The sequence below is a fragment of the Raphanus sativus genome, chromosome 2, assembly GCF_000801105.2.
Source record: "Raphanus sativus cultivar WK10039 chromosome 2, ASM80110v3, whole genome shotgun sequence".
NCBI lineage: Eukaryota > Viridiplantae > Streptophyta > Magnoliopsida > Brassicales > Brassicaceae > Raphanus > Raphanus sativus.
In genome coordinates, this window is record NC_079512.1 from 20106069 (window position 1) to 20175762 (window position 69694).

Genomic DNA, 69694 nt, shown 5'->3' on the forward strand with positions numbered 1-69694 from the left:
CCGCATCTTGCGCGAAATGAAGTTGTTATTTTTATTATGTTTTGGAGAATGAAACAATAGCTCGGTTTTATTTAGATTAGGAGTGTTCAATCCGGATATCGGGTTGGTTTCAGTTATGTTCGGTTTTTACTGTATTTCGGTTAGTAAAATATAACTACTATTCTAAATCCATATTTACTTCGGTTCGAATACCGTCGGTTTTCAGTTTATTCGGTTTTAAACCAAAAAATAACTATTTAGTTTGAGATCATATTATATATTATACGAATTTTAGAGTCATGTTGTCAAAAAGTCATTTATTAAAAATATTATATATTTAAATAAAATAATAAAAAACAAAAAAATGCTTCTATCATCTAATAAAATAATCAAATCTATAATTAATATCACAGTTCTAAATTTTGAAAATAAAAATAAAAGACAAAACTGAAGCATGAAATAAAAGCTTTTATATTCTTCCATATTTAGTGTTCATCAAATTAATATGTTTTCGATTGAACACCGTTCTGTTTGTTTAAAGATAAAAAAAAGTTGTAAAAAATTTCAACTAATTGTTGATCAAATTTATAATCTTTACTTCAATTTAGTTATTGTTAAAATAAAGCAAAAATATCGAAAAAGAAAGACTAAGAAAATAAGAAGCCTCAGTTGCAGTAAATTGTTACTTAATTATAATTCAAGTGATTTACAAATTATAATTATGGTTCAACTCATATAACAAATATATATTCATGAGTCGTTATAAATATATACATATTTACATGTTTCAGTTTAATCGGTTATAAATCAAACCATATCCAAATCCTACGGTTTTTATAAAATTACATCCATTTGGTTACGACGGTATATACCAAACAAAACCATATTATCTATTTCTGTTCGGTTCGATACTCTTCGGTTTAGCATATTGAACATCCCTAATTTGAATATTAGTTGGTTTTGGATTGTTTTTTATCATATATTAATATCCTATCGTAGAATTGGATTTTAAATTCATATTTTGGGAACCTTACATGTGAATTTATATTAAAAATAAAACATAAAATACATAGTTTGAACACATTTATGTAGAGTGTGAAAAAATTTGTTAGAGTGTGAATGTTCATTCTTAAATAATTGTGAGACTGCCACATTCATTATAGTGTGAATAAATTTCTTAAAATGTTTCTCCATTAATATATATATATATATACAATGAAAACCTCTATAAATTAATAATTTGGGGACTACACCAAAATTATAATTTTTATTAATTTATAGAGATTATTAATTTATCGATATACTAATTGAACCAAAAACTCAATTTGGGATTATAAATTATATTAATTATATAGATTTTTAGTGTATATTAATTTATTGATTATTAATTTAAAGATGTTATACTGTATATAGGAGATATTTAGGCTCAACATTTGTAATTGTAATTGTGTACTAAAATCTATTTTGAATTTATGATGAGTCTGATCAATTTGGGCTTAAATTTTTATCACCATGTTTGTATCTATAAAAACTGTAATATGGTCAATAAGTCATTTCTATTACAAAACATGTTTTACCATTTTTTAATATTTAACTTTCACATCATTGAGAACTATTTTAATGATTTTAGAACCATCATCTTTTATTTCCAAAATTGAATTACTTTGACTTTAGTCTTCCACATAGTTTTGAAAGCTTTTAACTGAACGAATAAAAATTGATGCATCCAATATATATATTATTTAATTTGAATATTTATAAAATAAAATTCATGTTAGTACAATTTTATAATTATTTGTATCTTATTATAACAAAACAAATTAAGCTATTGATCACAAAATTTTCAAAGTGATATATTCAAATTTCTAATAATTATAAACGTTTTGCAAAATTCAAAAAATAACATATAAGAAAAAATCTAAATGTTTTTAATATATAGTTAATGTGATTTTTAATATCTTTTAATAATATAAAATAAATAAAAAACTAAGATACAAAAATTGCTATCAAATATTCACTATTCATAATAATTAATTCATATATATATATTAATTATATTAGGTAATTTCATAGCTTTTATTTAAGGAAAGTGCGAGATTATTTTGTACATTATTTATCAATTCGATAGTTAGTTTAATAAAAAGTGTAATATAAGTTAAGATGGACCAATTTACTTTTCTAAGAATAATATATTTTATATATTATATTTTATATAGTTATTTATTAAATGAAACTTCACAATCATACGGTTCTATGATCATTTATATCGTTTTATAACAAAATATTTAAATCATTGATAACAAAATTTTCAATGTGAAAAATTTAATAATTTATAATTTATAAATGTTCTTGAAAACTCATTGAAAGTTTTGAAATTAAAATATTTATGTAATATTATATGGTATATAGTTTAATCTATATATTTATTTGTTTTATTATTAAATGATACTTTTTACTCATATGGTTTTAAAATCATGTGTATCTTTATATAATAAAAGTGTTAAACCATTGATCATTAATTTTTAGCATAATAGTTTAATAGTTTTAGTCATTTACTGTCATTTTTTAAAATTCGAAATATAACATATACAAAAATCTAAATTTTAATTTTATAGCTAATTCGATTGTTTAATTTATTTTAATAATATAAAACTAAACAAAAAATGATGGAGGAGATATAAATTGTTATCAAATATATATTATTAGATACATTAATTGTCATATATATATATTAGTCATTTATGGTAATTTCGTAGGTTTTATTTAAGGAAAGAAAAGAAAATAGTAATTATATCTAGCGGAACAATCATAAATGTTTCTATCGTAAATATCATATCATATCATATAGTTTGACCAAAGAATGTATCTAGCGACATATAAAAATCGAATGTATCTAGCGATATATAAAAATCGAATGTGGGTTTAAAATCATGTGTATATTTTTATAATAAAAGTGTTAAACCATTGATCATTAATTTTTAACATAATAATTTTAATAGTTTTAGTCATTTATTGTCATTTTTTAAAATTCAAAATATAACATATACGAAAAAATCTAAATTTTAATTTTATAGCTAATTCGATTATTTAATTTATTTTAATAATATAAATTGAAACAAAAAATGATGGAGGAGATATAAATTGTTATCAAATCTTTATTATTAGAAACATTAATTGTCATATATATATATTAGTCATTATGGTAATTCCGTAGGTTTTATTTAAGGAAATAAAATAAAATATTAATTATATCTAGCAGAACAATCATAAATGCTTTTATTATAAATATCATATCATATAGTTTGACCAATGAATGTATCTAGCAATATATAAAAATCGAATGTGGACCTACTTATTTTTCAATTAAATGTAATTGACTATCTAATTGAGTGACACCTAAACATTTGGGTCTTTTTTAATTATTACAAAATTGAGATTACAATTTTTTAAATGTTTCTCAATTAATATATAGAGGATATCAGTTGCATTAACGCTTAGACTTAGTCCATAAAATATTTTCTTTAAGAAAGGAAGCAGTATGGGCATGGTTAGTTAGACATGATAAAAGTGAAACTTACGACCAAGAATGATGATTAGATGACATCTGTTTACATTACATGGTAGCGTGATATTTGACGACAAGTTTATATACACATTGTTGTCTAGCTTTGTTTTTCCTCTCTATCAAAACATTATTTCTTTGGGTTGAGACATTGTTTAGAACAACAATTGTTGTTTAAAGTGCATGTAGACATTGTTGCCCAGCTCTTATTTCTCGTGACTTTGTTGCAAGTAGAAGTTGTTTGGTTGAGCGTCCCATAAGGATTCATAAGTGCATGTCATTATAGTTTCATATTTATATATATTTTCCTGACGAAGTATATGATTATTTAGGTGGTAACACAATAATATCATGGTTAGACTGGGAGCAAATCAATTTATCGTGAACTCTTGAAAATTAAACTTCTATCATTTAACAAAGATGATATATTGTAAATTAGTAAGATCACAGTTTTAACACCCTCAAATGATAACAAAAGATATATATATATATATATTCTTGTTCATCATATCATTTTCCTTATTGCTTATTTGCTTATAATGTCTAGGCTCACCCAAGAGAAACATTAAGCTTGCGAGGCATGAGAGGAATTAAAATTATCCACGTCCTTTTTGATAATCTGACACTCATGGCCACATAAACTTATAGTTTGTCTTGGAGTTGGCCTAGACATTATAGGCAAATGAAAGCTGCATAAGGAAGAGAATGCAATTACATCCAAAATCTTGCGGACGATAAAGGTACTCTTGGAAACCAAACATTTATACTTTTGAAACAGATTGTGGATTAATTATGTTAAAATGTCTTTTTTGGATGTGAAAAAAAAAACATTCTTGGAAGACATATCAAACAAAACTTGAAGATCAAGAATCATATACAAAAACCAAAGTTCCAAGGTCCTAAATAAATATGAAATGACCCAATAAACAAAGAAAAGCAAACAGCTTTTGGAACAAGTATCAGTCAAGTTTCGTAACATTCTTTCTATCAGAGGACACGTACTGTCCGAAGAGAGGAGAGAATCGATGTCGCTGTATGATCTTGACAAGGACAAATGTGTTTGCAGCCAGAAACACCAAACTCGCCATCCATAGCTGTAAAAAGACGTTAACCCCCTTGAACTCGAGCATGTATCCCCATAACAGCCAATGAGTCTGAGCTCCAATCCACAGAACCATGCATAAGATGCCTTCCCACTTCAGCTTCATACGGCTCCACGGTAGAATCAGAGGTAGCAGGCAATAGAACCACACAAAGTACTGCGCCGTTATCACCTAGAGCCAAACAAAACACTAGATCAAAAACCAGAGACTTTTAAGACAGAAACGAGAGTAGAGTACCTTATTGAAAGCCACGAACGCGACGGTTTGGAGAAACATACAGAACACTAGATCCTGAGAGAAGCAGAAGACTAAAGCAAGCTGTACTGTGAACTGAGGCAAAAACGAGATAAGCTTCTCCAGAGCTGAGAACTGGCGCTCGTAGTGAAGATAAATGTGGTAAAAGTAGATGGAGAAGTTGTGCCTCGGATCCGTGCGTGTGAGGTGATACAAGAGAGCCTCGTGGAGGAACTCGTGCCCATAAAAGTAGAAAGAAACAGCATTGCAAGCTAGAAAAACCGCCCCGGATATCAAACCAAACATGATTCTCTCCCTCGAAAACAAACTTCCAACACTGAAGTCGAATGTTCTCTTCTCCGTGCTGCTAGTATCTGTCCAACCCTCAAGAGGAGGCTTGTGACCAGATCTAAACAACTTGGAATCGAGAACCAGGATGATTGGTAACGCATAGATGATAGGATACACCCTGAAATGAACAACAAGGCCGTACCAAAATGCAGCTTGTGACAAATTACCTACACAACAGCAAACACATATTGTTGCAACGTCTTGTTATAATCTACTTAACGTGTGTGTGTGTGTGTGTGTAAGTAAGTACCTTTCATTAGGGAGATGATGATCCACAGAATCATAGCACAAACGATGGGTTCACAGTTCCCTCTGGTTCCAATTGTGAACGTAAACGGATTGAGAAGCCACACCATTACAGAAACTGTGCACACCTTCTCAGACACCTTACGCTGTTTCAAAATCTTACGGATAAACAAACCCACCAGCAAATCTGAAGAGAGACATATAACGACAAACAGGTTATGCTGTCTGAAGCTGATGATCAGACAAATAAAGGTTGAACCTTTAAGGGTTGGGAGAGAGAAGCATATACCAGAAGCAGAGAAGAGGAACTTTCCCCAAGAACGATGGAAGATTGAGTTGGGGACGAGGAGAAGCGCGAGGAGAGGTGAGTAACGGTAAGTGGTTCTCTTGTAAGGAGATTCACCAGAGGCCATCAAGGAGGCAGCGTCGGAGAAGACGATGTAGTCGACGTCAGTGTAGCGGACCTCCATGTGAGCGTCTTGCCACTCTCCGTAGACGATCAAGAACACGCGGAGGAGCATGGAGGATAGTAGCAGAGAACGGAAACTCATCCCTTGGAAAAAAAAAAGAAAGGTTGGATATTTCGATTTAGATGGGTAAACCCATAACGTGCGAGATCTTGTTGTGCAGTTACAAAGAGTAGAAGACTTACATTTTGGTGATTCATCAGTCTTGTCTGAAGCAGGGGACATATCGTTGTTTTTCTGAAATTATCAGACTTCAGACACAAGGAAGCGTTCCCCTTTCACGTCTCTTAGGTCGTTTGGATTCGGGTTCTTCGGGGGGGAGAGAGAGAGAGAGAGAGAGAGATGTAGGAGATTACAGGGATGATTGAAGTCGCCGGCGTGTGGCTCCGTTGGGGGATCTCGTCGGCGATTCAACCTATGATAAATGGTTCGATTTCGTCTTTTTTTCTGGTTTTGTTTGGTTTTCCGGTTGGTTTCGGTTTAATAAGATTATGAGTAATCCAGGTTTGGTACAGACATTTTTGAGATTTTGGATTAAATTCTTGGAAATTTTTATAACTCCTACAAGTTTAATAATTTATAGGATTCTTTTTGTTTCTGAAGTTATTTTTTTTGTAACTTAGATTTTGATGATTTCTAACTTAAATTTTTGGAAGTTTTCTTCTGAAGTTTAATGATTTCTAAACCTAACAAACCGATTTTAATGATTATTTAATACATATATTTTCAAAATTATATGTTTATTTTTTACCACATATATTGAAAGTCTACTACAACATATAGTGAAATTGAATCTATAAATAGATAATACCGAATTTCAATAACATTTGAAATCACTAAGCGGATATCATACCATTTTGCCCACCACTAAATTAAACATATAATAAACAATGGTTACTTTCAGTTCAAACTTCATTCATATGATTTTTTTCCGGTTAGTCACAAACAACATAAGCAAACCAACAATCACTCCACACTAAAACAATGAGATCAACACACAAAGAAAACAAACACAACCATGATTACATATGTGCACAAAAGCATCTCTCTCTCTCTCTCTCTCTCTCTCTCTCAAGGTGAAACCTCTGAGACACACACTAAAGAACTCAACCTTGCACAAGTTTAGGACTTAGCCCTCTTGCCTTCCTCGTCTTCCCTACAAATAAGTCCTTGGACTTGATCAAACCAGGGAGGCAACCCACCACTGTCACAAACGGAAACTGAGCCACCGAGTCTTTCCTCCCTAAAGACACAATAGCAATCTCTGATCCTGGCTTGTACGTCGACAACTTCTTCCTTTTCCCGCCAGACATCATTACTTTAATGTTCTTCACCGCCACATTAGCATGACTCTCCGCTATATATCCTTGCTTCATCTCCTGTCATTACAAAAATCACAACAAATCAAAACAAGATACTAACTAAGTCTTCATGATATAATAATGCACTTACCAGGATATTAGTGATATCTCCAATAGCGAACACATTCTTTCGATCCTTAACCCGCAAGTGCTCATCCACCATGACCCTTCCTTTACCATCCAGGCTATCTTTCAGAACAGTTCCATTGAGCCACTGAGAAGCAAGAGGCTTCCCAACACAGAGGAAATGACAATCTGCGTGTATAGTTTCTCCTCCCGAAGTCTTATATGTTTTGTTCCCGTCTGAAGCTGAACTCAAATCCACCGACTGGTTCAGTATCACTTCCACTTTCTTCGATTCCAACCAGTCAAATGCTTTGTCAGCAGCCTTTTCTCCGACAAACTCGAGCAGTCTCGGTCCTTTGTGCACCAACGTGACTTTCTTCTCCGGAAAGTCAACTGCGATCTCCGCAGCTAGCTCCACGCCTGACGGTCCTCCACCGACGATCAGAACTGATTGAGAAGATACGATCTTCTCATATTCTGCAACAAGATCAATGTTAAAACCTAGCTTGCTTGTGTCTTAAGCTAGAGGATCATTCATTACCTGCTTGGTATTGTGAGAGCTTCTCTTGTCTGGTTTTGGGGAGCAAGTCGTTGTGACCCGTAGCGATCACTAAGTAATCATATCCAATCACAGCTCCGTCTTTAGTCGTTACGTCGCTCTCCGTGATGTCGATCGCCGGAGAAGTAACGACACGGCCGTTTTTAAAATAGTTCTTGTGGTTGATGACTGTTCTCTCTGCAAAGGAAGGCTCCACCATGGATCTCAAGCTCGCCCACGTGATCTCAAAGTACTCCTTCCTGATTTGATCATCATTTTTTCAACAAGTTTTATGAGGCTCGTGATGATGATGATCTGTTGTTATTTAAGATAGTGCAAAAAAAATAAAAATAAAAAAACTTACGGATCGATGAGGGTTACGTCAGCATCGAACTGAAGCAGTTTTGCGGCGAGGGAGCCGGCGACTCCTCCGCCGATCACCACCACCCTCTTTCCTTGTGTAGATGTAGATACTATCCCCGACATTTTAGATATTCAGACTCCAAAATAAAATCGAAACAATGAAGGTTTTTGTCTTTTCTTGGTGTTTTTTTTCTTTTTCTTGTTCTTGGAAATGGAATCCAAGATTCAATATATATATACAAAGAGAGTAGAAAGATTGTCAGAGAGGCAAAGGGTTTTTTGATTGACGTGTTTAGTGACATTCAGATACCTCTGTCTGAAGAATCTCACTTGGGAGCTTCCTTTGTGCATACATCATCGAATACTTCAGTGGCGGCTGAACAACGCCTTTCAATTTTCCTTCGTGATGGAAACTTCGGCCTTTCAGTTTGGAATACTGGGCCGATATCGAAACTATTCACTCATATATGGGCCGAGAACAAAGCTATTTTATTCATAAATTACCAAATTTTAGCACTCTAAAAATTACCAAATTTTAGCTATCAAATCAAACCAATTTATATGTTAAGTTTAGATATTTTGACATATATTATTCAAATTTATATGTAATATATTATTTTGTTTATAGTTTTGAGAAATCTAAAGTATGTAATAAATTTAAAAAAATTTAAAATAATTTAAATGAATTATCTAAACCCGAACTGAACCCGCAAACATCCGAACCGAACCCGAACTAAAATTTAGAAAATACCTAGATGAAGTTGAAATCTTTGACACCAAAAATCTAAAATCTGAATAAACCTTAATTTTAAAATTTATGGATACTTGAACGTCCACCCCTACTCTCATTTAATCTTTTAAATACTGTATTTGTAATCATTTGTTAATAGTGAATCAATTAATACTCACATTTTACGCCATGAATAAATTTATAGGCATCTAAAACTTCCATAAACTGTTCAAGAATATTCTATAGATCTTATTTCATATTGAGATAATAACTAACAAAAAATGTGATAGTAAAATTTATAGCAAAGTATAAAATATTATTTTTAGAATAAATCATAAAAATGTAGTGAACGCTAACAAATGGTTTTGTCTAAAAGTGGAAAATAGATATGGTGCAATCGACAGTGAATGTAAATAAGAGATCCTAATCAATTAGTTATAAATATTGCCAACCAGAACAATTTATTTTTGTCAAAACATATCGTATATGATACATAAGATCATCTGTTTATTAATTCCTTACTGTAAATTGTTAAAAAGGATCAATTCATAATTACATCAGAACCGAATTCAAACGAAAAACACATTGCTGTAAGTTGCTTACAAAGGATCTTTTTCTAACCAAAAAAATTGTACGCAACCAAATGGCGGAGAAGGATAAAAAGTGCGAGTTCGACTACAGTAAATATTTGGACGAGGTGACAAGACGCATAGTATACGGAATTACGGGTCTGGTCATTACGGTTGCGGTTGTGGTTTTCTTGGTGTGGGCTATACTTCATCCGCACAAACCGAGCTTTGTCCTACAAGACGTTACCATGTACGAGTTCAACATCTCACAACCAAATCTGCTAACTTCAAATCTCCAAGTCACACTCTCTTCTCACAATCCAAACGACAAGATCGGAATTTTGTATGACCGCCTAGACATCTATGCCTCGTACCGCAACCAAGAGGTATCGTTTTGCCTTTTAATGCAATTGTTTGTGTGAGTGTGTTATCCATTGACCTAGTGGTTTGTGCAGTGTGTATGGACCAGCAATATTTTTAACGTTTATACCGCAAAACATGACACATCTTAAGAATCATAGGTTTTGCAAATTTATTCACCTTTATTTTTTCTATTGCTTAATTAGGTGACTTTGGCGCATCTATTGCCGGAAATGTACCAAGGACATCTGGATGTGACGGTATGGTCGCCGGTTCTGACTGGAACTGCCGTGTCAGTGGAACCTTACCTGACTCCAGCACTGAACGAAGACATAAACGCCGGGATGGTGCTTTTAAACATCAAGATCGACGGTTGCGTTAAGTGGAAAGTGGGCTCGTTGGTAACTGCATGTTATCGGCTCCTAGTCAATTGTCCAGCGTCCATTCCCTTCTCCGGTCAGTTAGCTGGCACCGGTCCGGCCATCAAGGACCAGCTTGCTCAGAAATGTGCTGTTGACGTATAAGAAAAACTTCCTTGTTTTGTTAGGGGTCAATTAAATTTTAAGCTTGAATATTTTTTTCTTGTAAAACTTGAATGTGGGCTTCCGGTCATTAATTTCAAAGTTGTTCTCTTTTAATTTCAGCTTTATAAATGATTATTTTAGCTTATATTATAATTTGCAAACATTATTAGTTTATGAGATGAGCACACTATATCACATATTATATAATTACTGTTCTAATATTTTACTGTTTTATAAAAAAATTATAAAACAAATTTGCCGTTTTTTATAAGTAAACGAGTTTGTAGTTATATACTGAAATGAAAATATTTTATTACTGTTTTATTCCATTAACGGAAAAAACTATGATAAATACCTTTTTATGTTTGAATTTGTGTTCAGAGAGATTTTCGGTACTAAAAGATTATTACTGTTTGGTTTAAACAAAATTTGATTCGTATTTGGTTTGAATGATTTCATTTTGGTTTGAATCGTTTTAAAAGAAAGTTAAGGGGAAACACCAGAACACAAGAGGGTGGTTAGTTCCAAATGATAGCATGACGTACACAGAAACTTTAACTTCAGCGAATCATATCCAATTAAATTTTCTTACAGAAAGGAGAAAAATCCATCAAAATTGTGCATCTCCCAAGCAAGGAGCAATGCTGAATCTTCAAGTTAAATTAAAAACAAGAAAAAAGGTTCCCCTTTTAAAAAACTTTTTCACACCAACACCCTCCTCACTCAATAATCTCAACTTCTTTTCGTTTCCTCTCTTTTAACAGAAAATGCCTTTGAAGAAGAAGATGAAATATACACTCAAAACCATATTCATGCCCTGTGGTTGCGGCTCCACCGTCCCTCCTTCATCTCACAGCCACTACACTCCAGGACTACCGGTTTCTCCCACGGTGTTACGCAGCCCATGTCCTAAGATTGACGAGAGTGTTGCGATGGCTAAGGAATCACTCAATCCATTCGAAGATTACAAGAAGTCAATGAATCAGATGATCAAGGAGAGAGATATCCAAACAGATGATGATCTTAAGGAGCTTCTTAGGTGTTTCTTGGACATAAACCCTCCTCCTCAACACAATCTCATTGTCAGGGCTTTTGTGGACGTCTGTTCACGTCTTCGACCACCACACGACCGCCGTGGAAACTCACTTGGGAGATTGCTTCGTCTTTATGTTAATCCTGTTGATGATAATGATGATAACTCACACCAACCTATGATGAGAAACGGATCCTCATGAATGTGTGTTACAATATTGTGAATAATTTGATTTTATTTTAGTTCTCTTTTACTATATACAGTATGTTTTATGATTCCGTCATGGAAGATAATGTGTGAACCATTTAAGAGATATATAAAAATCAAAGATGTGAATTAATTATGGTTTTCAGTTTTAGACAAGGATGACTGGATGAGTGAATTATGATTTACAATTTTCCTTGTGATTTCAAAGTTATACCTTAAAGTATGTGTTAAGAGATATTCGGCCTCAACAAGATTTTCTTACAAACTATAATTAGACTTGAATATATCATCAAACTAACTTAAGATATATGCAACTTGGGAAAACAACCTTGAAAGTTTCATTTGGTGTGGTTAAAATTCAGTTAATATATGAATAATTTCTTTTAATATATGAATAATAAATATAAACTATATATGTACAAGAATATAATTAGAAATCCAGTTATAAAAATATTAAAAGTAAATTTTATTATTTAAATATAAATATATGATGCTCTATAAAATACTTTAAAACAATTCAAAATGGGTTATATCTATACCACATCATTTTCCATCTTTAGTCATAAAATTTATTCTTTATGATTCAGGTGGGTCCATCCATATTTGTGATAAACTAAAACCATACAAACTCAAATATTGTATAAATTATGGTTGAAGTTTCTGGTCAACTGTTCTTTCCTGTTGTGGTTCATTATTAAGATGTTGCTGATTCTGAAGAAACGAGGCGAAGACGAATAAAAAGAATTTTCAATTTGTACTGTATAATTAAATCGCCCATGTAATTAACTTCAATTGATTGAATTGAGTTAATTAGTTTAACAACCCCAAAACCCTCTTCTTAAAAAACCTCTAAACCGTACAAAACCCCGGCATGCTTCTCCGGCCCATCCTCAACAAAATACAAATCCCTCATCCTCCGAAACGCCTGCCACGTCAGCAAACTATCCGAACCGGCCTGATGACACTTCCCAACCTCCCGGTTAACCTCAAGCGACCGAGCCACCCGGTCCAAACCGCCAAACAACCTCCGCTCGCAGAACCTCATCATATGCTTCACATCATACACTCTCTCCCCGAAAAACGCCCTGAGCACCCGTAGAAACTCTCCCAACGACCCCGGAAGCTCCCGGCGCGTGAGGATCTTCACCAGGTAACCGAAATCGTACGCGCTGTGAAACGTCACCCAGCTCACCGACACCGACGACGCGCTGCAGTTGCAGATCAGCCCCGACGACACCATCAGCTCCGCGAACCTCTCCGACTCGACGCCTTCGCTGCGGTTACGCTCGAAATCGATCCCGTGGCGGCGGAGGAGCTCGATCGAGTCCGGCGCGTGGGGGTCGCGATGGACGTCGAAGTCGCGGAAATTGAACTCCCAGATGAACCGGCTCCCGCCGAGGCCGCCGAGATCGGGGAGGTTTCCGTCGGCGTCGGAGAGAGTGAGACCGACCTGGACGAGGCTGAGAGCGTCGACGTTGGATTTGAGAAGCTTGTAGAGATAGCCAGGGTTTCCACGGCGGCGGAGATCCGCCTTGTAGATCACGCCGGGGAACTCCGTGTCCATGGAGACGAACGGGAAGTCTTCGACGATCCCGCTGATCAGCTCGAACTCAGACTCCAGATTGTGAGCCCAAACCTCACGAACCACCACTGAACCAACATCTGGATTGATCATCGTCACCTTCGTTTTTTTTTTTCTTAGATTTTATTGATTCTAATTTTGAAATGTGCAGATTTTGAGGTATATATATAGGTGTGATTGTGGAAGTGAAGAGTTACGAGGAAAGGAGAGACGTGAAGACTAGAGAGGAGGAAGTGGTGGTGTAGAGTGTGAGAAACGCGTCGTGGAGATGCTTTGACTCTCGTGTTTGGCTGTTACAAACGCAACTACTCGGTCTAAGCTGGCTGCTTTTGTATTCCCCCAATCATTGTATTTGCACACCCAACTCGTTATTAATTTAATGAAATTAAATACATCTCATCTCCATTTAGTTAATATAATCGTTATGACTTACGATACAAGGGATATACTATGTCAGTGCGGTTAAGGTTACAAACAATGAATATCTAACGCATTTATAGATTACATTCTGTAGAAAATGGTTACGTTTGGTCCAAAAAGCTGGATAATAGATTAGAAAAAAGGTTACGTTTGGTGGTCCAAAAAGCTGGATAAAGTACAAGTACAGAACTACTCTCTGTACGCTTAGTATACTTTACGAAGTACAAATACAAATGTGTAATAACAATATGCTTTGTGATTATGGCTTTTTCTTTCCATTAATAGGGTTTTTGTAGGTAAATTTACATATTTATAAGTATATTTCCCTTCTTTGGTATTTTCCCAAATAAACACACGTTGAAGTCTATAATTAACTTTTTAAGAAGTAGATAGAAATAAGTTTTATAACATGCATAATTTAAGGCAAAAAAAAAGAGAGAGAGTGATAAGATGTTGGTCACAACTTTGACAAAGAAAAATGCGAGGAACTTTCTCATTGTGTTGAACACCAACACACCTTGTGTGTTGCCATACTTCACATATATACAAACCCAACATTGTCCCTCCATCTTCCTCCTTTTGCTCCACCAGGGGTGGGCACTTTACCCGATATCCGAAGTGGCACCCGAACCCGACCCGAAAAACCCGAACCAAAATCCGAACCGAAGTAGCAAAATACCCGAACCCGAATGGATATCCGAAGATAACCGAACATATGTATACTTACCCTTATTTTTCTAGTTTACATCTTTTATTTTATTTAAAATATTTATATTAATGTTACACATACTTTAAAATCACATAGTATATATATATATATATATATATATAATTATGAAGAAACTAATTTGATATTCATTTAAAATGCATGTCAACTTTTTGTTTCATGTATTAACAAAAATTACATCCAAAGTTTGAAAATAATAACCAAATTAATATTTTTATTTTTGAAATGTTATCTCCAAATCTATTAATCATTCAATCTATAAAAAATAGAAAATCAGTTAAGTGAAATCTATATTTTTAAAATACAAGAAACTTAAAAAATGAAAAATTTATTTTTATTTCTTTTAAAATCTAAATATCCGAACCCGATCCAAAATAACCGAACCCGAACTAAAAATACCCGAACCCGACCCGAAGTACAGAAATACCCGAACGGGTTTTATATCCCTATACCGAAATACCCGAAAATCCAAAATACCCGACCCGAATCCGAACGGGTACCCGAACGCCCACCCCTATGCTCCACTAATATATATTATAGATATTTTGGTCACTAATATATATTATAAATACCAAAATGACTAAAATATTTTATTAGTATTAACTAATCTAGATCTTAGAGTTTAGAGTTAAGAGATAGGTTTATCTAGATCTTAGAGTTTAGAGTTAAGAGATAGGTTTTTAGGATTGAGGTTTAAAATTTTATAAAATAAAATATTAATATTAAAATTTTGAAAATAGTTTCAAAAATCATTTTCAAATTTCAAAAGATAATTTGGAAAAATTATAAAAATGTTTGAATTTTAAAACATATATTTTTGTTATTTTGTAACTTTTATTATTATTTATTTATATTTACATATCTAGAGTATAAAAATCTTTTACCTCTTAAATAAAATATTTATGTCATTTTTCTCATTATTAGCTCTTTTGTCATGAAAACGTCTATTTGGGAGAATTGATCTTTAACAATTGATACTATATTGTATTGGATGTTAGGTCTTGATCTGTGCATTCTTAGTTTATTACAATTTTACAAACATCAACCACTTTTCTTTCTAAAACAGAACAATTAATTACAAAACATTGGAATCACACTGATTCCCAAATCTATATCTCATTCTGTAAATTCGAAAGGACTTAAAATTTAATAAATACTATCCTCATGAATTTATGTATTTGTGTGTATATGTCGCAATGGCAAGCAAAGAGATCGAGGGTGAGGAATGTCACGTAACGTGACTTCGGAGCATGCGAAGATAACTCTGTGTTCCGTCAATTTCTGTCATGAGCTTTTTTTTTTTTTTTGATAATCCAGTATCCAACTAGTAAGCATGATCGACTAGCCCATCGGGCCTAAACTCATGCCATTACAGGATTTTTAAGCCTCCACTTAAGGATCTTTGGTTACGCGAAGTGGTCTGGAAAACGAGAGGAGCCCATGTGAAAACTTTCGTAGCCAACGCGGATCGAACCCAGGGCGGGCACTCCAGCCGGAGTTCCTTTACCACTAGGCCAACACGCGTTGGTTAAAATTCTAAAATAAATGAGCTACTTGCACCTATATGCATCTATTATACACAAACACACGTGTGTATAGTTGTCTACGTGATGATAGTCTATATATCCGACTTCGATTCACATTCAAGTATGCAATATAGCGAAGCTACGTACTTCAAACTTTGGGCGATCTTCAAACTCATTAGATTAGGTTTTTACTGAGTGATGGGGAAATATATGAATGTATTTTGTGCGACTAGAAAACAAAAGAGCCTATATAACCTCTTCTCTTGATTCATGGAAATCTTCTGTATTGGGCCTTATCATAATCTATACTACTAAACTCACGGAAACTATGGATAAAACAAAAGAGACTTAAAAGAAGTTGGTGTCTCTAATCGATTGATGACCACACAAAAGAGTATGGATGAAGAAAATAGTCAATGAAAGGAAAGCATATTAAGAAATCACTAATATGTTATTTTTGTCTAAATTTCTTATTGGAAGAAGTAAAATATTTGCCAACCATGCCTTAAATTGTGTTAAATACCCCAGGATAAAGTATAAACTAATCGTTGATATTGTTTTTTCCCTTAAAATTAGTTAGGTTTGAGCCAACATCTCTGATTGACCAAAAACAAAATTAAAGAAATCTAGTTTTTCAAAATAAACTTATTATTAGATAATACGTGTTGTTTCTTTTGATAGTTTGGAATGGAACGGAACACACGTAATGCTGTATCCGACATTAATGTGAAAACCAACATGCATTTTTATAGTAAGTTTAGGTGAAGTTTTTTCACATTCATAATAAGAACAACTCTTCTTCAAGATTTTGTAGACATTTAATATGTTAGTTCAACAACTTTGGTAACAAGTAAACCAAACCTATTTATTATTTGATGTATGATGTGTGTATATATTTAAATGACTATGTGTGCATATACTTATCTTTTAAAGCTAGAGTTACTTAAGTGCACATGAAGGAAAAGAGAAAAGTCATTGTTCCATATTTTTCATATTAAACACGTATATATAGTTATGTCACGTACAAGTACATTGAACTTACAACAAGTCAACAACAACTAATTTTCCTTTTATAAAATTACTATTCATTTCAATAGTCAGGAAATATCTAGTACCCAAAAAGGAATATTATCATTGTTTTGAAGAGTATACATCCGTCATTAATATCCATAATTTCATCGCTAAAAACATTTTTATTTTGTTAAAAACTGCTATAAGTAGCAATTTTATAATGGTTATCTACGTTATGACCTGTTGAAAAGAAATAACGAAATGTAATATTCATCGCACTAAACAAATGTGTCTATATATGTGTGTGTCATATGAACACATGCGGGCGTCGTATAATTTTAACTATCAATATATATGACAACAAAACAAGAAAAGAAAATAAGAAGGAAAGGACATTCTTAATTGGCATTTTCTTAATTACTACTCTTCTTGCTACATTTTTCTGTGAGAAAATCAAGCAAAACTTGGCTGTTGCATCTAGGGCACCTAGGGTTACTCTCCAAAGACATGATGATGTACATGATGCAGTTAGTACAACCAACAACCACAGCCTCTCCTCCTCCAACTTCAGCTTCCTCCGAGCATAAGGATGAAGATGAGCTCTCTCTGGGCAAAGATGAATCCAGTATATTTAGTTTCAAATCAAGTCCAAGTGTACTCGCGGCTTCTTGTTGGTTCATGTTCCTTGCCTTCCAAGAAGAATATGTTTGTTCTATAGGAACCTGATTATAAACACAATGAAATTAAAACCAAGTTCTGCGTTAGAAAATGAAGGTTGATAGGGTTTATAAAACATGTGCATATATCATCAAAAAGAAAACACAGTAGGAATGATCAATCGAGTAACTTATTTGCCTATCAATCAAAAAGTGAAGATCGAAATAACAATATTTGAGCAAAATAGCTTGAATCTTTGGTCAAAGTAAGCTTACCTAGGGGAGCTTATTGTTCTTGTTCTTGGGAGTTATAGAAGAAAGTTCGAGGTTTTCATGTTATTGGCTGCTGTTATATATAGGCAGATAGACACACAAGATGGGAGAGGGTTTCATTGAATGCATATTAATTAGTTAGTAGGATTAGTTTTAACTACCTATCAAAATAAATACCCACGAGATTTTTTTATAGAAAAATAAGACGTTTCTAACAATTATGTGATTTGAAAAATATTACTAAAAAGATGGAGTATATGACTTGGCCTTTGAAATTGCATTTATTACCAAATAGTATTTGGATAAATACAAACGAGATACTTGGTCCTTTTTCATATTTTGTTTTATCATGAAATTCAAATTCAAATTGAGAGAGGAATACACCATTTATTTCGAACTTGCCAGGTAGTAATAATGTATGCTGATATGTAAGATATTATCATGGCGTGAGAACTGACGAAGAGAAATGTTTTCAAGACTAGTATAACCTTCAGTATGATTTGTTTTTTCTTGTAAATAAATACTCGTACATGATGATTTGTCAAAGAAAGTATCGCATCAAACAATTGTTGAAAATCGATTAATATTGGTGAATGTGAATTTGGACGGCTAGACGCACGGCCAACAATGATGGAGTGTGGTTGGTGAGATTTAGGCTCTGACTGATGGAATAACGAAACATAAGAACAAAATTGCAAATAGAATGGAAGACTCATATGACATAAGATTCTGTCATCTTAGACTTTTGTTGCCGTGATTCAATGTAAAACCTAACAACAAAACCAAAGTTTGACTATACAAACCCACACATGTATAGATTATGTGCTTTGCTAATAATAGCATCAACCATATTAAAGGATATTACAAGTACCATAATCCTCAAATTTCATTACACACTCGAATATCTCAACCTTGATCATATAATTAAAAGCAATCCTACTAATCAAATCATCAGCACAACAAAAGATATAAAATACAAGATTGCTTCCCACAGCTTTAACGTACCATTTGGGTTTATATATATATTACTTACTACTGGATCAAACTAGTCTTCCACAATGTGTTTCCTCTCGAGCTCAATAAACTGCTTGTTGAGATGGGGAATTTCAGTGGCGTTTCGCGTCTCGTTCTCTCCTCTGCATCGTAGTAACTGCATTTGAAGACTCCGTACAAGGTCATTTAGCCTCTGGATATGTCTCTCTTGTGACAAGATGATCTGTATCGATCAACACAATAAGAAGAAAAAATAAAATCAACTGTTAGAATGTAAAAGTCTTGCATCTTAGTGAAAATAGGACAAGCTATGTTGTTGTTTTTTTCTCCAATAATCTCATGCAATCAGTACCTTCTCTTTGACAGCATCTTCCCTCTTTGCAATTTGCTGATGTTTATGAGACAAGCTAGGAGCAGCATCAAGCTCAAGAAGTGGTTGCCTCCACTCGAACTGAGAGGTGACTATGAGTATAACTAGAAGAAAGACGATCATGATCGGCCTCGACATTTTCTCTCTCCTTTTATTCTTGTTTTTTAGCTCTCCTACAAAACCTGTTCCAAGATACACATTTTACACTCCACGTCCAACAACCATCACACCTAAATCGAAAGGTCAAAACTTGAAGAGATAACGTGACTTTAATTCACCAATCCAAGTCTCAAAAAAAAAATCTCTAAACAAAACCAAAAGTAGAAACAATCTAATCAAATATTGTGAGTTTCTTCTATTCAAATAGATGTTCAACACGGATGTACATAATCTTATAGCTGTAAATTGGGCGAGTCCATGTCCATTAACCCGTATCCATTTGTCCATTTATTGTTTGTGGACAAAGAGTGACCATGTCCATTAGAACCATGTCCATTAAGAACCATATCCACTAAAACCCATATTTTTATGGGCTGCCATAGAGTCCATAATAGACCATATAAGAAAACTTTAGATTTTAATTTATAAGCCTATAATTTATAAGCCTATAATTATATATTCAAGTTCATAAAATTAAAATTAATCCATAAATACAACAATTTTGGTTTTGGCAAGAAAACTTGATTTTGCGGTTTTAACGGAAAAAATTCGATTTTGCGATTTTGGCGGGAAAACCTGATTTTCTGGTTATGGCGGGAAATCCCGATTTTGCGGTTTTGGTAGGAAAACTCGATTTGCAGTTTTGACGGAAAAATCGATTTTGCGGTTTTGGCCGGAAAACCCGATTTTATGGTTTTGGCGGGAAAACCTGATTTTACGGTTTTGGCGGGAAAACCCGATTTTGTGGTTTTGGCGGGAAAACCCGATTTTTCGGTTTTGGCGGGAAACCCCGATTTTATGGTTTTGGCGGGATAACCCGATTTTACGGTTTTGGCGGGAAAACCCGATTTTCCGGTTTTGGCGGGAAAACCCGATTTTCCGGTTTTGGCGGGAAAACCCGATTTCTCAGTTTTGGCAAGAAAACTTGATTTTACGGTTTTGGCGATTTTACGGTTTTAGCGGAAAACTCGATTTTCCGATTTTGGCGGGAAAACTAGATTTCCCGGTTTTGGCGGAAAAATCTGATTTCTCTGTTTTGGCGGGAAAACTCGATTTCTCGGTTTCGGCGGGAAAACTCGATTTTACGGTTTTAGCGGAAAACTCAATTTCTCGATTTTGGTAGGAAAACTCGATTTTTTCTGGTTTTGGTGGAAAAATTCGATTTCTCGGTTTTGGCGAGAAAATCCAATTTCTCAATTTTCGCGGAAAACCCCGATTTTACAGTTTGTGCGATTTTACGATTTTGACAGAGAAAATTCAATTTCCCGATTTTGGCGAGAAAACCCGATTTCTCGGTTTTGGTAAAAAAACTCAATTTTTTTTTAAACCTTAGATTTTTTTTTGTCCATTGGACAACTCATGTCCATGAAACCCAAACCCGTAAAGACCATTTTTTAAATGGTCATCCATATTTTGTCCATTAATAACCCATGGAAAAAATGGGTGTGTCCATATTAAGTCCATTTAAATATGGACGTGGACGACCAATGGACGACCCGCCCATTTGACACTTATACATAATCTGCAACTAATTAAATAATAACCTAGTGATTACAAGAATGCGATTTTAACAGCACCACAACATAAATATCCAAATCACCAAAGAAGAGGTAACGAGACGATTACGATGATTGGCGCAGAACTTACAGATCGAGATTGAAGACTGAAACCAAACTTCATTATCGAACGACGTAGTGAAGTTGTTGTTGTTTTGTAACGGTTACGAGAGAAAGAAACGCGAGAGCAGAGGTTTTTCAACGGCGGTGGAGACTAGGGGTGGGCAAAAAAACCGAACCGAACCGAGTCAAACCAAACCAACCGAACCGAACCGAGTCAAAACCGAACCAAACTAGTTATGGTTTACTTTGGTTGGAAAAATTCTAGAACCGAATTAACCAAACCGAACCGAACCGAACCGAAACCGAATCCATAACACAACGGAAGTGCCATTCCTATTGCCTATAGTATTTATATTAGGTTCATAGATAATAATCTAAAATAAGTAGATTACATTTTAATGTTTGGTTTTATGTTTAGACACAAAGAAATTATTGATTTAATTCTATACTAGATTTAGTTCACATAATTTATTTTTTATTTCACCAACATGATGATTTCATGACCATGTGTTGATGTTTCAAAAATGATTTCTTTTAAAAAACTAAACTAAGAAAATCCGATTAAACCGAACCGAAACACAAACCGAACCTAATAAAAACCGAACCGAAACCGAACCAAACCAAACTAAATATGGTTTACTTCAACTTGAAATTTTTTAGAACCGAATTAACCAAACCGAACCAAACCCAAATCGAACCGATAAAATAACCGAAGTGCCCACCCCTAAAGACAATATAGAATAAAAGGATCTATTAATTTAGTGGTATAGGGATGTAATTTTTGTGCAAAACTCAAGGGTAAGTACTATTTGTACTTTAGTTTTAATAGATTAGACTAGAGTTTAACCCGCACATTCGTGCGGGTTTTATCATTTTATAAAATTTGAAATTATCATAAATTTTTTGATATATGATTTACATTTTAATGTTATGCATTGTATAAATATTAAATTCTATTGTTTAGGTTTCTTATTTTTATTAATATATAGATTTATTTTATGTATTTTACCTTTTTAGTATATGTTATTACATTTTTTAGTTTGGTACATATAATTTGAAATAATAAAATTAAGAATATTCTTCAACATATGATTTTTGAAAAACATATAGCTGTAGAAAAAAATTTCAACATATCTTAATAACTTTATTTTGGTATAAAATATTACGTAGTTAAGAAAATTTAACCCGTTTAATGGTAAATGATAATTTATTTAAATGAAAGAATTTTTAAAAAATTAAATAGGTTAATTTACTAATTTAGTTTATTTTTCATATTTTTATATAATACTTTTATTTTAATATAATACAGATTATAATTATAAATTTATAAGCAATTAGCATTGAACTTTTTTGTTTATAATAAAATTTAATTAATATTTTATTATTAATTACGAAATTAATTAATTTAGAATTTAAAATAAATGTTTTCAAAAGTTTAGTACGATTTTGTTAGATTTCTCAACAGATTTTGTTATAAATAAAAATAAAATTTGTATTTATAGGTAAAATATTAATTTATTATTAATATTCTTATTGATTATTATATGATATTATGTAACTGATGAAATAGACCTATTATGACTTATAAATAGTAGATAAAAATGGTACTTCTCTTTTAATAGAGAAGATGATGTTCCAATTTTAATACTATTTTTAGTCAAACTAATTTTCATCTTGTTGTAAGCGTAATGAATCAATATTTGAGAGGATGCATATTAAAAATGAAATATATTTGAGTATCAACAATTTATATACGTCTATTAAAATTTACTGATTTATGTTTGTAAATATAATGATCATTTATTTAGTAAGTTTACTTTTGTTAGTCACATGTTATTAGATTTTTTTGATGTTTTGTTTATGACTTATGTTAAATTTAAAAGTTAATTTCATTAATCGCATTAATTTTGATTTATATCTGTATTATATATTAATTTTTATTTATATTTTTCTTATATATATTTATATATTACAACTAATTAAACTATTGACACGTACTCTCTTGCATCAATTTATGTTTTAATGTAGTGTTTTATGATATAATTGTGTTAATATATTTGTTGAATTAGTTAATGTTTGATAAATATATTGCATGTGTTTGAATAACCCGTAAAACTATGTTCGTAAAAATATCAATAATAACATGTTTCATCGTATACTAAATATTAATAGCATCAAACTATTACTATTTTTTATCACACATATATATATATATGTATATGTATATCTAAATTTAATACTCTAAATATATGAATTATATTTTATATATTTAGTGAGGGTTTTGAAGAAATTGTTTTTTTGCATTTGGATTAATATATAGCTGTTTATATACAATTTAATAGATATATATCATTATTTATCACATTAATAATTAAAATATAATTAATTTATTATTAAATTTCGTATTAATTAAATTATATTCATTAGTTTAAAAATAATAAATTAGTTAGTTAGCTCCTTAGTTTTAGGCATGATGTATATTTAATATTAATTAAGTTAAATATTACTAATTCAAAGTTACAAATAACTATTTTTCAAAAATAAAAAGATCAAATGATCATGTGGATTATAAATATATTAACAAAATTAGTTGATGTGATTTAACATTATTTTATTTTGTTATAATTTATTACAATTCATATCTTACTTTTGGTTTATTTTGAATAAATTTTATCTTTAGTATTCACATTATACATTTAAATACACATATATTTTAAGTCTTGATATGTTTTTATTTTATATCATAACTCTTAACTTGTTTAAAATTGTTTTAAAGACTTGTTTTTAATATATTATGTATGTGGAATGATAATAAAAACAAAAAAACAGAGTTAAGTATTTTTTTCAAATGTTTTTAAAACATAAAACGTTTCTTATATAAATATTCAATCAAACCGATTTTCTTTTACACGTATGTAGGAATCGGTTGCATACCGAATAATATCTCATTATTAATAGATACTTGTTAGATTTAAAAAACATTATGTGATAATAATTAATGTATTTATTTTAGTTGGACTGTTATAACTTTTTTTGTAGTCCAAAACATAGTCGATAAATATTGCTCTTGTTTTAATAGTATTGATGAATTGATTTTTAATTTTTCAAGGTTTCCACCTAAACAAAAATATTTAAAATAATGAATTGATTGTTTACCTAAAAAAATCAGGAAAATGATCAATTTATAAAAGCAGATCACAGTAAGATCTTTAACCCCACTCTGAAATCCACTTCAAACTCCATTTTACAGTAAAATCATCTCTAACACCATTCCAAAACCTATTCTTAATAAACATGATCACTCCAAATATGGAGTAAACCAACTCATTAGTCCAAAATGGAGTTGATTTTTTTATTTATAAAATGGTCTTCCACATTTAAATATTTTTTTGTTTTGATAAAATATTATTATAAAAATTATTTTACTATATATATTATAAAATTTACTGTTAGCATTTATTAATTATATAAATAGTCATCTAATGAACTATTTCATGCAACAAAATATATATACAGTATAACCTCTTTAAATTAATACTCGATAAATTAATATAAACTAAAAATCTCTATAAATTAATATAATTTTATTGTCCCAAATTAAGTTTTTGGTTCAATTAGTATATCGATAAATTAATAATCTTTATAAATTAATAAACAATATATAGTTTTAATGTAGTCCCAATATTATTAGTTTATAGAAGTTTCACTGTAATATAAAACATAAAAGATCTATAATGAATAATTATACAAATTCTAACGAATAATTTAAGTTGATGTATTATTGTGTATAAGTTCTGTAATGTAATTTTTAATGTAATAAATGTTTCCTTTTTAGACTTTTTGGTGTAGTTTTAGTTACATGATAAAAATTTAATTGTGGTTAATATTGTATTTAATATAAACTAGATCTTGACCCGCCCGACCGGACGGGTATTTATTTTATGTTTTTAAATTTTCTTTTAATATTAAATGATGTATCTGTAATATTTAAATATAAATTTAGATTGGAAATTTATCTTTGCAGTTATAATAAAAATTAAAATTAAAATTTTAATAAAATATTCTGATAAAAATTTTAAATTTCCTAATTAAAATAATATAGAGTTGGGTCATAATTTTTTCCAATTCAAAAATCTTAGCATCCCTCAAAAACAAAGAAAATAAAATTATAAATACATAAAACATATAACCATATTTGGGACTATACTTTCTACTAAAATAAATTTGTTAAAGAAAAATAATGTTGCGCTGTTTTTGTTTATTTCTAGAACTTGATCCGTGACCGTATAAATATTTTATTTCACTTTAATTTTTTTCTATGTACTAATGGTATACTATATATATTTGTAAATTAAAATGTATTACATAATTGTTAATATAACATTTTAAAACACACTGATTTTATTTATTAGTTTTAAATAATTATATTTTGTGATTTAATCGTCTATTAGATCATAGTGTATCATATAAACAAATCTTATATTTATAACTAATTGGACTTATATAGGATGTATTATGCTAATAATATATAAAATTATATTTTATTTTTATGTTATATAAATTGATTATATGTTATATATTAGGAAATATATTTTGGTTAAGATTTTGTTAAGGAAATCTATTATTTAAATTAGGAAAAAATATTAAATGCTTAAATCTATTATTTAAATTAGGAAAAGACAATCATACTTAAATATAACTTAATTTAATACTTCAGTGGCATGACAATGTAAATATAATGAAAACTAAGGGTTAATCTAATTTTGTACTTCTATTTTAATAGAATAGACTAGATTTTGACCCGCGCTTTCAAAACGCGGGTTTATTTTCCTTTATTTTTTTAAAATTGACAAATATTTAGTAAATATCATATTTTTATATATTTGTTTTTTTATAAAAGACTTAAGCTTTTTTATCTTTCTTTATCGTGTTTCTTTTAAAAGAATATAGGCCAGAGCACAATATCCAGACCCGAAGAACCAACCCGAAATCGACCCGAAAATCAGGGTCCCGAACCGGATCAGACCCGGAGTAAATATCCGAATGAGTTCTAAATTGCTATATCCGAAGAACCGGTCCCGAATCCGATCCGAACCGAGAACCAAATGAGTACCCGAAGATATCCGAAATGTGAATATATATCTAAAAATATATGTTATAATTATATTTATAATTATTTTAATTTTTAAATTAATATTATAAGTTAACTATAGTAGTTATTTTCGGTACTTTGAGTATTTTTGGATAAAATATGATAGTTTGGATAAAAGTTTACCCAAAAAGCTGTATAAAATGTATATTTTTGGTTACTTTTGAATAATTTGGATACAAAAATTTGAACCGAATCAGATACTTTGGTTACTTTGAGTACAAATAACCGAACCCGTTAGATACTTTGGTTATTTGGTTATTTTGCAGGTTCTTATGCATGAGAACCGAACTCACTCGGACCCGTAAAGACCCGACTCGAACCCGACCCAAAATTTTATAATACTCGAATGGGATTTAATTTCAAAATCCGAATGTGGTTTAATTTCAAAACCCGAAAAACTCGATATCCGAAGGAACCGATCCGTACCCGAATGGGTATCCGAACGTCCAGGTCTAATGAGTATTTATGTTTAGAAAATTAAACTTTATTTTTAATGAATTAAGTTGATATAACTCTGATATATTAATTTTATTATGTGGTTAATTTTTTAATAAAAATTATATATTTTTAATAAAGATTTATACTTTTCAATGAAAAAATTCAAAATTTTTATGAATGTTTAAATTATATTAAAAAGAAAAAACATAATAATTAAGTTATTAATTTTTGTTCACTACACAAAATATTAAGAATGGTTGAAAATAAATTCTTTGAACTTGGAGAAAAAAAAATTGGATCTGATTTCTTAATCGGCCCAAATGGCCCAAGAGAGATGATGTGGGCAGTGGGCTGGATCCAAAATAATGACCCAATAAAAGTGTGTTTTTAATATTACTTGATTACCCTTAATGAAATAAACAATATTAGTTTAAGAAATGACATGTTTAGGTAAAAAGCACAATAGGATCCTGTTTTAATAGGATAGATGTTACAAACTAAAAATATTGACTGTTTTGCGAATAGTATAAATGAAAGGTGATATTACTAATTTTCAAACAAATATAAAGCATAAAATATTTAAAATATTTAATTTTGGAGTAGAAAATGAAGTAATACATTGGAGCAAAACTCAAATTCATTTTGAAATTGAAAATAGAGTAATACATTGGAGATGATCTAAGACTAAATGTCAACTTACCTTTCAATGTTTTCTCAGTCATCAGTTGCACAACCTGAAACAGATCATTCTAGAAGGTTAGATAAATGGTGTCATCTTGTTGTGCGTCTGAAGTTGAAGTAGTCATCTTAAAGTTTGGACAGTGTGATTAAGAAAATTTAAAAAACATCAATTCCAGTCATATGCATAATTAACCAAGCGATGGTAACTTGGAACAATGCGTAAATTCTTCAATTTAAAGTTTGAATTCTGCGAAGAATTAAGTTGTCATTTGTTCAGCCATGCCAAATGAAATTTTGCTTACGTCACATTTAGGAAACTAAGATTCTGTTTACTTATCACTTTTGGTGTCCTCGGATTATTTGAGACTCGGTTCGGACACCATAGTTAGAAAAAATCATATACATAATTTAAAAAATTTGGAGAGGAGAAATATATACAACTTGAAAAGGGCTTAAGCCCACAAAAAAGCAGCATATAATAAAAAAAGTCTAACAACACAATGATGTATTTAAAGCCTTAAAACTCATATGCTAGGGTTGGGAAAAGTGTTTTATTCAACCTCAACAATTTCGGTCATGTTTTTTAATATTAGAAACTAGGATATGATCCGCACCTTGTGCGGGGTGAGAAGAAAATTAAATACTTAAAATCACATCATATTTTAATTTATATACCATAAAATTTAGAAGTCCAGCCATTTCAAACTAAAAACAAACGTTAAATGCTGAATGATATATTCGATTGCTTTGAGAGATGTATAAATATAGTAAAGCAATTTCTTAATCAATTAGTTTGCTATACAATTTAAGGGAATATGTAGATGATTGATTGATCACTCAATCAGTTTATGCTATTTTCTCTTTTTGTATTACCGATTTTTTTGTGTAAATAATGTTAAATCAATTAGCGTCAATCTTGCACTCATTACTAAACATTTTAAGATTAAATTTGTGCATGAAATTTTGCGTGATTGAATATCTACGTCTGAACAGCTCAAATAATGACATTTATTATTAAACAGAGGGAGTATAATCCTATAATAGCGATTGATTCATAAAAACATGATTTTTGGTAACCATGAATATTAGGAAACAAAAACATTCTCTTAGTTTGAACAAAGAAATCAAACAGTAAAAACTAATATTCTGCATATTAACTAATACATATTCGTTTTTATTTATCAGTATTTATCATTAAATATTGGTACAACATTAGTTTTATATCATACCATGTTTAGAACAATGTAATACGAACCCCATATCATTAAACTTATGTACAACATATATATGAGCTTTAGATTTAAGAATTGGCTGTTCAGATCCTCTTGTATTCAGTTTTATAAAACATCAAAATGAGAACAATATGATGTTAAAAATGGTTGTCACTAAGTAAGAAAATAATTTACTTATGCTATAGCCAAAGATAAATACAATAAATAGTATAACCTTACAAATGAATAACATAATCTTATTAAAAAAAGGATTCAGAAAAATCATATATTATATGACATAAAAAGCAATACACATAAAAAAATGTTCTCCCATTAAAATACAGGATTCTTCGAAATCACATCATATACATTTGTTCGTATTATCTTGGATTCATAATTCCAAACAAAAAATATATGAGTTAATAATACTTTACCGTGCTAAATTTGAGATGATACTTGATAATAGTTAAGAACAAAAGCTGTTAATACTTTTTATTAGATGACTTTAGTAACATTAGTTAAATAAAGATATACAATAAATGTAATAGATGATTGTTGGACCAATGACACATCTCATAAATAGTCTAGTGAGGTAAGGGTTGTTTAATTTAAAAGTTGAGAATGATTTTCAATGCAACACGTCATTATAAATGACATCATTGTAAATAATTTACCATTTCAATATTACTCTTCCCAATTGCTTCTTGATTAATAATAAAGGGATAAGAAAAAAAATGCAAATTCATATCTAAACCGTAAAACTATTTGAATTTCATATCCAAAACTTTACGACATAATATAAAAACTTACTTTGACTAATTAACCGCTAATCAATCGTTAATTTCAGCTAAATCAACGTCCAAGCGACGAATGATGTGCTGAATAAAACATAAATTTCTAAAAATAAGACCTTGGTCGAGGATTGAACCCAGGTCTCACTCAAACAACAAATGAAACAAAAAAACCATTTTACTATACTGCAACTAATTCTTATCACTAAGTTTATTAATGACTAATGTATTCGACTTTCATAAAGGCGTCCTTTCTGATCACTACAAAATTAATAAATAATGTTAACTCGAGCCTTCCGGTTTAATTTGGGTAAGAGATATTTTTCAATTTGTCCTGGTTTCATCCATTGTCATCACCATTTTATAAATTTTATATTTATTGTATGCTTTTTCCTTAACAAGATAAATAACAACAATAGGATAAAAAGAACATTTGTGAAGATAAAGTTACATACTTATACATAACTGTATCATTTCTAAAAGATTATATTTTGTTATCCTGAAGATCTTGATTATGATTATAGAATTTAAGAAAAGAATTACGAAATTTTTTTACAGTTGTATTGTTTGAGTTTGTTTTTGAAAAAAGAAATCAAGAAAGTTTCTCTAGCCTCTCCTTTTTGCTGTTTGTTTTCTTAGTATGGTCAATGTTCTTAGTATGATCATTAACAAACTATGGATTGAAAATCAATTTCATTAAGAAAAAGAAACTCATGTTAATTACATTATTCATTGAAACAACCAAAAGAAAACTTGACTAAGAGATGCACAAGCAACATCCTTATTTAATACTCCCTCCGTTTCTTAATATAAATCGTTTTAGAGAAGTTCATTTGTTCCAAATTATAAGTCGTTTTCGGTTTTCTATGTAAAATTTATTTACACTTAATGCAGTATAACCAATAATAAAATATCTTCTATTTTTGTATTGGTTGAATTGTGATTAGATAAACAATTAATGATGTTTTTTCTAGAAAATCTAAGAAATTAATGATTTTCTTAATTCATGTGTATAGTTCTAAAACGACTTGTAATAAAAACGGAGGGAGTATTAACCATATTTAGAAACTACCAAAATACGAAATCGATTATCCAATGCCTTGAGAGATGCAAAAACACAAAAAAATACAAACAAAATTTAGTTAAGAACCTTTCGCCGAATTCATAGAGAGTGAAGGAAGAAACAAGGTTGTTATAAAACGACGAGAGATGAAATAAATTGTGGTGAACGGTTCTTCGGTGAACGACGTTGAAGTTGCCGGCTTTGGTAGAGATGAAGAGATTGGGTACTTGGGCCTGGCCCATTTCTCTTTGTGTTGTTGTTTTTGTTTGTGGGTTTTAGGCCTTTGACCCATGTTTGTATTGTTTTGGCTGTATCTGGACTTGCTTATCGGACTTGGCCCTATTAATGAATTTAGAGGGAAAAAAAGAAGAAGAGCGGCGCATAGATATAGAGGGACCAAGTGCGCTAGATCTGATTGTCAGTACAACCTATTGAGGGTTTGATTGTAAGTAAGGAATTTGTAACCTCTTTTTTGATCTTTTACTGAGGTGACATCGATTTTATTGGTTTATGGTTTTTGGGGTCAAAAAACAATAACAGAAATACAGTTTATTACCTTTTTGGTATATTTGGTGTTTACTGATCGGTCACACCAATGTTTTCTTGCTTTCTTTTTCCATAACCATATCTATTTTCACAAGAACTTTTCCAATGGAATAGGCCAACTTTGATTCCGTTTAAATCATTAATATATAGCCACTCGTGACTCGAACCGACTGAAGATTATTCACCTTTTACTTTAGAAATCATCTTTATAAAAAAGATGTTGATTTCTAAACTTTTAAGAATTTTGGAAAAAAAATAATTATAGGAGCATAGATTAGTGACATGTCATTTACAAAGTCTCAGTCACAGTATATCATACCAGCTATTGATTCTCAACACCGTCCACATCATCACAAATTCATTTCATCATCTCATTCGATTTACGTTGATAGCTCACCATGTTTTTGATAATTGTTACTGGTGTCACTAGCTCAGTAAAATAAAACCGCCATTTCTAATGCAACCTGCAACAGGTCCTTTTAGAGGGCTGTTTCATGTAATGGTGCTTCTGAAGTATAAGCAGTCATAAAAAAAAATATATAAGCAGTCATCTTCAACTCTGGACAATGTCGTAAAAGAATATTAAAACGTTAAATCCAAGTAGAAGTATCAAAATGAGTTATAGCTCATGATCTGGCTCGGTTCAGCTCAATTTTTCATGAGTATGACTTCTATTTTTAGGCTCATTTAATAAATGAATTTAATAAACGAATTTAAATTAGATCATGAGTTGTATTAGGACTGGGCGTTCGGGTACCCATTCGGGTTTCGGTTCAGTCCATTCGGGTTTCGGGTTTTCGGGGTCAAAGATTTCAGCCCCATTCGGATATTTCTAAATTTCGGTTCGGGTTCGGTTCGGATCTTTGCGGGTTCGGTTCGGGTTCGGATAACCCATTTAAAATGTTTTTAAATTTTCAAAATTCATTATATACTTTAAATTTTCAAAATCTATAAGAAAGATAATATATTACATATAAATTTTCATAACATATATGTCAAAATACCTTAATTTAACATATAAATTGGTTTTCTTTGAATATTTGGATAAAGAATCAATAGATATTTAACTATTTTGGTGTTTTCAGTATACTTTACCTATTTTAAACATTTACTTTTGACTATTTGCATATATTTTCCGAGTATTTTGGAAAATTTAAAGGTATCTTATATTTTTCTAATATTTTTAATATACATTATATATAAAAATAATGTATATATTTAAGTATATAAATTTATTTCGGATACATTCGGGTATCCAAAATATTTCGGTTCGGATCGGGTTCGGTTTCGGTTCTTTAAATACCAAAATTTTGAACCCGTTCGGATATTTAATCAATTTCGGTTCGGGTTCGGTGCTACTTTTTCGGATCGGGTTTGGTTCGGTTTTTCGGGTTCGGATTTTTTGCCCAGCCCTAAGTTGTATGAACGATCTTTAATGAACACGAGCTAACTCATGAGCTTAGTCATTTTATACTTTATATGTATATTTTATATGGATGACTTCTATTTTTCTTATGTAAGAAAAATAGTTTCTATATTAAGCATGTTTATCTTATAAAACTAAAATATAGAACAAAAAAATAATAAATATATATTAAAATGTAAAAGAATATTGATATAAATCCTCATATCATATTTCTTTAGAACTGAAATATAAAACTAAAAATTCCTAAAACTTTCATGCGGAATATATATCTTTATGATTTGAATAGATAAAGAGTTTGAAAATGAATCATCACAAGACTCTTATGTAAAATATATTTTTGGATCACTGATTTAACTTTGATTTAATATATTATTAGATATTGGTTTTATTCAGTATTTAATACTAACGCTTTGGATTTTTAAATTTTAAATTTTAAATTATATTATAAAAAAAATTTACTTTTTATTTTTTAATTATTTTTATAATTTTATTATTTACGTCTGATCGCGAGTTAGCTCGTTTAACTCATGATCTAGATGATCTGAGTTTGAGTTTGCATATTGAAGCTCATATAATAAATGAGCTGAACTTAGTTAGTTCATGAAAAACCAGAGCTCACCATGAACTGAGCTGAGTTGAGCGAGTTAACTCATTTTGACACCTTTAAATCCAAGCATACGCATTATTTTAAAATATGCTTTCATTGCTTGGCTGGCAAACTTAAATCGGCTATCTACAATGGATAGAATATCCAAGTGGAGTCAAGGAATATATACGACATGTGTTCTGTGTAAGAATGCTAGTGAATCAAGAGACCATTTGTTTTTTGAGTGCTCTTATACATCACAAGTATGGGAGTTCTTAACAAAAGGGATCTTGACTACCAATTTCACTTGTTCTTGGGATGTTATTGTCTGAATGCTATCAGATGAGAAGATGGAGAAGAAGCGACTTTTCTGCCTCCGCTATGCATTCCAGCTTGCGATGTATACTTTGTGGCATGAAAGGAACAAGTTGAGACATGGTGAGAAGCTGATACCTATGGAAGCATTGAAGAAGTTGATTGATAAAGGTGTCCGCAATAAGATAAGTCTTATGAGAAGGAAAGGGATAAGAAATATGGAGGGGAGTTTGCAGTATTGGTTTAGTACCCGTCTTTGATTATTCTTTAGTCTCTTGAGTTTTTAAGTAGTAGATTTCATGTTAAAACAGATTAAGAAAAAAAGGACATACTTGGATGTATAAGGGTTTTTTTTGATGAATAAATTTAACATTCATTTAAAAAAAAAAAAAAAGATAACAATTCGAAAAATGTATGCGCCCACAGTGCAGCCCAAATGTCTGAGCCCACAGTGTAGCTCAAATGTCTGAGCCCACAGTGTAGCCCAAAATTCACATAGCAGCCTCATAAAACAACGATGTATTTAAGGCCTAAATCTTATCATTCATTTTTTCTTCCTCATTGTAAGATTCATACTGATGTCTTGTCTACTGTACCCAGTGCTGGTCCTAGGAAATCCAAAACCAGAAGCAAACTTAAAAACATTGGCCGCTTTATTAGGATTCGAACCCAGGTTGGGCGAAGAGAATCTGTTGCTTGGAGATGTTGCCACTAAACCAAAGGAAACTTTTGAAATTCTGTGGCCAAATTTTTACTTAGAATAATGCGGCTGGAAGCCACTGCTTCCTTGGCTTGCCCCAAGGGCTGGCTCTGATTGTACCTCTGCTTCAGGCGGTCCAGTGGGTAGAAGAAGGAACGGTGAAGAAGATACGTGGTTGGACTTTCTCTGCAAGAGTTTCTTTTAACGTTGAACATTCTATGCTATTGCACGGAAGTTTCATCGAACGTCCGCTTCCCGCTTCGGAACCAGAATTGAAATTGGAACCTTGTGGAATCTTACAGAATCTCGTATCCAAAGCGCTTCTAAAATATTCTTTTTAAAACATGTTGGAAGCTTACGATTTCATTTTGGAATCACGCTTCCATTTTTAGAAAAAAAAACACAATGTCATAAATCAATAAAAAAATATAAAATCTTGTTTTTAATTTATATAAAATCCAAATTTTAATAGTGATAAAAAAGAGAGAATATAAATATACAAATATTAAAACTAATACTATAAATTATTTTTATGCATTGAGGTTTTTATTAAAGAGATATCATATATTCAAATATACTGTGTAAATTATGTATGACGTATTAAATAGTTTGACTTTGAGCACAGCACCAGCAGCCTCTAATAAAATGGGCCGTACAAGGAGACAGAGAGGTCCATTATATATAGATCCATTTTAACAAAACACGATTTCGTCTGCAACTCTGAGATAGTCAACTGATTGAAGAGAGAAAAGGATGGGGAATGATTCGCTTGTCTTGTTGGCGAGACTCTTAGGTTTAGTAATCGCAGTTGTGGTTGTGTACTGGTTTCTTTTGCTCAAGTCTACCTTCGCCCCTCGTAAAGGCTTCACATACACGGTAATTTTCTCATACTCTCTCTCTGGATCTTTATCTCTGGTCTCTCATCTATAATCAGTTTTGATCTCTCTTGTAGACAATCCATGCTTTGCTGATGGTGATTGGCTTTATTCTTGTAAGTGGAGAAGGTAATTAGTAGTAGTGAATCCTGATCCTATCTCTCTCTTAATTACTTACCCTTTTGAATGAACATTTCATCCATCTCTTTTAATTTGTTTCATTTTCAATTATGCAGCGATTTTGATACACAGATGGTTGCCTGGTTCAAAGAAAACGAAGAAAGCAGTTCATCTATTGCTACAAGGAGTGGCGTTACTCTCTGCACTCATTGGAATGTGGACAAAGTTCCATTATGAATCAGGAATCTTCTCTAATTTCTACAGTCTCCATTCTTGGATGGGTTTGCTCTCCGTTTCTCTCTTTGCTGCCCAGGTCCCTCCCTCCCTTACCAGTTTTTAACAAATTGTCTCTCAAATTTTAGAGTTGGTTTTATGTAATAACGAGTGTTGTGTTGCAGTGGGTGACTGGGTTCTTGAGTTTCTGGCATAGAGGACAAGTACGGGAAACGAGAACCACGTTGCTTCCATGGCACGTCTTCCTCGGACTCTACATCTACGGTCTGGCCATTGCCACCGCCGAGACCGGGATACTTGTGAAGCTGACACACCTTCAGACCAAGAGAAACCTCCCGAGACGCTGTGCTGAAGCAGTCGTCCTCAATGGTGTAGGGCTCGGCTTGGTTCTACTATGTGCCCTTGTTATTGCTTCCGCTGTTTTGCCCAAGTCTGGTAATGAGAAAATCGTTTATTCATCTCAAGACCGTCCCAAATGTTTGGCTTCTTGACTTCTCTTTTTTCTTTTTTTCTTTCTAATTTTGATGTTTTGATTTTTTTGGGACAAACTACACTGTCTCTGGTATACCAAAATGAACAAATTGGTTCTACTGACTATTTACTTGAGTAATTGCAACTACAGACTACAGTCTATTAACCAGTAAATAGTGTAACACTTGCAAAGTACTGCTAGCCTATTAATTTACTAGGAGATGAAACAGGACAAGTTGATGTAGTCTCCTGAGGTTAATAACCTCTGCAGGAAGCTGTGTTGATTCTTCACAATCAGCTTTAGGCAACGCTTCAAATGGATTATGTGTATTATTTTTGTTTATTCAACTGACGGTCTCGTACTAAGGGCTTCTCCAATAGAACACTATTTTCTCCTCTATAATTCACTCTATTTGAGTAACTCTATTATAGAGTTGATTTTGCTCCAATGGTTAACTCTATAATAGAGTAGAAAATAGAGGGATTCAACTATTTCACTCCAAATATAGAATAAAATAGTTGCATCCCTCTATTTTTCACTCTATAATAGAGTTAACCATTGGAGCAAAACTAACTCTATAATAGAGTTACTCTAAAATAGAGTAAATTATAGAGGAGAAAATAGTGTTCCATTGGAGATGGTCTAATGATATACAAAATGAATGATTATCTGTTAAATTATGTATTCTCATACTTGTATAAGATTAACAAAATTTGCAGATCCGACAAACAAATTTAGAAAACAACTTTTGATTAGGAGTATAACTCAACTTTCGCAACATTTTTTGGAGCAGAGGAGGTTTCATACCGTCTAAAGAGAGGACAAAAGATGTTTGCATCAAACTCGCCATCCATTACTGTAAGAAGACGTTAACGCCTTTGATCTCGACCATGTTATCCATAAGAACCTGTCTGAGCTCCAATCCACAGGATAATGCATAACAAGCCTTCATTTATCTGGCTTCATACGACTCCATGGTAAAGTCAGAGGTAGCAAGCTAAACAGAACCACACAAAGATACTGACAGATCCTAAGGCACCAAAACAATATTTGATTGGACCCAGTTAATCACCAGTAATCACCACAAGAGCAGACTCCATCCTTGAAATGATGAAACCGGTTCGAATCCCTCACAACGATCTCTCTCTCAGTGATTCTCGATATGAACTTGGTAACGCTATGGCAATCACTACACACCCTCAGGTTCTTAAAAATCTGAATCCTTGTCTTTGGAGGAGTGGTAATAAGCGCAAACGCAATAGCCAACCTTTCACTATGACTCATCAGTATATGCTCTTTCTCATCGTCCTCAACATCCTGCAGCACAAACCTATGGTCCGGTACATACCCAATCATCTTCATCTTCTCGTGCAACAACGTCAACTCCTTGTAGATTTCCTCACACATGGGATGCGTTTGGTTCCCCGTGTAAAACACTTCGACTCTGTTGTTTACTTCCATTGAGCTCCAACCTGGTGTCTTCCTCAAACCTTTCCCTCGTATCTCATCGACTCCCTCCCATTTTCCAGCACTAGCGTACATGTTTGACAGTAAAACATGATACCCTACATGCTCAGGTTCAACCTCGAACAGATGCTCAGACGCAACCTTGCCCAAATCCACGTTTCCATGCACTCTACAAGCACCGAGAAGAGCTCCCCAGATAGATGCATCAGGCTGAATCGGCATGGTTTTGATGAAGCTAAACGCGGTTTCTAACTGACCAGCTCTACCAAACAAGTCTACCATACAACCGTAATGTTTCAAGCTAGGTGCTATGCCGTAATCCGTTTGCATCATCTCAAAGCACCATCGACCCTCGTCTACTAGTCCAGAATGGCTACAAGCTGACAACAGAGTCACAAATGTGATATGATCAGGTTTCACTTCTTCATCAAGCATCTCTTTAAACAGCTTCATTGCCTTCTCCCCATGCCCGTGAAGGCCGTGACACGCTATCAACGTGTTCCACGGCACCGAGCTGACTCTTGGGATTTGATAAAACAAAGAGAGTGCATCCTCTAGCCGTCCACATTTTCCATACATATCCGCAAGGCTTGTTCCGATGAATACATCTGAGCAAAGACCGTTCTTCAAGAGACGGCCATGGATTTTCATACCTTGACGAAGCGCTCCAGACTGAGAACAAGCGGGCAAAACACTCACCCAAGTCCCTTGGTTAGGGGTTATCATCTCTCCACCTTCTTCCTCCTCCTCCATTTCGTTATACATCTCAATGGATTCAGTAGCAAAACCGTTTTGAGCATACCCAGATATTATTGTATTCCAAGAAATCACATCTTTATTTGAGAGCCAATCAAACACTGCTCTTGCTGAATCTACAAGGCCTAGCTTTGCATACATATCAACAACCGTGTTCCCAACGGTAATGTCTTCCAAAAGCCAGCCTTTCCTCAAAGTGAAGCCCTGCACGGATCTACCACCCAAGACGTCCCCTAACTGCGCAAGCGTAGAAGCCAAACTAATCAAAGTGAGGCAGTCTGGTTGAACTCTGTTTAGCCGCATCTCCTCAAACAGCCTAAGCGCTCTAAGCGGCTTCTCATTCAGCTCATAAGCCTTAATAATAGAGTTCCAAGAAATCAAATCCCTCACAATCATCCTGTCAAAAACCTTCTGGCATCCCTTAAGGTTACCAGATTCAGCATACATATCAATCAGCTTGTTGGAAACAAACAACTCAGAGTCCAGCCCATGTTTAATAGAGTACAAATGAATCAAAACTCCTCTAACGAAATCTCCAGCCTCTGTGCAAGCCGCAAGGAGACTTACAATAGTCACAGCATCCATGACTTTCAGCTCTTTAGAGAGAGCTAACGCCTCCTTGGCGTTTCCGCTTTGACAGTAACCTGAGATCATTGCGTTCCAAGAACCCATGTCTCGAACAGGCATCTCATCAAAGAGCATGCGTGCATTCGCCACCGGTCCATACCGGCAATACAAATGGACCAACGACGCAGCAACGAAGACGTCCCACACAAACCCAAACTTCAGAGCCGAGCAATGGATCTTCATCCCATCAAGCAAACTTCTACAAGCTTTCAAGACAGAAGGGAAAGTGCGGTAATCAGGTTGTAGTCCAGAAGTCATCATGAAGAGACTAAAACACCTAATAGCTTCTGAAGAGTTTCCCAAACGGACATAACCAGAGATCATCGCATTCCAAGCGTAAACATCTCTGTTCTGGATGTTGTCAAAGGCATGCCTAGCCAGAACAAGGCTCCCAAGATAGCAATAGAGGTTAACAAGTTTAGCAGAGATGCAGACGTTTTGGATTGCTTGGGAGACAATGAGACGCGCGTGAAGGCACTTGGCTGACTGTAGTTTAGTGCAGTGTCTGAAAAGCATGTGAACATCATCATCAATCCTTTTACCATGCTGAATATCAATCCCATGTTGTGTCCTACAATAATCTTCCAGAGCAATTGCGGGTGCTGAGAATTCTCTGAGAAGTGGTCCGAAAGGCTGCAAAACTCCGGTAAAGCGCCCACCTTTGCAGGTCTGAAACAGTCTGAAAACAGAAGAGAAAATATCAAAAACAAAAGGGATAGAAATTCAAGAAGGGTAATATGTACTGTATTCATTTGTACCTCAACATACATGCAATAAGGGGTCTTAGAAAAAAAACTAGAGATGATTCCCACCAAAAGGCTTCAGAGTGATATCAGTCATATAACATAGTTGCCTTGAACATTTCCCTAAACCATCATCTCCAAGCAACCCCAAAAGATTCAATTGGCCTCAAAGTCAACGACTGTAAGAAGACGAGGATCCAGGTTAGTTTACTACCAGCTGCACATAAAGAAAAAAAAAAGATAAGCTAAAAGCATGAAACCTTGTGTTCATAAACAGCTTTCTATCTGAGGAAATATGATTTATCAGAGAGTTCCAAAACCAAGTTCGAGTCTTTTGGGAAGTATAAAGTCAATATAGTATAAAGTTCGAGTCTTTTTTTATTTTATTAAGAGAAGTTGGTTTGGAACCAGTAAAGTGATGATGGATGCAAACTCATATCTTTCACAGAACAAACAGAAAACTCGCACATAGCAACTGTTAAATGTTTCTGCTCATAATTTAGACAGAACAAACAGCAAAATTACAGAAATAGAACAGAGAACAATCAACAATTTAAAGGTCATTCATTTCGCCCTTGTAACAAATGTAAAACCTGAGATCCAATAACAGTATCACAAAGGCATAACTTTTCTCTAAACCATCAGACCAAACGCCAAGCATCAGACACAAACGACAAACAGAGAGGCCAACATCGGATACAAACAATAGACACAGAGACAGAGAGAGAGAGAGAGAGAGAGAGAGAGAGAGAGAGAGAGAGAGAGTGAGAGAGAGAGATGTAGGAGATTACAGGGATGATTGAAGTCGCCGGTGTGTGTGGCTCCGTTGGGGGATATCGTCGGCGATTCAACCTATGATGAATGGTTCGGTTTCGTCTTTTTTATTTTTGTTCTTTTTGGTTTTGTTTGGTTTTCCGGTTGGTTTCGGTTTAATAAGATTATGAGTAATCCAGGTTTGGTTCAGACATTTTTGAGATTTTGGTTTAAATTCTTGGAAATTTTTATAACACATGTTTAATAATTTATAGGATTCTTTTTCTCTGAAGTTTTTTTTAACTTAGATTTTAATGATTTCTGACTTAAATTCTTGGAAGTTTTTCTTCTGAAGTTTAGTGATTTCTAAACCAAACAAACTGATTTTAATGATTATTTAATACATATATTTCCAAAATTATATGTTTATTTTTTACCACATAGATTTTTTCAACATATAGTGAAACTGAATCTATAATAGATAATAAGACTAACATTACACCTAAAATTATTTAAAATATGAAAATAATTAAGATCACAAATTAAAATTAAGAAAATGACAAATAAATAAATAACCTAAATTATGGAATATGTGGCAAATAATCAAAAATAAAATTATTATACAAAATAAATAAGCAAATTACCAATAAACAATGATAATACCTAGGTGTTTGGCTGCACATGTGAGAATAATTTTCTTATGAGTATTTATTAGTTTATGTCTTACTAATCTAAAACCAACACAATAAGTTATTATTTATATTTTCAAATATTTGAACTAAACATCAAAGTATTTATATATGTCAAATATTTTTTGTCAAAATATATAATTATTATTTTGTTAATTTTTTTAGAACACTCATATCTTAATTTTTTGAACTTCTATAGGAAAAATATTATTTCATATAGCAACATAATATATATAAGAATTACCTTATTTTATTTTTTTTAATAATTTTATCATATTATCATATTATCAGTTATTTAATATTTAATATAGCATATAAATTTTATATTATTAAAATAAAATGTGTTTTAATTAAATATAAAATTCATTAAGAGTATTGTTTAAATTAATAAATTAGTGAATCAGTTATAAACTAATAATAAATCAATAACCTAGTTAAAAATCTAAAATATAAACATGATAAATAAGAAAAACTAACTAAATTTTGATATAATATATAAATTTAATATTATTAAAATAAAATTCGTATATAAGATAAATTAAGAGTATTTTTTAAATTAATAAATTAGTGACAAATAATGATTTAGCTAAAACCTAATAAAAATATAATAAATAAATAAAAAACTAAAATTATGAAGAAGTTGACACATAATCCAAATCACTTCATAAATAATAGTATAGATAGATACCGAATTTCAATAAACAATAGACACAGAGACAGAGCGAGAGAGAGAGTACCTGACGATCGGTTTCCTGCCACATGCTATTTCTCAACAGATACGTTCCTGAACACGCAGAGAAATCAGAACCAAGAGAGAGATACAGAGAGCTTGTACGGAACACAGAGCGTTGTACCTTAAGCAGGTACGGAAGAGAAGAACAGAGACAGGGAACTCAAACCGCCGGAAGAGAATCGAGTAGAGAGGGAACCTGTGGAAAAGGGTAAACAACAACGTTGGTTCTTTTTTTTTTCTTATTCCTTCACTCGACGTAGTTTTCCATTCAGCTTTTTTTTTAGCTTCTTTTTTTTTTAAAGTTAGCGGTTAAACTAAAAATTAAAACTAATTTAACGTTAGAAGTATTTACATTTTTCTAACGAAGTACGATTGTTTAGGTGGTGCACGATTAGGGCTGGCACAAAATCCGTAACCCAAAATGCGAACTAAACTCGAACAAAAAAATCTGATCTGTACTCAGTCCGAAATGTAAAAAATATGTGAATGGATCTTGTAGGGTATTACAAAATATATCCGATCCCGAAGTATTATTAACTGAACCTGAACAGATAATCCAAAAAATTCGAAAATCCAAAAAAGTATCCGAAGATACAGATCCAAATATCCAAATTGTTATACAATACAAATATTTAAAACATAAATATGTACTTCAAATATTCAGTTTCATATTTATTTGGATATGATATCTAATAATAATTATTAAAAAATTATATAAATATGTTAAATACTTCATTATATATAAATAAGTATATATTTCTTATGTTTTGTTTTTAAATTTTATTTTGAGTATATTTCAAATCCGAACGATATATAGTCATTTTGGATACATCCGAACCGATCTGAAACCAATGTGTTATATCCAAATCTAATTCATAATTGTAAATTTACTAGAATATAATCTAGAAGGTATTACAAAATAGAACCGAAATCCAAAATATCTCATCCAAACCCGAACATCTCATGCCTATGCACGATAATCATGGTTATATTAGAAACAAACGTTCTATCACCAAAAACCTTGCTGATTTGGTTTAGAAAGGCATATATCGTGACTGATGCACACTTTCGAGAAGTGCTGTGCTGTACAATAAGTGTTGTTCAACAACATTTTTAAGAGATGCTAATAAAAACCCCAATACATACATATCTACGTAAACCTTCCAAATCATATATATACTTCCCATTTCCCATTCATTTTATATTTTGAAACAACAGAAACTTTCTAAAACATCGTGTAATTTGAAATGGAGATAATGTAATTTATTTTCTTCACCTCTCATTTGTCTATAATATCTAGGCTTACTTTAAGTCAAACATTAAGTTTATGAGTCCATGAGAGATAAATTACCACATCCTCCTTCGGAAATTTTCATTTGCATTTTTCCTCTTGTGTCGTCAATTGTAGGACTCAGTAGAAGAGTGATTACAGATTTGAGACAGACAGTTTTGTTTGTGTCCATATGTAGCCACTCTTCCACTGGGAGATCTCCAATATACACACGAGCAAAAATTGCAGGTGGAAATTGTCGAGGAAGGACGTGTATAATCTTCTGTTATGGCCTCCTAAACTTAATGCTTTTCTTGGAGTGGGCCTAGACATGATACACAAATGATAGGTGCAGAAAAAAAGACAATGCTATTACATCCAAAAATCCTGCTGACGATGCAATCTATGAAGGTAACTTTGGAAACTATACATTTACTTTTGAAACCGGAGATGAGGGATTAGGCATGTTAAAATTGTATTGTTTGATTTGAAAAACAGTCGTGGGGATGCCTACTGTAAACAATAAGCTTTATATCAGACCTGGTGAATGTAGAAAATTGTATGATATTGATAGCGTTAAAGATGAGTTGGGTATCCATGATTACGATGTATGAATATGGTTATCGATTATTGTTATAAATAAAATTGTATGATACCCTTAAAGATGAGTTGAGTCATCTTTATCCATGATTAGAATGTATGAATATGGTTATTTTATTGTGTTTGATAAAATAATGTTTTTTTGGTTTGGAGAAACATACAGAACACTAGATCCTGAGAGAAGCAGAAGACTAATGCAAGCTGTACTGTGAACTGGAGTAAGAACGAGATAAGCTTCTCCGCAGCTGAAACTTGACCCTCATAGTGAGGATAAATGTGGTAAAAGTAGATTGAGAAGTTGTGCCTTAGATCCGTGCGTGTGAGGTGATACAAGAGAGGCTCGTGAAGGAACTCGTGTCCATACAAAATTAAAGTGGAAGGAAACAGCATTGCAAGCTAGAAAACTCCCCCACTCCTCCCCCCACCCCACCCCACCCCGAGATATTAAACCAAACATGATTCTTGTTGGGCCCAAATATGACCCCCTAGCTAGTGATAGACAATAAGAAATGATAACAGGCCGTGAAAGGCCCATCATGAATTCAATCTTCAAAAACAGCTAAGTCAGATCCGGAGGCTGTGAGCTGGAGATGTTCATCAGAGAGGTCAAGGAAAAGAGGCAGCTCGTTGACAAGTAAACAGGCGCAGGACCTGGTCAAAGAGGTAGCTCGTGGACAAGTAAATAGGCGCAGGACCCGGTCAAAGGGAAGCTGTTACAAATCCCTCAAATCACGGAGAGGATCTCGGGAACCTGTTGGTAGCAACCGACGGGACCTGAGGCTATTTAAAGAGAAAGCAAGTCAAGAAAGAAGATAGATTGGATCCATATTTCACTCGATACTCTGAAAACATTCTCATTCACATCACATTCTTATTATCTTTGTAATCATAAAGGATCACTCTTTGTAATCACTCTTTATCAAAATCATCAATACAAATCAAAGTTCATTCAACAAGTTATTACGGGATTCAGCCCACGTTATCTTTCCCTAACCTTTCCTAAACATTAAACCTGATCTAAAATCTAGGTGTGAGTTTAACCCCTCACAATTGGCGCCGTCTGTGGGGAAGAAACAATGGAATCCCTTACTCCAACTTAAGAATGAATCCAGTCGATCAGACAACAAATTCATCTAACCGATGAACAGTATCCCGATGAACAGTACTCGGATGAACAGTACTGGATGAACAGTATCCCGATGAACAGTATCCCGATGAACAGTATCTCGATGAACAGTATCCCGATGAACAGTATCCCGATGAACAGTACTCGGATGAACAGTACTGGAAGAACAGTATCTCGATGAACAGTATCTCGATGAACAGTATCTCGATGAACAGTGCTGGAGCAGCCAACACGAGAACTTCCAATGGGATCGATCCAGGGCTCCCAGCCCTCGTTACCCCTCAGCACCAACCTTCTCCGAACCAGACGGAGGCTCAGCTCTCTGAGATCCGTCGCATGATGATGCAGCTGGTAGAAAAAGCTCAAGAAGGTGAGCGTACAATGCAACAGCTAGCCGCTCGGCAGCAACGATTTGAAGAGGTCACTAGATCTCTAACTGCAACAACCCAACCACCGCAACGTCAGGGCTTGGGAGTGACCTTCCGAGATCAAATAACTGACCCCTCGTTCCCTCGAGGATGTCTCGACTTTTCCCTTGATAACACTGGATCAGGAGAACAGGGACCAGCTTTCCAAACGCCTCATGCTAGGACAGCTCCCGTGTTCAGTCCACCCCTCACCAGTGCTATGGGAAGCAACATAGCATCGACTAGCTCTATTCCCGATCAGGTAACTGGTCAGAGCGCTCGCTTACCTCCTCCACCACCTATTCTTAGGTCAGGAGAAGGAGTATCCGACCCGTCCGGGGGCAGAACGTCAGCTCCGGTGTTTCGGGCCAGAAACCTAAACACGAATCCGGGCGAACATCAAAGGACGGATGCTGATCCTACAGCTCGCCCCACTAACCTAACTCGTCAAAATAACCCAATAGCCAGTGAGCAAATCAGCCCACCGAGCACTTGGAAAAATGATCGAACACGATTCCATCAGGGACCTGTTCGCCAGGTACATGTTCGTCAGGTACCTAACGATGACCCGACTGTCCTTCCTCTAGAGGGACCTGAGGCTATTCGCAGATATATGGAGCGAACTCACGCAGCTCTCCAAAAATTGGGAGCTCAAGTCCACAAGGCAACGAGCTCAGCTCCCGAAATTGAGAGCTTGATTGAGGATACCTGTGGAAGTCCATTCACTGACAGAATTGCCAGCTCTTACGTAAGAGATACCTGAAAAATTAAGATCCCCGAATACAACGGGACCTTGGACCCGAAGGCCTACCTAAGAGCCTTCCGGCTAGCTATCGTGAAGGCTCACTTCACGAAAGAAGAATGTGATGCAGGTTATTGCAGGACATTCGCCGAAAACCTGGTCGGAACAGCCCTCAAATGGTTCTCTGGTCTTGAACCAAATTCGATAAACAGTTTCGACCAGTTAAGTAATGCCTTCATGAAGCAATACTCGACTCACATCCTAAAAGCAAGCATCTGAGGCTGACCTCTGGAAAATTAAACAAGGAGTGAGAGACTCGCTACGAGCCTACATCAAAAAAGTCAGAGCAGTAAGAACTAAGCTCTCGAACCCCAATGATCTAGTTACCATCGAGGCTCTCAGGAGAGGTCTCTGGTATAAATCAGAACTTTGGTCGGAGCTAACGCTCAATCCTCCCCCAACTATTGACGATGCTCTTCATAGAGCCTCCAAATATGTTAACCTGGAAGAGGAAACAGCTGCACTGGATAAACTCCACAAAAAATCCCAGAGTCATTCGAAAAACGAAACCTCGGAAGCAAGAGGACCTCATAAAAAGGAGAACTCTCGAAATAATTAGACCCAGGGGGAACACTCCTATGCAATCTAGGAAGATAAGGAAGGAAAACCTGTCGCCGCAGCAAACAGAACTCCCTGGTCAAAAGGCTTTGATAAAGGCAAACGTTGTTCTTATCACGATCGCGAAGGGCACTCAACCGAGGAATGTTGGGACCTCCAACGTCAGCTGGCAGCTAAATTCGCAGCCGGAGAAATAAAGGGCGTGGACCTTAAAAAGCCATCACCCTACCAGAAAAGAGGTCCCAGAGATACCTCACCGAAACGAGAAAGGCCTCCTGAAACGAGAAAGGTCTCCTGAAATAGATGGGTACGAAATCGTCGACCAGAAAGCTAGCCTCATAGGCTTTTCCGAGAAACAGCTACCTCATTGGGAACTATTAAGCTCCTAATTATAGCTAGCGGAATCATGAAAATGATGAATTTCGTAGACATCGACAGACCTTCCCTGTTTCACGCGATCCTAGGAAGACCTTGGATCCATAAGATGAAAGCAGTAGCTTCAACTTATCACCAATGTGTGAAATTCCCGACACCTGAAGGGATATCTACCATGCATGGTAACCAAAAGATCTCCAGGATCTGTTATCTGGAAAGATTCGAAATTCTCAAAGAATCACCCCAATAGCAATTACAGATCCAGGAGGGTCGTGAGATACAACAAAATATTCGAGGTCCCCCTAAGAACCTCACCGAGCAAGTTAGTATCGACGACTCAAATCCTGAAAAGCAAGTGAGTATCGGATCCGAGCTACCTCTCGAGACTAAGAAGGAGCTCATCGACTTTTCAAAAAGCAACGTCGAAACCTTTGCATGGACCACCAGTGACATGAAGGGTGTAAACGCCGACGTCACTACTCACAAGCTTAATGTAGACCCCACTTTCAAACCGATCAAACAAAAGCGTCGCAAGCTAGACCTAGAAAAGGCTCAAGCTGTTAACGACGAGGTTGACCGACTTACGAAAGCTGGGTCCATTCGTGAGGTACATTACCCAGACTGGCTAGCTAATCCAGTAGTTGTAAAAAAGAAGAACGGGAAATGGAGAATCTGCGTAGATTTCACCGACCTAAATAAAGCTTGTCCTAAAGACAGCTTCCCGTTACCTCACATCGATCGTTTGGTAGATTTCACCGACCTAAATAAAGCTTGTCCCAAAGGCTAGTGAATAAAATGTTAGCTGGCCTGCTCGGGAAAACCATGGAGGTCCATATTGATGATATGCTAGTCAAATCTTCAATTGGAGAAAACCACATTTCCCACCTAAGGGAATGCTTCGATATCCTCAACAAATACGATATGAAGCTCAACCCTGCTAAGTGCACCTTCGGGGTACCTTCAAGCGAGTTTCTCGGCTACCTCGTAACCGAAAGAGGCATCGAAGTCAACCCGAAACAGATAGCTACCTTTCTGGAAATGCCGTCACCTAAGACAACCAGAGAGGTACATAGATTGACTGGACGAATCGCAGCATTAAATCGATTCATATCCAGGTCCACCGATAAGTGCCTCCCATTCTACAAACTTCTAAAAAATAATAAGAAGTTCATATGGGAGGAGAAGTGCGAGGAAGTCTTCAAGCAATTGAAAGCTTACCTCTCCGAACCTCCCATCTTGGCCAAACCAGTAATGGGAGAACCGCTATATCTCTACCTCGCCGTATCAACCGCTGCAGTTAGTGGTGTGCTGGTACGAGAAGAGCAAAACGAACAAAGACCTGTCTATTATACCAGCAAGAGTCTGATAGACGCCGAAACTAGATACCCTACTATGGAAAAACTAGCTCTAGCTGTCGTAACAGCTGCCAGAAAATTGTGACCTTATTTCCAATCGCACTCAATCGTCGTAATGACTTCACAACCATTGCGAACAATTTTGCACAGCCCTAGCCAATCATGACGATTAGCTAAATGGGCAATAGAGCTAAGTGAATACGATATCGAGTATAGACCTCGAGCAGCAGCAAAAGCTCAAGTCCTTGCCGATTTCATAATCGAGCTAGCTTCCGAACAACTAGACTTGGAAACGGAAGCTCCGAAGTGGAGTCTGTACATTGACGAGCCTCGCCAAGACAAGGTTCCGGCATCAGTCTAAGGCTGACCTCCTCAGCTGGAAAAACCATCAAAAATCCTACAGGCTCGGATTCAGCGTTTCTAATAACGAGGCTGAATACGAAGCATTAATTGCAGGATTAAAACTTGCCCTAAGCCTCGGAATTCGAGAGCTGAACGCTTATAGTGATTCACAGCTAGTAGCTAGCCGGTTCCACGGCGAGTATGAAACAAGGGACGAAAGAATGGGGGCATACCTAGAAGTTGTCCGGAACCTCACTAAGCAGTTCAACAGATTTGAACTAACGAGGATCCCACGAGGAGAGAGCTGCTCAGCAGACGCGCTGGCTGCTTTAGCGTCAACATAAGACCCCCTCGTAAAATGGATCATACCCTTAAAGGGAATCGAAAAACCAAGTATCGACATAGCTACCAAAGCTGAGATCGATAGCAAGCCGAAAGAGCAAACGGAAGGTAGCTACCCCCAGACAGTAGCAACCCAAGTTCTTACAACGTACTGGTTCCCAAAAACCAGAATTCGTAGCTTTAAAAAGCATACCTCCGGGGGCAAGATCCAGACCTCGGATTCACCTGTCCATGCAGCCAGGACCAGGAGTCGTTCTGCTTTTGAAATCGCATCCGAAGAAACGACTCAGACTCCGGAGAACAACACCAGAACTGGATATTCCTCAGAATTCCTCAGAATTCAGACTCCTTCGAGCCTAATCCGACCAATATCTCCGGGGGCAATAAGACATCAGGTCACGACACTCAGGGACCTGAACAAGACACATCAGGTCACGACACTCAGGGACCTGAACAAGACCCGCCCTCATCTCTTCATGACAAAATCATTAAGAGAGAGGATTGGAGAATACCGATCATACAATACATCTTGTAGGGTAAGATCCCCCCCAATAAGTGGGAGGCCCGAAAACTCAAAGCATTAAGCGCAAGATACTGCATAATCGAGTCAGCCCTCCATAAACGAAGCATTTCCGGACCTTACCTAAAATGCGTCCATGGCCTCGATGCTATCAATCTTATGAAAGAAATGCACGCATGTTCCTGAGGAAACCACTCTGGGGGCAGAGCTCTAGCTATCCGAATCAAAAGACAGGGTTATTTCTGGCCTACCATTATTGCAGATTGCGAGGCCTATTCCTCTTCATGCGACAAATGCCAGAGGCATGCACCGATTATACACCAACCTGCGGAAAAGCTAACCAACATATCCGCCCCTTATCCATTTATGAGATGGTCCATGGATATCGTGGGACCACTAGTAGCATCAGGAAGTGGAAAGAAGAAGCTACGCTTCCTCTTGGTCTTGACATACTACTTCACGAAGTGGATAGAATCTGAAGCTTTCCAACAGATAACTAGATTCGAAGTCGAAGGACTTGTGTGGAAAGACATTGTCTGCCGCCACGGCGTCCCGTATGAGATCGTAACCGACAATGGAGGACAGTTCATTTCTCGCGACTTCAAAGCATTTTGCGACAAGTGGAATATCCGCCCTACCTTCTCAACACCTCGACGACCTCAAGGCAACGGTCAGGCGGAGGCTGCTAATAAGTCAATATTAGCAAACCTCAAGAAACGCTTCGGAACCAACAAGAAAACCTGGTTTGAAAAGATACCTGAAGTACTTTGGGCGTGACGAACCACCCCTAGAAAGGCTACAGAGGAAACCCCGGCGGAAACCTCCACTGAGAGCCTCCGTCGAGAGCTCTGTACGTCTGATCCCGCAGCTAACAATCAGCTCCTAACGGACAGCCTCGACCTAATCGAGGAAAGACGGGACCGAGCCCTGATTCGCATTCAAAACTATCAGCAAGCAATGACACGACAGTACAACTCCAAAGTCAGGCTCCGACAGTTCGCTGTAGGTGACCTAGTACTTAGGAAAGTTTTCGAAGGAACCAAAGAACCAGATGCTGGAAAGTTAGGAACCAACTGGGAAGGTCCCTATCAGATCATCCACGTGGTACGACCTGGCGTTTACAAGCTCCGAAAGGTGCGAACCGGGGTACCTGAAATCAGATCGTAGAACGCTACAAATCTGAAGAAATACTATCATTAGGTACTTAAATTCCTCGAATTACGTTAGGCTTGACCCCTTGACTGGGTACGTAGGCAATTGTGTTATGAGTGTAACCCCAATCTCATTTTAACACTTTTTCCACCATGGCGAAAGGGCGCATATGTTTGAGAACATATAGCCCAAACAGCGATTGTATGATTATTGTGATACCATGTATCCTATTATCAATAAAGCAATTATCTTCGATACCTTGACTTTTAACAAATTCAGGTCTCAATGAACCTGAACCTAAGGTCTTAAAACCCTTCGAATAAATTCAGGTCTCCGTGAACCTGAACCTAAGGTCTTAAAACCCTTCGAACAAATTCAGGTCTCCGAGAACCTGAACCTAAGGTCTTAAAACCCTTCGAACAAATTCAGGTCTCCGTCAACCTGAACCTAAAATCCTCACTAATCTCGAAGGTCTTAAAATTCTTCCAACAAACTCAGGTCTCCACGAACCTGGACCTAAGGTCTTAAAATCCTTAGTAACCTCGAAGGTCTTAAAATCCTTCAGGCGAAATCAAACTTCGACAAACCTAAATCTAAGGTCTTAAAAATCCTTAGAAACCACTAAAGGTCTTAAAATCCTTAACAATCCTAAAGGTCTTAAAATCCTTCAAAGCAATATCAGGTCTCGACGAACCTGAACCTAAAGGTCTTAAAATCCTTCAGACAGTATCAGGTCTCGACGAACCTGGATCTAAGGTCTTAAAATCCTTATCAAATCTCCAAGGTCTTAAAATCCTTGTCAAATTCTCCAAGGTCTTAAAATCCTTATCAAATCTTCGAGGTCTTAAAATCCTCATCAAATTCTCCAAGGTCTTAAAATCCTTATCAAATCTTCGAGGTCTTAAAATCCTCATCAAATCATAAAGGTCTTAAAATCCTAAGCAAACTTCAATGGGTCTTAAAATCCCACAAACGAATTCAGGTTCCCATGAACCCCCTTCTAAGGTCTTCAGGGTAGCTCAGGTTCCTAAAAACCCGGAGCTAATCTCAATATTTCAAGAACTCTTTCTAAGGATCCTCATAATCGAATACACTCGAAATCTTCGAGACCTGATAAGTCGTTAGACATTGTATATAATAATCACGATACATGTCCTAACCGAAACTTCCACATGACAAAAGTCAATCTCATCCAAGAAACGATCGAACCAAGTCAAATGACTTAATACGAAAAACAAAACCGAAATTTGAATAAAAGGGTTTAAAAGCCTCCCCAGGCTAACGAGGGTTCAGAAGACCCTAAGGTTTAAAAGCCTCCTCAGCCTATAAGTCTGAAACGTAAACAAAGCCCATTGGGCAAAAGTCACGAAAAGCAACATTACAATTCAAAAAGAGCCGCAGCTCTTAAACATCATTATCACGGAAGCTCATCCCGACATCCTTGTCTCCCTCGACTGGATCACTTTCTTTGGCTGGATCTTCCTCATCTGCCTCCTTGTCATCGCCCATCTGGGACATCTCGACTGGAGCTGAATCAGGGCCCACCAAACCTAAGTTAGAACCATACTCTCCGTAAAAGGATAGATTAAACATGTTAATCTCGAAAGTACCTGAACTCTCTGAGAATTGAGGAATGGGAAGCTTGCTGGCCGAGAAGTCGGATACTTGCGCCTTTTCATACGTAATCGTAGCCATCAGATTAAGCAAAAGAAATCTTCAATAAAGATAACTGTTGCTCGAGATCTCAACAAAAAGATTGATGCTCGCCGGCTAGGTCTAGCTTCCGAGATAAGAAATCTTATCTCGAAAGCTGGGGGCAACTGTTGGGCCCAAATATGACCCCCTAGCTAGTGATAGACAATAAGAAATGATAACAGGCCGTGAAAGGCCCATCATGAATTCAATCTTCAAAAACAGCTAAGTCAGATCCGGAGGCTGTGAGCTGGAGATGTTCATCAGAGAGGTCAAGGAAAAGAGGCAGCTCGTTGACAAGTAAACAGGCGCAGGACCTGGTCAAAGAGGTAGCTCGTGGACAAGTAAATAGGCGCAGGACCCGGTCAAAGGGAAGCTGTTACAAATCCCTCAAATCACGGAGAGGATCTCGGGAACCTGTTGGTAGCAACCGACGGGACCTGAGGCTATTTAAAGAGAAAGCAAGTCAAGAAAGAAGATAGATTGGATCCATATTTCACTCGATACTCTGAAAACATTCTCATTCACATCACATTCTTATTATCTTTGTAATCATAAAGGATCACTCTTTGTAATCACTCTTTATCAAAATCATCAATACAAATCAAAGTTCATTCAACAAGTTATTACGGGATTCAGCCCACGTTATCTTTCCCTAACATTTCCTAAACATTAAACCTGATCTAAAATCTAGGTGTGAGTTTAACCCCTCACAATTCTCTCCTGGAAAACAAAAAATTTAAGTGGAATGTTTTTTAAAAAGTGAATTAATTAAATAATATCAAAATTCAACAAATAACAATATATCTATCTATCTATATGATATATGGTGTTTTATACATCATTGTATATATGTTATCTAATTGGTTTTCAAGTTTTTATCGAGTCTTTCTAATCATTTTCGAGTCATTACAGGTCTGGAGTTGCACTGGATGGGAGATGGACCTGCTGGAACAAAAGAAGCATAAAACATTGCAGTTTGGTGATTTTCACGCAGAACAGTCTGATGACTGTTCCCGATCAAGCGGAACAAGCAGAAGGAGTGATCCCGCGGTTGTTCCCGACGAATAAGGAAAATACAACATCTCGGAATTTGCCCTAATTATCCTCTTTTTCTCTCTGGCCGCCTGTGGCTTTTGATATAACTTATTTTTCTATTTTTCTACATCATTCTACGCTATTCTAGACACAAGAAACCATTGGAGACTTTGAGATTTATTGGATTTGCTTATTGTAAAGGAAGAATGCTCCATCTCTCTCTCCATAGAGAAGATTATCCTGAACCCTCTCTTTGTTTCTGTTATTTTTATGAAGTATTATTCAGTATCCATGTATTTGATCTCTTGTGTCATGGCTGAGTAGTCGGCTAGCTTGTCTAGGGTTCTAGGGTGCTGATTTCGTGAGCTAAACATAGATAAGTGAATCACTCGATTGTCTTCATTCATAACTGTTCTTATTGCTTGCATTAAACTGGCCGCTTAATGTTAGATCATAGGTTTAACCTGTTCATTAATCGTGTAATAGGTTGCTAGATTTGTTTTGAATGAGCATTGCATCCCTAATCAGCGAAAGTAGATATTAGGGTGTTTTGTGAACCTATCGGACCTGATCTCTATTGCTTGCGATCGCTTCTCACCTCAACAACAGTTAGACGGTGAGATCGATCAGCATAGGGAGCAGTGCTACGACAGTGGACTGTTCTACTTGAGTGATCCGAGTTCTAGTTTTATAATCAATTCATGTTCCCTTCCTTTTGTAGAAATGTGGATTACGGTGTGCTATGTCCTAGAGTTCCACAAGATTGATAACAAAGAAGATCTATGAAGTACTTGAGGGGGCTGTTTGCATCCTTTTAATGTTTTCATGCTTTTTATGTGTTCATGAGATTTCATGTGATGCGACTATGATGATAATCTTTATATTATACAAGAGTGCGCAAATGACATAAATATATACGTCAATCAAAGAACATTCGTAAGCAAGTCTAATAATTAATTAACTAGGATAAGATCCGCATCTTGCGCGAAATGAAGTTGTTATTTTTATTATGTTTTGGAGAATGAAACAATAGCTCGGTTTTATTTAGATTAGGAGTGTTCAATCCGGATATCGGGTTGGTTTCAGTTATGTTCGGTTTTTACTGTATTTCGGTTAGTAAAATATAACTACTATTCTAAATCCATATTTACTTCGGTTCGAATACCGTCGGTTTTCAGTTTATTCGGTTTTAAACCAAAAAATAACTATTTAGTTTGAGATCATATTATATATTATACGAATTTTAGAGTCATGTTGTCAAAAAGTCATTTATTAAAAATATTATATATTTAAATAAAATAATAAAAAACAAAAAAATGCTTCTATCATCTAATAAAATAATCAAATCTATAATTAATATCACAGTTCTAAATTTTGAAAATAAAAATAAAAGACAAAACTGAAGCATGAAATAAAAGCTTTTATATTCTTCCATATTTAGTGTTCATCAAATTAATATGTTTTCGATTGAACACCGTTCTGTTTGTTTAAAGATAAAAAAAAGTTGTAAAAAATTTCAACTAATTGTTGATCAAATTTATAATCTTTACTTCAATTTAGTTATTGTTAAAATAAAGCAAAAATATCGAAAAAGAAAGACTAAGAAAATAAGAAGCCTCAGTTGCAGTAAATTGTTACTTAATTATAATTCAAGTGATTTACAAATTATAATTATGGTTCAACTCATATAACAAATATATATTCATGAGTCGTTATAAATATATACATATTTACATGTTTCAGTTTAATCGGTTATAAATCAAACCATATCCAAATCCTACGGTTTTTATAAAATTACATCCATTTGGTTACGACGGTATATACCAAAACAAAACCATATTATCTATTTCTGTTCGGTTCGATACTCTTCGGTTTAGCATATTGAACATCCCTAATTTGAATATTAGTTGGTTTTGGATTGTTTTTTATCATATATTAATATCCTATCGTAGAATTGGATTTTAAATTCATATTTTTGGGAACCTTACATGTGAATTTTATATTAAAAATAAAACATAAAATACATAGTTTGAACACATTTATGTAGAGTGTGAAAAAATTTGTTAGAGTGTGAATGTTCATTCTTAAATAATTGTGAGACTGCCACATTCCATTATAGTGTGAATAAATTTCTTAAAATGTTTCTCCATTAATATATATATATATATACAATGAAACCTCTATAAATTAATAATTTTGGGACTACACCAAAATTATAATTTTTTATTAATTTATAGAGATTATTAATTTATCGATATACTAATTGAACCAAAAACTCAATTTGGGATTATAAAATTATATTAATTTATATAGATTTTTAGTGTATATTAATTTATTGATTATTAATTTAAAGATGTTATACTGTATATAGGAGATATGTTAGGCTCAACATTTGTAATTGTAATTGTGTACTAAAATCTATTTTGAATTTATGATGAGTCTGATCAATTTGGGCTTAAATTTTTTATCACCATGTTTGTATCTATAAAAACTGTAATATGGTCAATAAGTCATTTCTATTACAAAAACATGTTTTACCATTTTTTAATATTTAACTTTCACATCATTGAGAACTATTTTAATGATTTTAGAACCATCATCTTTTTATTTCCAAAATTGAATTACTTTGACTTTAGTCTTCCACATAGTTTTGAAAGCTTTTAACTGAACGAATAAAAATTGATGCATCCAATATATATATTATTTAATTTGAATATTTATAAAATAAAAATTCATGTTAGTACAATTTTATAATTATTTGTATCTTATTATAACAAAACAAATTAAGCTATTGATCACAAAATTTTCAAAGTGATATATTCAAATTTCTAATAATTTATAAACGTTTTGCAAAATTCAAAAAATAACATATAAGAAAAAATCTAAATGTTTTTAATATATAGTTAATGTGATTTTTAATATCTTTTAATAATATAAAATAAATAAAAAACTAAGATACAAAAATTGCTATCAAATATTCACTATTCATAATAATTAATTTTCATATATATATATTAATTATATTAGGTAATTTCATAGCTTTTATTTAAGGAAAGTGCGAGATTATTTTTGTACATTATTTATCAATTCGATAGTTAGTTTAATAAAAAGTGTAATATAAGTTAAGATGGACCAATTTACTTTTCTAAGAATAATATATTTTATATATTATATTTTATATAGTTATTTATTAAATGAAACTTCACAATCATACGGTTCTATGATCATTTATATCGTTTTATAACAAAATATTTAAATCATTGATAACAAAATTTTCAATGTGAAAAATTTAATAAATTTATAATTTATAAATGTTCTTGAAAACTCATTGAAAGTTTTGAAATTAAAATATTTATGTAATATTATATGGTATATAGTTTAATCTATATATTTATTTGTTTTATTATTAAATGATACTTTTTACTCATATGGTTTTAAAATCATGTGTATCTTTATATAATAAAAGTGTTAAACCATTGATCATTAATTTTTAGCATAATAGTTTAATAGTTTTAGTCATTTACTGTCATTTTTTAAAATTCGAAATATAACATATACAAAAAATCTAAATTTTAATTTTATAGCTAATTCGATTGTTTAATTTATTTTAATAATATAAAACTAAACAAAAAATGATGGAGGAGATATAAATTGTTATCAAATATATATTATTAGATACATTAATTGTCATATATATATATTAGTCATTTATGGTAATTTCGTAGGTTTTATTTAAGGAAAGAAAAGAAAATAGTAATTATATCTAGCGGAACAATCATAAATGTTTCTATCGTAAATATCATATCATATCATATAGTTTGACCAAAGAATGTATCTAGCGACATATAAAAATCGAATGTATCTAGCGATATATAAAAATCGAATGTGGGTTTAAAATCATGTGTATATTTTTATAATAAAAGTGTTAAACCATTGATCATTAATTTTTAACATAATAATTTTAATAGTTTTAGTCATTTATTGTCATTTTTTAAAATTCAAAATATAACATATACGAAAAAATCTAAATTTTAATTTTATAGCTAATTCGATTATTTAATTTATTTTAATAATATAAATTGAAACAAAAAATGATGGAGGAGATATAAATTGTTATCAAATCTTTATTATTAGAAACATTAATTGTCATATATATATATTAGTCATTATGGTAATTCCGTAGGTTTTATTTAAGGAAATAAAATAAAATATTAATTATATCTAGCAGAACAATCATAAATGCTTTTATTATAAATATCATATCATATAGTTTGACCAATGAATGTATCTAGCAATATATAAAAATCGAATGTGGACCTACTTATTTTTCAATTAAATGTAATTGACTATCTAATTGAGTGACACCTAAACATTTGGGTCTTTTTTAATTATTACAAAATTGAGATTACAATTTTTTAAATGTTTCTCAATTAATATATAGAGGATATCAGTTGCATTAACGCTTAGACTTAGTCCATAAAATATTTTCTTTAAGAAAGGAAGCAGTATGGGCATGGTTAGTTAGACATGATAAAAGTGAAACTTACGACCAAGAATGATGATTAGATGACATCTGTTTACATTACATGGTAGCGTGATATTTGACGACAAGTTTATATACACATTGTTGTCTAGCTTTGTTTTTCCTCTCTATCAAAACATTATTTCTTTGGGTTGAGACATTGTTTAGAACAACAATTGTTGTTTAAAGTGCATGTAGACATTGTTGCCCAGCTCTTATTTCTCGTGACTTTGTTGCAAGTAGAAGTTGTTTGGTTGAGCGTCCCATAAGGATTCATAAGTGCATGTCATTATAGTTTCATATTTATATATATTTTCCTGACGAAGTATATGATTATTTAGGTGGTAACACAATAATATCATGGTTAGACTGGGAGCAAATCAATTTATCGTGAACTCTTGAAAATTAAACTTCTATCATTTAACAAAGATGATATATTGTAAATTAGTAAGATCACAGTTTTAACACCCTCAAATGATAACAAAAGATATATATATATATATATTCTTGTTCATCATATCATTTTCCTTATTGCTTATTTGCTTATAATGTCTAGGCTCACCCAAGAGAAACATTAAGCTTGCGAGGCATGAGAGGAATTAAAATTATCCACGTCCTTTTTGATAATCTGACACTCATGGCCACATAAACTTATAGTTTGTCTTGGAGTTGGCCTAGACATTATAGGCAAATGAAAGCTGCATAAGGAAGAGAATGCAATTACATCCAAAATCTTGCGGACGATAAAGGTACTCTTGGAAACCAAACATTTATACTTTTGAAACAGATTGTGGATTAATTATGTTAAAATGTCTTTTTTGGATGTGAAAAAAAAAACATTCTTGGAAGACATATCAAACAAAACTTGAAGATCAAGAATCATATACAAAAACCAAAGTTCCAAGGTCCTAAATAAATATGAAATGACCCAATAAACAAAGAAAAGCAAACAGCTTTTGGAACAAGTATCAGTCAAGTTTCGTAACATTCTTTCTATCAGAGGACACGTACTGTCCGAAGAGAGGAGAGAATCGATGTCGCTGTATGATCTTGACAAGGACAAATGTGTTTGCAGCCAGAAACACCAAACTCGCCATCCATAGCTGTAAAAAGACGTTAACCCCCTTGAACTCGAGCATGTATCCCCATAACAGCCAATGAGTCTGAGCTCCAATCCACAGAACCATGCATAAGATGCCTTCCCACTTCAGCTTCATACGGCTCCACGGTAGAATCAGAGGTAGCAGGCAATAGAACCACACAAAGTACTGCGCCGTTATCACCTAGAGCCAAACAAAACACTAGATCAAAAACCAGAGACTTTTAAGACAGAAACGAGAGTAGAGTACCTTATTGAAAGCCACGAACGCGACGGTTTGGAGAAACATACAGAACACTAGATCCTGAGAGAAGCAGAAGACTAAAGCAAGCTGTACTGTGAACTGAGGCAAAAACGAGATAAGCTTCTCCAGAGCTGAGAACTGGCGCTCGTAGTGAAGATAAATGTGGTAAAAGTAGATGGAGAAGTTGTGCCTCGGATCCGTGCGTGTGAGGTGATACAAGAGAGCCTCGTGGAGGAACTCGTGCCCATAAAAGTAGAAAGAAACAGCATTGCAAGCTAGAAAAACCGCCCCGGATATCAAACCAAACATGATTCTCTCCCTCGAAAACAAACTTCCAACACTGAAGTCGAATGTTCTCTTCTCCGTGCTGCTAGTATCTGTCCAACCCTCAAGAGGAGGCTTGTGACCAGATCTAAACAACTTGGAATCGAGAACCAGGATGATTGGTAACGCATAGATGATAGGATACACCCTGAAATGAACAACAAGGCCGTACCAAAATGCAGCTTGTGACAAATTACCTACACAACAGCAAACACATATTGTTGCAACGTCTTGTTATAATCTACTTAACGTGTGTGTGTGTGTGTGTGTAAGTAAGTACCTTTCATTAGGGAGATGATGATCCACAGAATCATAGCACAAACGATGGGTTCACAGTTCCCTCTGGTTCCAATTGTGAACGTAAACGGATTGAGAAGCCACACCATTACAGAAACTGTGCACACCTTCTCAGACACCTTACGCTGTTTCAAAATCTTACGGATAAACAAACCCACCAGCAAATCTGAAGAGAGACATATAACGACAAACAGGTTATGCTGTCTGAAGCTGATGATCAGACAAATAAAGGTTGAACCTTTAAGGGTTGGGAGAGAGAAGCATATACCAGAAGCAGAGAAGAGGAACTTTCCCCAAGAACGATGGAAGATTGAGTTGGGGACGAGGAGAAGCGCGAGGAGAGGTGAGTAACGGTAAGTGGTTCTCTTGTAAGGAGATTCACCAGAGGCCATCAAGGAGGCAGCGTCGGAGAAGACGATGTAGTCGACGTCAGTGTAGCGGACCTCCATGTGAGCGTCTTGCCACTCTCCGTAGACGATCAAGAACACGCGGAGGAGCATGGAGGATAGTAGCAGAGAACGGAAACTCATCCCTTGGAAAAAAAAAAGAAAGGTTGGATATTTCGATTTAGATGGGTAAACCCATAACGTGCGAGATCTTGTTGTGCAGTTACAAAGAGTAGAAGACTTACATTTTGGTGATTCATCAGTCTTGTCTGAAGCAGGGGACATATCGTTGTTTTTCTGAAATTATCAGACTTCAGACACAAGGAAGCGTTCCCCTTTCACGTCTCTTAGGTCGTTTGGATTCGGGTTCTTCGGGGGGGAGAGAGAGAGAGAGAGAGAGAGATGTAGGAGATTACAGGGATGATTGAAGTCGCCGGCGTGTGGCTCCGTTGGGGGATCTCGTCGGCGATTCAACCTATGATAAATGGTTCGATTTCGTCTTTTTTTCTGGTTTTGTTTGGTTTTCCGGTTGGTTTCGGTTTAATAAGATTATGAGTAATCCAGGTTTGGTACAGACATTTTTGAGATTTTGGATTAAATTCTTGGAAATTTTTATAACTCCTACAAGTTTAATAATTTATAGGATTCTTTTTGTTTCTGAAGTTATTTTTTTTGTAACTTAGATTTTGATGATTTCTAACTTAAATTTTTGGAAGTTTTCTTCTGAAGTTTAATGATTTCTAAACCTAACAAACCGATTTTAATGATTATTTAATACATATATTTTCAAAATTATATGTTTATTTTTTACCACATATATTGAAAGTCTACTACAACATATAGTGAAATTGAATCTATAAATAGATAATACCGAATTTCAATAACATTTGAAATCACTAAGCGGATATCATACCATTTTGCCCACCACTAAATTAAACATATAATAAACAATGGTTACTTTCAGTTCAAACTTCATTCATATGATTTTTTTCCGGTTAGTCACAAACAACATAAGCAAACCAACAATCACTCCACACTAAAACAATGAGATCAACACACAAAGAAAACAAACACAACCATGATTACATATGTGCACAAAAGCATCTCTCTCTCTCTCTCTCTCTCTCTCTCTCAAGGTGAAACCTCTGAGACACACACTAAAGAACTCAACCTTGCACAAGTTTAGGACTTAGCCCTCTTGCCTTCCTCGTCTTCCCTACAAATAAGTCCTTGGACTTGATCAAACCAGGGAGGCAACCCACCACTGTCACAAACGGAAACTGAGCCACCGAGTCTTTCCTCCCTAAAGACACAATAGCAATCTCTGATCCTGGCTTGTACGTCGACAACTTCTTCCTTTTCCCGCCAGACATCATTACTTTAATGTTCTTCACCGCCACATTAGCATGACTCTCCGCTATATATCCTTGCTTCATCTCCTGTCATTACAAAAATCACAACAAATCAAAACAAGATACTAACTAAGTCTTCATGATATAATAATGCACTTACCAGGATATTAGTGATATCTCCAATAGCGAACACATTCTTTCGATCCTTAACCCGCAAGTGCTCATCCACCATGACCCTTCCTTTACCATCCAGGCTATCTTTCAGAACAGTTCCATTGAGCCACTGAGAAGCAAGAGGCTTCCCAACACAGAGGAAATGACAATCTGCGTGTATAGTTTCTCCTCCCGAAGTCTTATATGTTTTGTTCCCGTCTGAAGCTGAACTCAAATCCACCGACTGGTTCAGTATCACTTCCACTTTCTTCGATTCCAACCAGTCAAATGCTTTGTCAGCAGCCTTTTCTCCGACAAACTCGAGCAGTCTCGGTCCTTTGTGCACCAACGTGACTTTCTTCTCCGGAAAGTCAACTGCGATCTCCGCAGCTAGCTCCACGCCTGACGGTCCTCCACCGACGATCAGAACTGATTGAGAAGATACGATCTTCTCATATTCTGCAACAAGATCAATGTTAAAACCTAGCTTGCTTGTGTCTTAAGCTAGAGGATCATTCATTACCTGCTTGGTATTGTGAGAGCTTCTCTTGTCTGGTTTTGGGGAGCAAGTCGTTGTGACCCGTAGCGATCACTAAGTAATCATATCCAATCACAGCTCCGTCTTTAGTCGTTACGTCGCTCTCCGTGATGTCGATCGCCGGAGAAGTAACGACACGGCCGTTTTTAAAATAGTTCTTGTGGTTGATGACTGTTCTCTCTGCAAAGGAAGGCTCCACCATGGATCTCAAGCTCGCCCACGTGATCTCAAAGTACTCCTTCCTGATTTGATCATCATTTTTTCAACAAGTTTTATGAGGCTCGTGATGATGATGATCTGTTGTTATTTAAGATAGTGCAAAAAAAATAAAAATAAAAAAACTTACGGATCGATGAGGGTTACGTCAGCATCGAACTGAAGCAGTTTTGCGGCGAGGGAGCCGGCGACTCCTCCGCCGATCACCACCACCCTCTTTCCTTGTGTAGATGTAGATACTATCCCCGACATTTTAGATATTCAGACTCCAAAATAAAATCGAAACAATGAAGGTTTTTGTCTTTTCTTGGTGTTTTTTTTCTTTTTCTTGTTCTTGGAAATGGAATCCAAGATTCAATATATATATACAAAGAGAGTAGAAAGATTGTCAGAGAGGCAAAGGGTTTTTTGATTGACGTGTTTAGTGACATTCAGATACCTCTGTCTGAAGAATCTCACTTGGGAGCTTCCTTTGTGCATACATCATCGAATACTTCAGTGGCGGCTGAACAACGCCTTTCAATTTTCCTTCGTGATGGAAACTTCGGCCTTTCAGTTTGGAATACTGGGCCGATATCGAAACTATTCACTCATATATGGGCCGAGAACAAAGCTATTTTATTCATAAATTACCAAATTTTAGCACTCTAAAAATTACCAAATTTTAGCTATCAAATCAAACCAATTTATATGTTAAATTTAGATATTTTGACATATATTATTCAAATTTATATGTAATATATTATTTTGTTTATAGTTTTGAGAAATCTAAAGTATGTAATAAATTTAAAAAAATTTAAAATAATTTAAATGAATTATCCAAACCCGAACTGAACCCGCAAACATCCGAACCGAACCCGAACTAAAATTTAGAAAATACATAGATGGAGTTGAAATCTTTGACCCCAAAAATCTAAAATCCGAATAAACCTTAATTTTAAAATTTATGGATACTTGAACGTCCACCCTTACTCTCATTTAATCCTTTAAATACTGTATATGTAATCATTTGTTAATAGTGAATCAATTAATATTCACATTTTACGCCATGAATAAGTTTATAGGCATCTAAAACTTCCATAAACTGTTCAAGAATATTCTATAGATCTTATTTCATATTGAGATAATAACTAACAAAAAAATGTGATAGTAAAATTTATAGCAAAGTATAAAATATTATTTTTAGAATAAATCATAAAAATGTAGTGAACGCTAACAAATGGTTTTGTCTAAAAGTGGAAAATAGATATGGTGCAATCGATAGTGAATGTAAATAAGAGATCCTAATCAATTAGTTATAAATATTGCCAACCAGAACAATTTATTTTTGTCAAAACATATCGTATATGATACATAAGATCATCTGTTTATTAATTCCTTACTGTAAATTGTTAAAAAGGATCAATTGATAATTACATCAGAACCGAATTCAAACGAAAAACACATTGCTGTAAGTTGCTTACAAAGGATCTTTTTCTAACCAAAAAAATTGTACGCAACCAAATGGCGGAGAAGGATAAAAAGTGCGAGTTCGACTACAGTAAATATTTGGACGAGGTGACAAGACGCATAGTATACGGAATTACGGGTCTGGTCATTACGGTTGCGGTTGTGGTTTTCTTGGTGTGGGCTATACTTCATCCGCACAAACCGAGCTTTGTCCTACAAGACGTTACCATGTACGAGTTCAACATCTCACAACCAAATCTGCTAACTTCAAATCTCCAAGTCACACTCTCTTCTCACAATCCAAATGACAAGATCGGAATTTTGTATGACCGCCTAGACATCTATGCCTCGTACCGCAACCAAGAGGTATCGTTTTGCAGTTTTAATGCAATTGTTTGTGTGAGTGTGTTATCCATTGACCTACTGGTTTGTGCAGTGTGTATGGACCAGCAATATTTTTAACGTTTATACCGCAAAACATGACACATCTTAAGAATCATAGGTTTTGCAAATTTATTCACCTTTATTTTTTCTATTGCTTAATTAGGTGACTTTGGCGCATCTATTGCCGGAAATGTACCAAGGACATCTGGATGTGACGGTATGGTCGCCGGTTCTGACTGGAACTGCCGTGTCAGTGGAACCTTACCTGACTCCAGCACTGAACGAAGACATAAACGCCGGGATGGTGCTTTTAAACATTAAGATCGACGGTTGCGTTAAGTGGAAAGTGGGCTCGTTGGTAACTGCATGTTATCGGCTCCTAGTCAATTGTCCAGCGTCCATTCCCTTCTCCGGTCAGTTAGCTGGCACCGGTCCGGCCATCAAGGACCAGCTTGCTCAGAAATGTGCTGTTGACGTATAAGAAAAACTTCCTTGTTTTGTTAGGGGTCAATTAAATTTTAAGCTTGAATATTTTTTTCTTGTAAAACTTGAATGTTATAAGTTCAAAGTATATCTTTGATCTCAACTTGTTATGTAGAACTCAACTCAAATATAAAGAATTCTCTTTATTAATCTTCTTAAGGAAACACTCAAAAACCTTAAGCTCTCAACTCACAATCTATAAAACTCTAATTAGGATGCAACACTCTTGCATCTCTTATATAGCTCTCAAATATTCCTAAACTCTTAGGTAATATCTTTCCTAATCCTAATACACTTAGGATTGGTGTTGCTTAGACTCTAAGTTAACTTCATGTTTATCTCCAACATTCTCCCCTTTAAACTTGAAGTTATCTTCTCCTATATCTTGAACTCCCACAAGGTCTTTCATTTCTTTAAACTTGATTCTTCCTAAAGCCTTGGTTAAGATGTCTGCTTTTTGTTCTGTTCCTGGTACATGCTCGACATCAATCAATTCGTTTTCAATGCACTCTCTAATGAAGTGGTAGCGCTTGTGAATATGTTTGCTGCGACCATGGAAGACCGGGTTCTTGGTAAGAGCTAATGCTGACTTGTTGTCGAGTCTTATTACCACTCGATTACTCGGCTCACCAATGATCTCTCCCAACAACTCTTGAAGCCATATGGCTTGCTTTGCAGCTTCGGTTGCAGCCATAAACTCAGCTTCACAACTTGACAAAGCTACTGTATCTTGCTTTTGAGAACACCAGGTAACTGGACAATCATTCAAATAAAACATGTGACCTGTAGTGCTTTTACCATCATCTTCGTCAATGTTGTGACTAGAGTCACTAAACCCCTCAAGCTTCATCTCGTCACTCTGTCTGTAATCAAGACCCAAACTCGTTGTTCCCTTTAGATAACGTAACACAGCCTTTAGTGCTATACCATGCGAGACTTTCGGACAATGCATGTATCGGCTAAGTAAGCCTACAGCAAATGCGAGGTCTGGTCTCGTGTGAAGTAGGTAACGTAGGCAACCAATCTTACGTCTGTAATCCTTCTCATCAATACTTTCTTCGTCCTCGGCTTTAGAAACTTTCAACCCGAACTCCATGGGAGTTTGTATGGCGTTGCACTCATCCATTCCAGCTTCACTTAGTATCTTCCTTGCATATCGGTCTTGGTTCAATGTTATCCTTCCCTTCTCTTGCCTTACTTCGATCCCAAGATAATACGTTAACAGACCGAGATCAGTCATCTCGAATATTCTTGACATCTCCTCCTTGAATTTAAGTATCATAGTTATATCAGAACCCGTAACTAACAAATCATCGACGTATACTGCGACCAGTAGCAGATGATCCTCTAGCTTCTTTCGATATAGAGCTGGTTCCTTTGTGCATCGTTTAAATAGCAACTTTTCTAACACTTTATTCAGCTTTTCATTCCAAGCTCTCGGAGCTTGTCTAAGACCGTACAAGGCTTTATTAAGCTTGTATACTTTATCCTCTTCTCCTTCAACTTCGAATCCTTCTGGTTGTTTAACATATACAACCTCTTTTAAGTCACCATGTAGAAAAGCGGTTTTGACGTCTAAGTGATGTATTTCCCATCCCTTTGATGCGGCTAATGCAATGAGAAATCTCACAGTTTCTATGCGGGCAACTGGTGCGAATACTTCTTCGAAATCAATGCCATGGCGCTGAATGTAACCCTTTGCAACTAATCTTGATTTATACTTGTTGATGCTTCCGTCTGCATTCCTTTTGATTTTAAAAATCCACTTTAACCCGATTGCTTTTGCTCCAGGTGGGAGATCAACAAGATCCCAAGTTTTATTTTTTACTATAGAGTTTATCTCCTCTTCGCAAGCTATACGCCATACTCTCTCTTCCATTGCTGTTTTGAAGTCCCACGGTTCCTCGTTCAGTAAGAGCAATAGACGTTCTCCCTCGTCTTCCGCAAGACAGACATAGTCATCTAGATAAGCAGGCCTTTTGCTTACTCGTGTTGATCGTCGAGGTTGAATATCATCGTCATCTGTTTCATCTAACTCCTCTGTTTCCTCTGTTTCCTCTGTTTCCTCTGTTTCATCCTCTGAAACTTTCTTCTCTTCTTCTATCAAGTCGTTTGATAATGCTTCAAGGCCCTGATTCCCGTGTTTCCCAAACACTATTTTGAATGCTCCAGGTACTTCTTCTTCCTTTTGTTTGGTTTTGTTCCAAGGCCAAGTTTTTTCTTCTTCAAAAACTACATCCCGGCTCACAATTATTTTTTGGTGTGTGGGATCAAACAATCGATAAGCTTTGGAGCCTGGTTCGGTTCCGAGATGCACTAGAGTATGAGACCTGTTATCTAGCTTCTTTAGGTTGGTCATCTCAACTTTAGCGTGTGCTAAACACCCAAACACTCGGAGATGCTTGATGTTCGGTTTCCTGCCTTTGAATGCTTCATAAGGTGTCTCAGTCTTTAATGTTTTTGTTGCAATCCGGTTAATCAGATAGGTTGAATGTCGTACTGCTTCCCCCCATAGGTAGTTTGGTACCTCCATATGTGCTAGAATACTCCTTGTCATCTCTAATAAGGTTCGGTTTCGCCTCTCGACCACTCCGTTCTGCTGTGGAGTGTACGGTGCCGTTAAGTGTCTTTGTACTCCTGCTTTCTCACAATAAACACGAAACTCTGTGCTTGTGAATTCTCCCCCTCTGTCCGTTCTCAATGTTTTGATGGTCGCATTGGTCTCGTTCTCGACAATTCTCTTAAAAATTTTGAACTTCTCGAATGCTTCAGACTTCTCTTTCATTAATATAGACCACATGTATCTTGAATAGTCATCGATAAGTACGAATATGTATCTGTTCTTTCCTCCAGTAGGTGGTGATATTGGACCACAGAGGTCGCCATGTACTAGCTCTAGTACTCTGGAAGCGCGGTATGTTGTTGATGTTGGAAACGGTCGCCTCGCTTGCTTAGCCTGTAAACACGAACTACATACTTATTTCTCGACTTTTAGCTCAGGTAGTCCTGTAACAAGCTGTTTATTTATCATTGTCTTCAAAGCATCGGCTCCTAGGTGTCCAAGTCGTGCGTGCCAACGTGAGTTCTCACACTGAACTTGCGTTTGAAGACACTTCGTCTCTTCTATCTCCATCACCACTTTGTACAGTCTATTTCTTGATCTTGAAGCTTTCACAATTAGATTACCATCTTTGTCGTGCAACGTTAGATGGTCTCCTCGCATTCTCACATCGCATCCAGACTCAGTAGCCTGCCCGAGGCTTATAATATTGCTCCTTAACTCCGGAATAAAGTACACGTTTGCTAGCATCTTCTTTCTCCCGTCTTGACTTACGAATAGAATTGACCCTTTACCTTTAATATCAATTCTTGAATCATCTCCGAAACGTACTTTCCCGGTGATAGTGTCATCTAATGAATTGAAGTACTTCAGGTTACCAGTCATATGGTTGCTAGCTCCATTGTCTAGATACCATATCTTATCGTTGTCAGAGTTGGACTCAAACTCTTTTGGTGTCACGTTTCGTTCATTCAGGTAAACAATTTCGTGCATCATAAGTTTTTCGGCTTCTTGTGTTTCGTCTCCATCTTTGCTCTCCGTTGCTTCTTGTAATTTGAGCAATCTGTCTGGACATGTTGCTGCGAAGTGACCAAGCTTGTCGCACCTGAAACATGTTACTCTTGATGTATCACGACTTTCCCAGTACGAACGTTGATTGTCCCATTGTGATCTTCCTCGTCCTCTTCCTCTACCGTAGTAGCTATTGCGACCACTCCTACCACGTCCTCCATAGTAGTCTCGATTTTGTTGTTGCTCCGCGTTTGTATACATGAGTTTATTCTGGTTCTCATGTGGATCTTCTTCTTCATCAGTTATGCGCTCCTCAAAAGTTTTCAATCGTCCTATCACATCTTCAAACTTTGCTGTTTTAAGGTCAATGGATTGTTCTAATGAGGCCACCATAAATATGAATTTCTTTCTTGGAAGACTTCCAAGTAGTTTCTTCACAAGTTTGGTTTCCTCAATAGTTTCTCCCAATGCCATTGCCTTTGACGATATCTCGGTTATCTTGCCCACATAGTCGTCTATCTTGTCAGTTTCTTTCATCTTCATCCTATCAAATTCCATCATCAACGTGTGGAGACGTGCTTCTCGCACTCTCTCTGCCCCTACGTTGCGCGTTTGTATTGCTTCCCAGACTTTCTTTGCTGATCCTAGATGTCCAATTTGTAGGATCATAGCTTCTGGAATGGACTGATATATAAGTGTTGTTGCCATGTTATTTTTCTTTTTATCAGTCGATTCTTCTTCTATAACCTCCCATACCTCATGAACACCTAACACAATCTTCATTCGTATTGCCCATACGGTATAATTCGTTGCGGTAAGCATTGGACAACGAATGGAAGAAGAGCCTCCTTCCTTCTTCGTCACCTCTATTATATCTCCCATATCTGTCTCGGTTTGTTTTCTTCTTCAAGCTCTGATACCAAATATAAGTTCAAAGTATATCTTTGATCTCAACTTGTTATGTAGAACTCAACTCAAATATAAAGAACTCTCTTTATTAATCTTCTTAAGGAAACACTCAAAAACCTTAAGCTCTCAACTCACAATCTATAAAACTCTAATTAGGATGCAACACTCTTGCATCTCTTATATAGCTCTCAAATATTCCTAAACTCTTAGGTAATATCTTTCCTAATCCTAATACACTTAGGATTGGTGTTGCTTAGACTCTAAGTTAACTTCATGTTTATCTCCAACAAATGTGGGCTTCCGGTCATTAATTTCAAAGTTGTTCTCTTTGAATTTCAGCTTTATAAATGATTATTTTAGCTTATATTATAATTTGCAAACATTATTAGTTTATGAGATGAGCACACTATATCACATATTATATAATTACTGTTCTAATATTTTACTGTTTTATAAAAAAATTATAAAACAAATTTGCCGTTTTTTATAAGTAAACGAGTTTGTAGTTATATACTGAAATGAAAATATTTTATTACTGTTTTATTCCATTGACGGAAAAAACTATGATAAATACCTTTTTATGTTTGAATTTGTGTTCAGAGAGATTTTCGGTACTAAAAGATTATTACTGTTTGGTTTAAACAAAATTTGATTCGTATTTGGTTTGAATGATTTCATTTTGGTTTGAATCGTTTTAAAAGAAAGTTAAGGGGAAACACCAGAACACAAGAGGGTGGTTAGGTACAAATGATAGCATGACGTACACAGAAACTTTAACTTC

General features: G+C 34.6%; 13 protein-coding genes across 19 annotated transcripts; 4 read left to right on the forward strand and 9 right to left on the reverse strand.

The window, feature by feature from the left end:
* Positions 1-4380: 4380 nt before the first annotated feature.
* On the reverse strand, positions 4381-6351 carry LOC108823151 (GPI mannosyltransferase 1). 2 transcript variants are annotated; one of them, XM_018596440.2, is made up of 5 exons: positions 6128-6350; positions 5765-6028; positions 5480-5662; positions 4882-5396; positions 4381-4815 (listed from the first exon to the last, which is right to left on the reverse strand). In XM_018596440.2, the coding sequence occupies exons 1-5, from the start codon at positions 6165-6167 to the stop codon at positions 4501-4503; spliced, it is 1317 nt and encodes a 438-aa protein (XP_018451942.2). In that variant the 5' UTR covers positions 6168-6350; the 3' UTR covers positions 4381-4500. The 2 variants fall into 2 exon arrangements, with proteins under 2 accessions (XP_018451942.2, XP_018451931.1); XM_018596429.2 differs by having other exon boundaries at positions 5480-6028; positions 6128-6351.
* A 485-nt stretch (positions 6352-6836) lies between these two features.
* LOC130507857 (uncharacterized) lies at positions 6837-8635 on the reverse strand. Its single transcript, XM_057002524.1, has 4 exons — positions 8272-8635; positions 7911-8167; positions 7395-7846; positions 6837-7321 (listed from the first exon to the last, which is right to left on the reverse strand). The coding sequence occupies exons 1-4, from the start codon at positions 8391-8393 to the stop codon at positions 7049-7051; spliced, it is 1104 nt and encodes a 367-aa protein (XP_056858504.1). The 5' UTR covers positions 8394-8635; the 3' UTR covers positions 6837-7048.
* A 1008-nt stretch (positions 8636-9643) lies between these two features.
* LOC108836987 (NDR1/HIN1-like protein 12) lies at positions 9644-10472 on the forward strand. The gene is made up of 2 exons (XM_018610076.2): positions 9644-9955; positions 10136-10472. The coding sequence occupies exons 1-2, from the start codon at positions 9644-9646 to the stop codon at positions 10451-10453; spliced, it is 630 nt and encodes a 209-aa protein (XP_018465578.1). The 3' UTR covers positions 10454-10472.
* A 544-nt stretch (positions 10473-11016) lies between these two features.
* Positions 11017-12392, forward strand: LOC108840659 (transcription repressor OFP10). Its single transcript, XM_018613486.2, is given in 1 exon segment — positions 11017-12392. A coding segment is annotated over 1 exon segment (594 nt). The 5' UTR covers positions 11017-11094; the 3' UTR covers positions 11689-12392.
* Positions 12393-12426: 34 nt separating this feature from the next.
* Positions 12427-13512, reverse strand: LOC130507858 (probable CCR4-associated factor 1 homolog 11). The gene has a single exon (XM_057002525.1). The coding sequence runs from the start codon at positions 13366-13368 to the stop codon at positions 12532-12534; it is 837 nt and encodes a 278-aa protein (XP_056858505.1). The 5' UTR covers positions 13369-13512; the 3' UTR covers positions 12427-12531.
* A 3709-nt stretch (positions 13513-17221) lies between these two features.
* Positions 17222-17991, reverse strand: LOC130507860 (protein salt-induced and EIN3/EIL1-dependent 1-like). The gene is made up of 2 exons (XM_057002528.1): positions 17892-17991; positions 17222-17681 (listed from the first exon to the last, which is right to left on the reverse strand). The coding sequence occupies exon 2, from the start codon at positions 17637-17639 to the stop codon at positions 17373-17375; it is 267 nt and encodes an 88-aa protein (XP_056858508.1). The 5' UTR covers positions 17640-17681; positions 17892-17991; the 3' UTR covers positions 17222-17372.
* Positions 17992-18737: 746 nt separating this feature from the next.
* Positions 18738-21181, reverse strand: LOC130507859 (uncharacterized). The gene is made up of 3 exons (XM_057002527.1): positions 21058-21181; positions 19234-19433; positions 18738-19104 (listed from the first exon to the last, which is right to left on the reverse strand). The coding sequence occupies exons 2-3, from the start codon at positions 19387-19389 to the stop codon at positions 18934-18936; spliced, it is 327 nt and encodes a 108-aa protein (XP_056858507.1). The 5' UTR covers positions 19390-19433; positions 21058-21181; the 3' UTR covers positions 18738-18933.
* Positions 21182-34641: 13460 nt separating this feature from the next.
* Positions 34642-35786, forward strand: LOC108843442 (probable transmembrane ascorbate ferrireductase 4). Its single transcript, XM_018616637.2, has 4 exons — positions 34642-34814; positions 34891-34942; positions 35050-35246; positions 35332-35786. Exons 1-4 carry the CDS (start codon positions 34692-34694, stop codon positions 35656-35658), a joined length of 699 nt encoding a protein of 232 aa, XP_018472139.1. The 5' UTR covers positions 34642-34691; the 3' UTR covers positions 35659-35786.
* Positions 35787-36290: 504 nt separating this feature from the next.
* Positions 36291-41607, reverse strand: LOC108843440 (pentatricopeptide repeat-containing protein At4g33990). Of its 5 annotated transcripts, XM_057002529.1 has the most exons (4): positions 41529-41607; positions 41412-41458; positions 39248-39411; positions 36291-39168 (listed from the first exon to the last, which is right to left on the reverse strand). In XM_057002529.1, exons 3-4 carry the CDS (start codon positions 39253-39255, stop codon positions 36708-36710), a joined length of 2469 nt encoding a protein of 822 aa, XP_056858509.1. In that variant the 5' UTR covers positions 39256-39411; positions 41412-41458; positions 41529-41607; the 3' UTR covers positions 36291-36707. The 5 variants fall into 5 exon arrangements, with proteins under 5 accessions (XP_056858509.1, XP_056858510.1, XP_018472137.1 ...); XM_057002530.1 differs by lacking the exon at positions 41529-41607 and having other exon boundaries at positions 41412-41476; XM_018616635.2 differs by lacking the exons at positions 41412-41458; positions 41529-41607 and adding an exon at positions 40024-40142 and having other exon boundaries at positions 39258-39449.
* A 16749-nt stretch (positions 41608-58356) lies between these two features.
* Positions 58357-60327, reverse strand: LOC130494561 (GPI mannosyltransferase 1-like). Of its 2 annotated transcripts, XM_057002532.1 has the most exons (5): positions 60104-60325; positions 59741-60004; positions 59456-59638; positions 58858-59372; positions 58357-58791 (listed from the first exon to the last, which is right to left on the reverse strand). In XM_057002532.1, the coding sequence occupies exons 1-5, from the start codon at positions 60141-60143 to the stop codon at positions 58477-58479; spliced, it is 1317 nt and encodes a 438-aa protein (XP_056858512.1). In that variant the 5' UTR covers positions 60144-60325; the 3' UTR covers positions 58357-58476. The 2 variants fall into 2 exon arrangements, with proteins under 2 accessions (XP_056858512.1, XP_056858511.1); XM_057002531.1 differs by having other exon boundaries at positions 59456-60004; positions 60104-60327.
* A 485-nt stretch (positions 60328-60812) lies between these two features.
* Positions 60813-62613, reverse strand: LOC108825482 (uncharacterized). Its single transcript, XM_018598783.2, has 4 exons — positions 62248-62613; positions 61887-62143; positions 61371-61822; positions 60813-61297 (listed from the first exon to the last, which is right to left on the reverse strand). Exons 1-4 carry the CDS (start codon positions 62367-62369, stop codon positions 61025-61027), a joined length of 1104 nt encoding a protein of 367 aa, XP_018454285.1. The 5' UTR covers positions 62370-62613; the 3' UTR covers positions 60813-61024.
* A 1007-nt stretch (positions 62614-63620) lies between these two features.
* Positions 63621-64450, forward strand: LOC130508612 (NDR1/HIN1-like protein 12). Its single transcript, XM_057004197.1, has 2 exons — positions 63621-63932; positions 64114-64450. The coding sequence occupies exons 1-2, from the start codon at positions 63621-63623 to the stop codon at positions 64429-64431; spliced, it is 630 nt and encodes a 209-aa protein (XP_056860177.1). The 3' UTR covers positions 64432-64450.
* A 2960-nt stretch (positions 64451-67410) lies between these two features.
* LOC108837003 (uncharacterized) lies at positions 67411-68886 on the reverse strand. The gene has a single exon (XM_018610089.2). It carries the CDS (start codon positions 68884-68886, stop codon positions 67411-67413), a length of 1476 nt encoding a protein of 491 aa, XP_018465591.2.
* Between the last annotated feature and the right edge of the window lie 808 nt (positions 68887-69694).

Bases quoted from the DNA above. Each gene is read 5' to 3' on its own strand.
- LOC108843442 (XM_018616637.2), top strand. From the start codon at position 34,692: ATGGGGAATGATTCGCTTGTCTTGTTGGCGAGACTCTTAGGTTTAGTA. The intron at 34,815-34,890 runs GTAATTTTCTCA...TCTCTCTTGTAG, and splicing joins GTAAAGGCTTCACATACACG to ACAATCCATGCTTTGCTGAT. The intron at 35,247-35,331 runs GTCCCTCCCTCC...GTTGTGTTGCAG, and splicing joins TTTCTCTCTTTGCTGCCCAG to TGGGTGACTGGGTTCTTGAG.
- LOC130507857 (XM_057002524.1), bottom strand. From the start codon at position 8,393: ATGTCGGGGATAGTATCTACATCTACACAAGGAAAGAGGGTGGTGGTG. The intron at 7,847-7,910 runs GTAATGAATGAT...ATCTTGTTGCAG, and splicing joins GCTCTCACAATACCAAGCAG to AATATGAGAAGATCGTATCT. The intron at 7,322-7,394 runs GTAAGTGCATTA...TTGTAATGACAG, and splicing joins GAGATATCACTAATATCCTG to GAGATGAAGCAAGGATATAT.
- LOC130508612 (XM_057004197.1), top strand. From the start codon at position 63,621: ATGGCGGAGAAGGATAAAAAGTGCGAGTTCGACTACAGTAAATATTTG. The intron at 63,933-64,113 runs GTATCGTTTTGC...TTGCTTAATTAG, and splicing joins CCTCGTACCGCAACCAAGAG to GTGACTTTGGCGCATCTATT.
- LOC130507860 (XM_057002528.1), bottom strand. From the start codon at position 17,639: ATGAACCAACAAGAAGCCGCGAGTACACTTGGACTTGATTTGAAACTA.
- LOC108825482 (XM_018598783.2), bottom strand. From the start codon at position 62,369: ATGTCGGGGATAGTATCTACATCTACACAAGGAAAGAGGGTGGTGGTG. The intron at 62,144-62,247 runs GTAAGTTTTTTT...TGATCAAATCAG, and splicing joins GACGTAACCCTCATCGATCC to GAAGGAGTACTTTGAGATCA. The intron at 61,823-61,886 runs GTAATGAATGAT...ATCTTGTTGCAG, and splicing joins GCTCTCACAATACCAAGCAG to AATATGAGAAGATCGTATCT.
- LOC108836987 (XM_018610076.2), top strand. From the start codon at position 9,644: ATGGCGGAGAAGGATAAAAAGTGCGAGTTCGACTACAGTAAATATTTG. The intron at 9,956-10,135 runs GTATCGTTTTGC...TTGCTTAATTAG, and splicing joins CCTCGTACCGCAACCAAGAG to GTGACTTTGGCGCATCTATT.
- LOC108837003 (XM_018610089.2), bottom strand. From the start codon at position 68,886: ATGGGAGATATAATAGAGGTGACGAAGAAGGAAGGAGGCTCTTCTTCC.
- LOC130507858 (XM_057002525.1), bottom strand. From the start codon at position 13,368: ATGATCAATCCAGATGTTGGTTCAGTGGTGGTTCGTGAGGTTTGGGCT.
- LOC108823151 (XM_018596429.2), bottom strand. From the start codon at position 6,167: ATGTCCCCTGCTTCAGACAAGACTGATGAATCACCAAAAT. The intron at 6,029-6,127 runs GTAAGTCTTCTA...TTTTTTTCCAAG, and splicing joins GACTGATGAATCACCAAAAT to GGATGAGTTTCCGTTCTCTG. The intron at 5,397-5,479 runs GTACTTACTTAC...GCTGTTGTGTAG, and splicing joins CATCATCTCCCTAATGAAAG to GTAATTTGTCACAAGCTGCA.
- LOC130507859 (XM_057002527.1), bottom strand. From the start codon at position 19,389: ATGTCGAGGCCGATCATGATCGTCTTTCTTCTAGTTATACTCATAGTC. The intron at 19,105-19,233 runs GTACTGATTGCA...TGATCGATACAG, and splicing joins AAGATGCTGTCAAAGAGAAG to ATCATCTTGTCACAAGAGAG.
- LOC130494561 (XM_057002531.1), bottom strand. From the start codon at position 60,143: ATGTCCCCTGCTTCAGACAAGACTGATGAATCACCAAAAT. The intron at 60,005-60,103 runs GTAAGTCTTCTA...TTTTTTTCCAAG, and splicing joins GACTGATGAATCACCAAAAT to GGATGAGTTTCCGTTCTCTG. The intron at 58,792-58,857 runs GTACTCTACTCT...GTTTGGCTCTAG, and splicing joins CGTTCGTGGCTTTCAATAAG to GTGATAACGGCGCAGTACTT.